This window comes from Acipenser ruthenus, chromosome 48 (assembly GCF_902713425.1).
Source record: "Acipenser ruthenus chromosome 48, fAciRut3.2 maternal haplotype, whole genome shotgun sequence".
Taxonomy (NCBI): domain Eukaryota; kingdom Metazoa; phylum Chordata; class Actinopteri; order Acipenseriformes; family Acipenseridae; genus Acipenser; species Acipenser ruthenus.
This window is the reverse complement of record NC_081236.1, coordinates 9,029,301-9,101,389: the sequence shown is the minus strand read 5'-3', so window position 1 is coordinate 9,101,389 and position 72,089 is coordinate 9,029,301. Positions and strand designations below refer to the sequence as shown.

General features: G+C 39.4%; 1 protein-coding gene, 1 long non-coding RNA gene and 1 pseudogene across 3 annotated transcripts; 2 read left to right on the top strand and 1 right to left on the bottom strand.

Moving 5' to 3' along the window:
- The first annotated feature begins 30,948 nt into the window (after window positions 1-30,948).
- On the top strand, window positions 30,949-32,063 carry LOC131721151 (uncharacterized). The gene is made up of 3 exons (XR_009319880.1): window positions 30,949-30,993; window positions 31,773-31,843; window positions 31,985-32,063. It is a non-coding gene; the product is annotated as an uncharacterized LOC131721151 (long non-coding RNA).
- LOC131721146 (zinc finger protein 271-like) lies at window positions 31,839-44,137 on the bottom strand. 2 transcript variants are annotated; one of them, XM_059014361.1, is made up of 3 exons: window positions 43,990-44,137; window positions 34,256-34,576; window positions 31,839-33,301 (listed from the first exon to the last, which is right to left on the bottom strand). In XM_059014361.1, the coding sequence occupies exons 1-3, from the start codon at window positions 44,072-44,074 to the stop codon at window positions 32,298-32,300; spliced, it is 1,410 nt and encodes a 469-aa protein (XP_058870344.1). In that variant the 5' UTR covers window positions 44,075-44,137; the 3' UTR covers window positions 31,839-32,297. The 2 variants fall into 2 exon arrangements, with proteins under 2 accessions (XP_058870344.1, XP_058870343.1); XM_059014360.1 differs by lacking the exon at window positions 43,990-44,137 and adding an exon at window positions 42,403-42,833.
- Window positions 44,138-47,358: 3,221 nt separating this feature from the next.
- LOC131721142 (zinc finger protein 345-like) lies at window positions 47,359-69,026 on the top strand (annotated as a pseudogene).
- Window positions 69,027-72,089: the final 3,063 nt, after the last annotated feature.

Below are 72,089 nucleotides of genomic sequence, written 5' to 3'. Positions count from 1 at the left end.
GACGAGCCGCTCTCTCAAACTATTCTTTAATTATTTCATGATTTGGTGCTTACATTTGGTAATGCAAGATGTATAATACAATTTGAAATGGAAACTTAATGTTTGCAAATGCATGAAGTAATTGAGCAGATAGTTTTTGTTTTTCTGTTAACTGTTTTGGTAACTGTGGTAGAAGTTTAAAAAATGTTTCCGCGATTGAGAAAAACTGCGTTGATGTTTTATTAACATGTTATAAATATTTAATAGAGTCTTAGTAATGAAGTTATGAAGCATTAATAAAGGATTATACATAATATAGAATCTGCTACATCGGGGTTCTCTCTCTCTCTCTCTATAGGATCAGTTGGAGATGCATCGTAGTATACTACTGCTACTACTACTACTGCTTCTACTAATAATAATATATTAAACTCTGTATTAAAGTGAAATGGCCACTGCAGGAGCTGTGTGCAGGATGAATATCTTTGTTCTGGCACAGTCACGCACATTGTTAGATTACTACGCTGTAAGCCCCTACCTTTTAGGGACACATGTACAAAACACCTCTGTAGAGGAGGCTCAAACCGAAGTGTGACTGATTAAACACACTGTGACCCCCCCCTCTCTACCAAGGGCTCATCACACAGCTTCAGCAAATGCAAGTTTTGCATATCGACTCTGTTCACAAAGGCCTGTTCTTCACACAAGCCTTCACATGAGAGAAAAGCCCACAAGCCTTCCAGATAAAACATCAAAATGCAAATCGACTCTTTTCATAAAAGTTTGTTCTTCAAGAGTCCACACGCCTTCCAGATAAAACATGCAAATTAAAACATTAAAAAAAGGTCTGTGTACTTCGCTCCCATCGACGGCTATGTGAAGAACAGACTTTTGTGAACAAAGTCAATATGCAAAACTGTGTTTGCTGAAGCCGTGGTGATGAGCCCTTGGTAGATAAGTGGTCATAGTGTGTTCAATCAGTCACACTTCAGTTTGAATGTCAACTATAAACAGGGTTTAAACACAGGGCTGTCAAACTCAATTCGCCTGCTTTCAGTTACGAGGGGGGTAAAACCGACAAGTGCGCGCACGGCTCCGCGCAGTCAGAACCCGGTGTTGTGCCCAATAGTGTCATGGGAAGAGTAGCGTCTCATTTGTAGTCAGAACACACGCGCAGTCATGCCAATTCATCTGCGCATGCTTAGAATTTTTTTTCCCCCCTCTTTGCCAAAAAGTGTCACACGCATTTCATTTCATTTTTTTAACTGAGGGTAAATACCCCCCTAATTGTTGCCAAAAAGATATGCAGACAAGTTCTCTTTGGAAGGCAGCAAAGTACAGTATTGAACAGTTTCTAACAGAACCCATCAGATTAGTCTGCAGGTTAGTCTGCAGTTTTTCTTTACCCATCAGATTAGTCTTCAGTTTTTCTTTTAACAGTTTGACATCTTAATGAAAAGTTATGCTTATTATGTTTCATAAATAGATAATTAGTAATACTTATTAGAATAGTCATGTTCCATAGGCTATATGAATCTGCTCAAAAATGTACAGATATTAAGTGTTTCATGCTCTGCTGGGCTATCGGTTGTCAAAGTTCAGAATTCAATTATAATGTAAACAGACTAAAAGTATTTTAAAATTAAAATTACCCCCGTGTATGAAAATAAAAATTAAAAAAATCCTAAAAAACAAGGTTTAAAAACCCCAACGTTTGCCTCGGAAGCGATACTGAATAGATATTGTCGACTGGGAAACCCTTTTAATGAAGAAGAGGAAGGTACCGTCCACACAAACCATCAAATGCAGTTCTGCAAAGTTGCACTATTAAGATCGTTGAAATAACAAGAACATTAAGTTATTAGACTGATTGAATGCAAGAGCTGTCACTGTGTATGAAGCAGCCCCGTTGTGTCACTTTGATTAGAGTCCCTGACAGCTTCTGAAGAAACATTGAAAGGGGTTTAAATATTGTTTATAGGATTTATCCTACATATAAGTAATTTATAAGATAAGCTAGCTGAAGGACTTCTAGTCCGAAATGTTGTGATAATTGATTTTATATTACTTCACATCTTTATGTACCTATATTACGTTATTTCTACTATATTTGGATAATTTTGGTACATAGCAGTTGCCTGTTTTTTTTTTTTTTTTTTTTTTTTAAATATGCAAACCAATTTGATACAACCATCTGGGGAGTGTTTTCAGCACACTCAGGTAACCTTCATAACACTCTACTTGCACTTTCAAAACACTCTTACACTCCCAACACTCTACAGTAGGCTACATTAAGTTCAAAGCATTTGTGTTGCTTTTTACAGAAATGGTATTACATTTGAAGAATCATTTTAAAAATAGCCTTTCCTCCACTGTTCCCTTTTAGTTTTTTCTGGTATTTTTCAACAGGTCTACCCATCGTGTTGAAATTCTCACCACATGCTTTTAAATTGCGGTCCTGCACAATATTGTGTATCATGGAATGTTCAGTCACGGTTAATTAGGTTCCCTCATGTAAATAAACAAACACTACTATCCTGCCAAGTGTCCTGATCTCGGTCTCCTTCAGCACCCCTCCACCCTCTGTTAGGAGATCTCCTGATGCAAAGAAACACAATCACCCCCACTAACCATCATCATCATCATCATAATCATCACCATCAATATCATCATTATCACCATCATTATCATCATCATCATCATCATCTGTACATAAGAATAGTCTCAGTTGATGTCATATCAAAATTAAACCTGAGACAAAATTCTATTCTTTTATGTATAGTTCAGTAAATATTATATTTGGTCTAACACTTTGTCATACAGTATAGCTACAGAATGACATTCGTATTTAGTCTTGTTTAGGGACATTTATATAAGCAGTCTTATTAGACAAAGACATAATAAATAAATAAAACTAATAGCTAAATTGAGTAAATGTAGTAGTAAATGTTTTTTATTTAAGAAGCATTTCATTTCATTTTTTTAACGAGAGTAAATACCTCCCTAATTGTTGCCAAAAAGATATGCAGACAAGTTCTCTTTGGAAGGCAGCAAAGTACAGTATTGAACAGTTTCTTACAGAACCCATCAGATTAGTTGGACGTTTTTCTTTTAACAGTTTGAATAATACTTATTAGAACAGTTATGTTCCATAGGCTATATGAATCTGCTCAAATGTACAAGTATTATGAGTGTCTCAATGTCTGCTAGGCTGTTAGTTGTCAAAGTTCAGATTTCAATTATAATAGAAACAAACTAAAAGTAGTTATTTAAAATTACCCCCAGTATACGAAAATAAAGAAAAAAACTAAAAAAACAAGGTTTAAAAAACCCAACGTTTGATCGGAAGTGATACTGAATAGATATAGTTGATTGGGAAACACTTTTAATTAAGAGGAAGGTCCACACAAACCATTGAATGCAGTTCTGAAAATTTGCCTGACAGATATTGCCAGTATATTTGTAGTCACCTAAGTAGACAGTATTTCAGAACACTATAAAGCCTAAAAATAGTGGTACTTGCTTCCTTACTAAAACAGAGTGCTGTCATTTGTTAAAGGTGAGTATGCAGCATCCCCCCGCAGTTGACTTGCCCATACATTGAGACTGCACGTCTGCATCCACTGAATTGGTTGGAAGTTAAGGCAAAGCTTTGCCAAGTTATACAGATGTGGAAATCGATTAGAAACAGCCCCAAAACTCGGTTACACAAGGGCATCTGGCATACTTTAATAAGGTCAATGTATACAGTATGTTCGTTGTCTTGTTATTTGTCCCATCCAATAATTTATTTTATTAGTACCGAGTCAAAACAAAGAAAACGTGGCTATTCGGGTCTAAAATTCCAACTGTAAGCAGCAGGTTGAAGCGAGGTGGCTGTGCTGGATCGTTTTAGTACTGGTTTAACTTGCAGACAGGAATACTTCTTGTCTGCGCTGACTCTCCAGTTTGTTTTCTGAAAGCTGTTTATTTTCCGTTCTGTTCAGCAGCCTCTGAAGTAGCCTTTTGTTTAATGTGTGATTCTGAAGCTAAATAGCATCGATCGTATTTTCTCCAAAGACACATTAAGATATGGAAAACAATTACCTCAGTCTGCATGTACAGTTTCTTTGGGAAATATCTTTAAACGATCATCAGCCGAAATATACTTGTTTTTTTTGTCGTCCATTTCTACTATTTCACCTCCAATGCTGAAAACTAGATTTTAGCAACATAAATCAAAACAATGCAGCACCAACTTTGCCCCACCCCCTACTGCACAGTACTACAGATCACATAAAAGCAGTAAAGATGCACTGATAGGCTGATTAAAACTTTGTCATTTGAATAGTAAACAAGAATTTTAACTGCTTTGGATAATTTATTTTGTAAATGTTACTTGTGGACGTTTTTTGTTTGTTTGTTTTTTGCTTAAGTGCAATGCACACGGGACGGCGAAGGAATTAAAAAAGGGCTATCTGCAGAAGGAAGATACGTAGTTTGTGTTGTGCAGTAGTTCATTTAAACAAGTTTTCTTTTTTTTCCTCTCCGTACTTGTTTGTATTCATTGGCCACTAAGAGGTGAATTTCGCGGTGACCCCTCAATTTCACGATTTCCGCGAAATCCCCGAAAACGCAATTTAGGTAGGTCAATACCTATGATATCTATCTATCTATCTATCTATCTATCTATCTATCTATCTATCTAGGTTGGTTGTCGCCTCTAACGGGACCATATAAATGCTAAGGCCTTTGTTGCTTCTGGTATTGTGGCAGTAAACAATACTACAAGCTGTGGGCTTGTTTTAGACTGCATGTGAGCACTTCCAACACTGACTATGAGAATGTGGTAATGCTGTCTCCTCCATCGCCGTTCCTAAGCACATGACCGTGAAAGTTCCCGGCTGCTCCGCGTCTTCCATGCTGTACTGCTGCTGTACCCTTCAGCAAGGTGCTTACCCAGACTGCTCCAGTACAAAGAAAAACTCTATAAACAGCTGCCTGGAAATGATATGTGAAAAATGACTAACTGTAACCCCATGTAAGTGGCTTTGAATATCAGCCGAATGAATGAACTGAATGAAAAGTCAGGGGTCAAGTGTAACAAAGTGTGGAGATGCTTGTCAGCTCTAACAGTGACTGTCCTTCTCTGAGTGAGATAATAACACTCCTCATTCACACTGCGCTTTGTTCCAGAGCAGTCACGCAGTGTGGGAGATTACTGCACACACTGTCACCTGCTATACAAACACACACACACACATGTTTTTATTCCTATATTTGTGGGGACTTCTCATTGACTCTCACTATATTTGTATTTACTATTTCTAACTTCAATAAGACAAAACTCCACACAGGGTCCAAGTTGACAACAAACTAAATATTTTGGCACTTTTTTTCCTTTTCTGAAGGCATATTTAGTTCTTAAAGGTGTTTTACAAAGTGGGGACATCCCCACAACGTCGTTTTTTAAGGAGTTACTATCTTTGTAAGGACATTTCCTCAAATTTTGTCCCCACATTGATAGTTATCATACCTGTCAAACTTTTTTGAGCCCAACTTGTATACCAGAGCTTTCAAACCCTTAAGGAATGCTTCCAAACCTGAAGAAATTCAGCTCTGACTCAAATAATAGTATAAAAAATATGAAAGAAAAAATAGAGAACTTCTTCCAGTTTATTAATTGAAATCTGCAGAAAAAAAGTTTTTTCATTCCTTGCTGTGTTCATTATTATTAACATCTTTAACATTTCACATTCTTCTTACATGGAATACAAAACGCATGATCCCCAGCGTCAGGAGAAGCCCTTATTAAGCGACGAAATCCGGGTTTTTCCTCCCATTCCTTAAGGTACCATCCACTGTACAGCTTTCCAGTTTTGTGTTTTTTCTTGGTGTGGCATTATTGCAAATTGCTTCAGCCTATTTTTGAAGGAAGCAATCAGTGACGCAGTTGCCCTGTATTTTTCCTTGACCGAGAGGTTTTGATTTGCCCGTAAGATTTTCATCTTACGGCCATAAGACTTGAAAACGTAAAAAAAAAAAAAAACGTAAAAAATACGAAATATATAAGAAATATGTAAGAAACACGGGAAAACCGCAGCTGACTGCACTCTGGGAACTCCCGGGCAAAATCCGGCAAAGGCGGGATTCAAGACGAGCCGCTCTCTCAAACTATTCTTTAATTATTTCATGATTTGGTGCTTACATTTGGTAATGCAAGATGTATAATACAATTTGAAATGGAAACTTAATGTTTGCAAATGCATGAAGTAATTGAGCAGATAGTTTTTGTTTTTCTGTTAACTGTTTTGGTAACTGTGGTAGAAGTTTAAAAAATGTTTCCGCGATTGAGAAAAACTGCGTTGATGTTTTATTAACATGTTATAAATATTTAATAGAGTCTTAGTAATGAAGTTATGAAGCATTAATAAAGGATTATACATAATATAGAATCTGCTACATCGGGGTTCTCTCTCTCTCTCTATAGGATCAGTTGGAGATGCATCGTAGTATACTACTGCTACTACTACTACTGCTTCTACTAATAATAATATATTAAACTCTGTATTAAAGTGAAATGGCCACTGCAGGAGCTGTGTGCAGGATGAATATCTTTGTTCTGGCACAGTCACGCACATTGTTAGATTACTACGCTGTAAGCCCCTACCTTTTAGGGACACATGTACAAAACACCTCTGTAGAGGAGGCTCAAACCGAAGTGTGACTGATTAAACACACTGTGACCCCCCCCTCTCTACCAAGGGCTCATCACACAGCTTCAGCAAATGCAAGTTTTGCATATCGACTCTGTTCACAAAGGCCTGTTCTTCACACAAGCCTTCACATGAGAGAAAAGCCCACAAGCCTTCCAGATAAAACATCAAAATGCAAATCGACTCTTTTCATAAAAGTTTGTTCTTCAAGAGTCCACACGCCTTCCAGATAAAACATGCAAATTAAAACATTAAAAAAAGGTCTGTGTACTTCGCTCCCATCGACGGCTATGTGAAGAACAGACTTTTGTGAACAAAGTCAATATGCAAAACTGTGTTTGCTGAAGCCGTGGTGATGAGCCCTTGGTAGATAAGTGGTCATAGTGTGTTCAATCAGTCACACTTCAGTTTGAATGTCAACTATAAACAGGGTTTAAACACAGGGCTGTCAAACTCAATTCGCCTGCTTTCAGTTACGAGGGGGGTAAAACCGACAAGTGCGCGCACGGCTCCGCGCAGTCAGAACCCGGTGTTGTGCCCAATAGTGTCATGGGAAGAGTAGCGTCTCATTTGTAGTCAGAACACACGCGCAGTCATGCCAATTCATCTGCGCATGCTTAGAATTTTTTTTCCCCCCTCTTTGCCAAAAAGTGTCACACGCATTTCATTTCATTTTTTTAACTGAGGGTAAATACCCCCCTAATTGTTGCCAAAAAGATATGCAGACAAGTTCTCTTTGGAAGGCAGCAAAGTACAGTATTGAACAGTTTCTAACAGAACCCATCAGATTAGTCTGCAGGTTAGTCTGCAGTTTTTCTTTACCCATCAGATTAGTCTTCAGTTTTTCTTTTAACAGTTTGACATCTTAATGAAAAGTTATGCTTATTATGTTTCATAAATAGATAATTAGTAATACTTATTAGAATAGTCATGTTCCATAGGCTATATGAATCTGCTCAAAAATGTACAGATATTAAGTGTTTCATGCTCTGCTGGGCTATCGGTTGTCAAAGTTCAGAATTCAATTATAATGTAAACAGACTAAAAGTATTTTAAAATTAAAATTACCCCCGTGTATGAAAATAAAAATTAAAAAAATCCTAAAAAACAAGGTTTAAAAACCCCAACGTTTGCCTCGGAAGCGATACTGAATAGATATTGTCGACTGGGAAACCCTTTTAATGAAGAAGAGGAAGGTACCGTCCACACAAACCATCAAATGCAGTTCTGCAAAGTTGCACTATTAAGATCGTTGAAATAACAAGAACATTAAGTTATTAGACTGATTGAATGCAAGAGCTGTCACTGTGTATGAAGCAGCCCCGTTGTGTCACTTTGATTAGAGTCCCTGACAGCTTCTGAAGAAACATTGAAAGGGGTTTAAATATTGTTTATAGGATTTATCCTACATATAAGTAATTTATAAGATAAGCTAGCTGAAGGACTTCTAGTCCGAAATGTTGTGATAATTGATTTTATATTACTTCACATCTTTATGTACCTATATTACGTTATTTCTACTATATTTGGATAATTTTGGTACATAGCAGTTGCCTGTTTTTTTTTTTTTTTTTTTTTTTTAAATATGCAAACCAATTTGATACAACCATCTGGGGAGTGTTTTCAGCACACTCAGGTAACCTTCATAACACTCTACTTGCACTTTCAAAACACTCTTACACTCCCAACACTCTACAGTAGGCTACATTAAGTTCAAAGCATTTGTGTTGCTTTTTACAGAAATGGTATTACATTTGAAGAATCATTTTAAAAATAGCCTTTCCTCCACTGTTCCCTTTTAGTTTTTTCTGGTATTTTTCAACAGGTCTACCCATCGTGTTGAAATTCTCACCACATGCTTTTAAATTGCGGTCCTGCACAATATTGTGTATCATGGAATGTTCAGTCACGGTTAATTAGGTTCCCTCATGTAAATAAACAAACACTACTATCCTGCCAAGTGTCCTGATCTCGGTCTCCTTCAGCACCCCTCCACCCTCTGTTAGGAGATCTCCTGATGCAAAGAAACACAATCACCCCCACTAACCATCATCATCATCATCATAATCATCACCATCAATATCATCATTATCACCATCATTATCATCATCATCATCATCATCTGTACATAAGAATAGTCTCAGTTGATGTCATATCAAAATTAAACCTGAGACAAAATTCTATTCTTTTATGTATAGTTCAGTAAATATTATATTTGGTCTAACACTTTGTCATACAGTATAGCTACAGAATGACATTCGTATTTAGTCTTGTTTAGGGACATTTATATAAGCAGTCTTATTAGACAAAGACATAATAAATAAATAAAACTAATAGCTAAATTGAGTAAATGTAGTAGTAAATGTTTTTATTTAAGAAGCATTTCATTTCATTTTTTTAACGAGAGTAAATACCTCCCTAATTGTTGCCAAAAAGATATGCAGACAAGTTCTCTTTGGAAGGCAGCAAAGTACAGTATTGAACAGTTTCTTACAGAACCCATCAGATTAGTTGGACGTTTTTCTTTTAACAGTTTGAATAATACTTATTAGAACAGTTATGTTCCATAGGCTATATGAATCTGCTCAAATGTACAAGTATTATGAGTGTCTCAATGTCTGCTAGGCTGTTAGTTGTCAAAGTTCAGATTTCAATTATAATAGAAACAAACTAAAAGTAGTTATTTAAAATTACCCCCAGTATACGAAAATAAAGAAAAAAACTAAAAAAACAAGGTTTAAAAAACCCAACGTTTGATCGGAAGTGATACTGAATAGATATAGTTGATTGGGAAACACTTTTAATTAAGAGGAAGGTCCACACAAACCATTGAATGCAGTTCTGAAAATTTGCCTGACAGATATTGCCAGTATATTTGTAGTCACCTAAGTAGACAGTATTTCAGAACACTATAAAGCCTAAAAATAGTGGTACTTGCTTCCTTACTAAAACAGAGTGCTGTCATTTGTTAAAGGTGAGTATGCAGCATCCCCCCGCAGTTGACTTGCCCATACATTGAGACTGCACGTCTGCATCCACTGAATTGGTTGGAAGTTAAGGCAAAGCTTTGCCAAGTTATACAGATGTGGAAATCGATTAGAAACAGCCCCAAAACTCGGTTACACAAGGGCATCTGGCATACTTTAATAAGGTCAATGTATACAGTATGTTCGTTGTCTTGTTATTTGTCCCATCCAATAATTTATTTTATTAGTACCGAGTCAAAACAAAGAAAACGTGGCTATTCGGGTCTAAAATTCCAACTGTAAGCAGCAGGTTGAAGCGAGGTGGCTGTGCTGGATCGTTTTAGTACTGGTTTAACTTGCAGACAGGAATACTTCTTGTCTGCGCTGACTCTCCAGTTTGTTTTCTGAAAGCTGTTTATTTTCCGTTCTGTTCAGCAGCCTCTGAAGTAGCCTTTTGTTTAATGTGTGATTCTGAAGCTAAATAGCATCGATCGTATTTTCTCCAAAGACACATTAAGATATGCAAAACAATTACCTCAGTCTGCATGTACAGTTTCTCTGGGAAATATCTTTAAACGATCATCAGCCGAAATATACTTGTTTTTTTTGTCGTCCATTTCTACTATTTCACCTCCAATGCTGAAAACTAGATTTTAGCAACATAAATCAAAACAATGCAGCACCAACTTTGCCCCACCCCCTACTGCACAGTACTACAGATCACATAAAAGCAGTAAAGATGCACTGATAGGCTGATTAAAACTTTGTCATTTGAATAGTAAACAAGAATTTTAACTGCTTTGGATAATTTATTTTGTAAATGTTACTTGTGGACGTTTTTTGTTTGTTTGTTTTTTGCTTAAGTGCAATGCACACGGGACGGCGAAGGAATTAAAAAAGGGCTATCTGCAGAAGGAAGATACGTAGTTTGTGTTGTGCAGTAGTTCATTTAAACAAGTTTTCTTTTTTTTCCTCTCCGTACTTGTTTGTATTCATTGGCCCCTAAGAGGTGAATTTCGCGGTGACCCATCAATTTCACGATTTCCGCGAAATCCGCGAAATCCGCAAAATCGTAATTTAGGTAGGTCACTACCTATGATATCTATCTATCTATCTATCTATCTATCTATCGATCTATCTATCTATCTAGGTTGGTTGTCGCCTCTAACGGGACCATATAAATGCTAAGGCCTTTGTTGCTTCTGGTATTGTGGCAGTACACAATACTACAAGCTGTGGGCTTGTTTTAGACTGCATGTGAGCACTTCCAACACTGACTATGAGAATGTGGTAATGCTGTCTCCTCCATCGCCGTTCCTAAGCACATGACCGTGAAAGTTCCCGGCTGCTCCGCGTCTTCCATGATGTACTGCTGCTGTACCCTTGAGCAAGGTGCTTACCCAGACTGCTCCAGTACAAAGAAAAACTCTATAAACAGCTGCCTGGAAATGATATGTGAAAAATGATTAATTGTAACCCCATGTAAGTGGCTTTGAATAGGCTTTGAATACACTATGTAACACAATTTTTGTTCCTGGGTAGTAAGTGTTATTTCCTAATTGCTTATGCCTCAAAAGTATAGAAAATGGCTATTATTCCCCACAAACTTTGCTTTTGTGACCAGGACAGTGATATTTTGAAATTTACCAATTTCCAATGAGAAAACGGGCGAATTTGTGTCTTTTCGTTCACATAAAGTCAGAAAAAAACAACATATTAATCCAAATTAACATGTATTTATACTAAAGTAATACAAAAATGACTACAAAAGATTTAGAAGTGAGTAGTTTTTCGAGATTTACGATTATACTGTAAATCACTTTCATGAATCAGCCCCCAAATGTAGTCTCCCATCATGTTCTCGTTATACTGTCCTTGGTAGCGGCGTTCAAAGTCCAGTATATCCTGGTGGAAGCACTCGCCTTCCTCCTCCGAGTACGCTCCCATGTTCTCCTTGAATTTATCAAGATGAGCATCAAGGATATGGACTTTGAGGGACATTCTACAGCCCATTGTGCCGTAGTTCTTCAACCAGTCTCAACCAACCCCAGCATGCGCTGACACAGCTCCATGGTGACTGTTTCTCTCAACCTGAATAGGGAGAGACACCGCTCCATCGAGGCAACTCTTTGTGTCGACAGGGTCACTTCCATGGACACTGAGTCCAGATGCAGACCCAAGAATTTGGTCTGTTGGCTTGGCACGAGGTGGCTCTTTTCTGAATTGACCTTCAGACCTAGCCGCTGAAGATGGTCTGTAACCATCACTGTGTGCTGTGCCAACTGCTCCTTTGACTGCGCGCAGACGAGCCAGTCGTCCAGATAGTTCAGCAGTCGGACGCCTTGAGCCTGCAAGGGAGCTAGAATGGCATCCATACACTTCGAAAAGGTTTGAGGAGCTAGTGACAGGCTGAATGGAAGGACAAAAAACTTGTATACCCTGCTCTGAAATGCGAAATGCAGATACTTCCTGTGACCCGGGCAGATGGGAACGTGAAAGTACGCATCTGTCAGGTCCACGGTGGTGAACCAGTCACCGTGTCGGACTGACTGGATGATGTGCCTGTGCGTAAGCATCCTGAACGATAACACCCGCAGGTATTTGTTCAGTACTCGCAGATCTAAAATAGGACAGAGCCCGCCATCCTTTTTGGGCACCAGGAAGTATTTGGAATAGAACCCCTGGTCGATCAGAGCAGGGTCTACTTGTTGAATGGCACGCTTCCTGCCTGCATTTCCACATTCAGAGCTGAGGACTGAACCGAGTCCTTCACTGCAGTTACCACTACTCCCCGGAAGCCACCCTCCACGCTGCGGGCTTACAAACGCGGGTTGGCCGTGCGCTGACGCACCTGAAGGGGAGGTTTTATTGCCCCGTGGGTGCGCCTGCTGCTGTGGTGGTGTCCTACGCCACTGGTGATCCTGTGGCCGCTTTGGTTGGAAAGGCTTATTCAGCCACATCCTAGCCATTTGCTACGATGCCTCACGCGCCTTGGCGGAGCGTTGCAGCATCTCCTCCAACGCCGGGCCAAATGTGTGCCCCGGTGTGATTGGGGCATCCAACAATGGAACCTTATCAGGCTCCTGTACCCTCGCCTGCGAGAGCCAGAGCTGCCTCCTTGCCCCCACAAGGGATGCGATGCTCCTGCCCTGAGCTTGCATGTTTAGCTGAGCCAGCTTCACCAGCAGCTGAGCGACTGTACCCAGCTCGGTCCTAAGGGCAAGGGACGGGCACTCAGGTAGGTCTCGAATGAGCGCCGCCTGGTAGACCGTTAGGAGGCTGGCCATGTTTGACAGCCTGACTGCCTCTGTGGCCGCAGCGTACCCCTTTTTCAGGTGCACCTCCGTAATCCTGCATTGTTTGTTCGGGCATGCAGGATCCTTGGTCAGCCCAGATGGCGTTGGCGTCTTCACCAACGCAGCGAACGCAGCGCCCACTGGTGGGAATGATGCCAACCCAGTTTCATTTGCCCCTTGCATAGTGAAGGCCGAAGCCTTGCGAGAAGTGGCAGGGGCAGAGGCCGGGGCCCTCCAGGTGGACTGCACCTCCTTGATAAAGTCTGGGAATGCCGGAAGCATCCTGGACTGGTGGGGCTCCAAAACCTCCAACTCAGACTCCCTCTCTGAGTGGTGAGACACCAATTCTGCCTCCACGCTATCCTCTTCAAGAAGAGGTTCCCCTTCAGATGCATCCCTGGAGATGACGTCAGCATCTCAAACCTCCTGGGGTTGTTGCACAACCTGGGCGGGCAGGGGCTGCAGCGGAACCATTGGCTGGTTGGCAACTGGTCCAACTAAATCATCTGTGGCCCGAGGCACCCTATTGGCCACAGTCATGAGCAGGGACTGTTGGCCCATCATGACCTCCATGAACTGGGACATCTCAGAGGTGAGCTCTAAGACGCCCGATCTGTCCCTATAGTACTTTTCGCGACAAGGGGAACGGGAGCGTCCCCTTCGGCGCGGTGACTTGGAGCGGGATCGTGATGTCCGGCGGGAGCATCCCCTGTAAGGAGAAGGGTCTCGCGGTTGTATTGACGGGCTGCGGGGTTGCCAGAGCGCCCCCAACTGGGGCTGCAAATGCACGCGCGGCCAAGGCCAACGCAACGCACGTCCTTCACAAATAATGTTTTATTACAAAAAAAACAAAAAAAAAACAAAAACACAACAATAATAATTTAAAATAATCATTAACAATTAACACAGGAAAGACAAAAACCACGAAAGTAAACAAAAACGCGATGCCGAAGCAAAGCGTGAAGGAAATATATGTGTAATATAAAAAACATACAAATATATAATCCAAATAATAATAATTACTCCGAAGAGTATAACTGAAATAAACTCGGAGAAGGGGCAAAAACCAGCTTCTCAAGCCTAAGCTTAGTGAGTACAGTCAGTTAAACTCTATTATCTACCGCTACCGATGCTGAAAACAAAAGAGGAAGAGAGTCTATGAGCGCTGCTTATAGTAAGCTCCCAGGGGGGCGGGCTTACGTGGCAGCTCGCGCAGAGGCCTATCGGCAGCTTTGCTATAAAGCTCAGCCAATCCCTACTGCCTGACGGCAATGTCCCATACCTTGATGGTTATTTTCGACTTGAAAGGGAACCATTTTACCCTCCTGTCTGGATCAGCAGGAGTCCTGTAGAAGGAAACTTTATATTTCTGTCCAGAACAAAAGAATCGGGCATTACTGTAATGTTACCAAGCTAGGCATTTTGGTCATCTTCCACAGCAATGCTGACTGTGAAAGAGTGTTCAGCTTGGAGACCAAAAACAAAACCCAACACAGAGCCATCCTGAGCACAGACATGCTAAGATCACAGGTAACGCACAAAGTCATGATGTCAGCGAAGCAGCAAGTGTGTCACACACAAACCTTTAGTGACACCTTCCTCAGGAAAGCCAGGTCAGCCACCTATGAAGCTAAACATTCAAGATCTGAAAGTGCACTTTGACCTGTTGGATTCCTTTCTGTTCCAAACACTCACTTTGTGGATAGCTATTACATTTGGTGCTGACTCAGTGACTATTTACAAGTTTTTTTTTTTCTTTTTTGAAAGTGCTTTGTTTCCCTGTTTTAGAAGCTTATACATTTCAATTTGTTTTGTTTTGACAGTACGCAAAATACAGACATACTACAAAAATGACTATTTTCTGTACTTGAAATAATTTTCAGTTGGTATAAATGAAAAAGGTTTAATCTATACTAAGGTAAACAAAATAAAATATTAACTGAAACAATCGTAGCTAATCTCATTTTTTTTACTGAAAAATTCATACTCAAAACTCACCAGAGTGTAGCATTTAGCTGTTTTATACCGTAAAACAGTTCTCGGGGAAGCCCCCCGGACCCCCCGAGATGTCTGCGTAAAAGGGTGCTACTCAAAAAGAAATGTCAAGGTTAGCATTTCTGTAACACCCTGAACCTGCAGGCACGCAGGAGGCCACAGGAGTCATTTGAGCACGGTGAACGCTGGCCAGCTTAAACCCTCCCAACCCTGGCAGCGCTTGGCCAATTTTACACTGCACTCTGGGAACTCCCGGGCAAAATCCGGCAAGGCGGGATTCAAGACGAGCAGCTCTCTTGAACTATTCTTTAATTATTTCATGATTTGGTGCTAGCATTTGGTTATGCAAGATGTATAATACAATTTGATGGATGAGCAGATGGTTTTGGTTTTTGCGTTAACTCTTTTGGTAACTGTGGCAGTAGATCCAGAAATTGTGTTTCTGCGATTGAGAAAAACTGTGTTGATGTTTTATTAACATGTTATAAATATTTAATAGAGGCTTAGTAATGAAGTTATGAAGCATTAATAAAGGATATACATAATATAAAATCTGCTACATCAGGGTTCTCTCTCTCTCTCTCTATAGGATCAGTTGGAGATGCATTGTAGTATACTACTGCTACTACTACTACTGCTACTACTAATAATAATATATTAAACTCTGTATTAAAGTGAAATGGCCACTGCAGGAGCTGTGTGCAGGATGAATATCTTTGTTCTGGCACAGTCACGCATATTGTTAGATTACTACGCTGTAAGCCCCTACCTTTTAGGGACACACGTACAAAACACCTCTGTAGAGGAGGCTCAAACCAAAGTGTGAGTGATTAAACACACTGTGACCCCCCTCCCTACCAAGGGTTCATCACACAGCTTCAGCAAATGCAAATTTTGCATATCGACTTTTGCATATTTGTTCACAAAAGCCTGTTCTTCACAGAGCCTTCACATGAGAGAAAAGCCCACAAACCTTCCTGATAAAACATCAAAATGCAAATCGACTCTTTTCATGAAAGTTTGTTCTTCACAGAGTCCACACACCTTCCAGATAAAACATGGAAAATGCAAATTAAAACATTAAAAAAGGTGTGTGGACACCATCTGACGGCTTTGTGAAGAACAGGCTTTTGTGAACAGAGTCGATATGCAAAACTGCGTTTGCTGAAGCCGTGGTGATGAGCCCTTGGTAGATAAGTGGTCACAGTGTGTTCACTCAGTCACACTACAGTTTTATATAAGCAGGGTTTAAACACAGGGCTGTCAAACTAAATAAGCCTGCTTTCAGTTTCAAGAATTCGAAATGAGTGGGGTCAAACCGACACTCCGCACAGTCAGAACCCGGTGTTGTGCCACACAGTGTGATGGGAAGAGTAGTGTCTCATTTGTAGTCAGAACACACGCACAGTCGTGCCAATTCATCTGCGCATGCCTAGAATATTTTTTCCTCCATCTTTGCCAAAAAGTGTCACTCGCATTTCATTTCATTTTTTTGACTGAGGGTAAATACCCCCCTAATTGTTGCAAAAAAGATATGCAGACAAGTTCTCTTTGGAAGGCAGCAAAGTACAGTATTGAACAGTTTCTAACAGAACCCGTCAGATTATTTGGACGTTTTTCTTTTAACAGTTTGAATAATACTTATTAGAACAGTCATGTTCCATAGGCTATATGAATCTGCTCAAATGTACAAGTATTATGAGTGTCTCAATGTCTGCTAGGCTGTTAGTTGTCAAAGTTCAGATTTCAATTATAATACAAACAAACTAAAAGTAGTTATTTAAAATTACCCCCAGTATACGAAAATAAAAAAACCCCAAAAAACAAGGTTTAAAAAACCCAACGTTTGATCGGAAGCGATGCTGAATAGATATTGTTCATTGGGAAACCCTTTTAATGAAGAGGAAGGTCCACACAAACCGATGAATGCAGTTCTGAAGATTTGCCTGACAGATATTGCCAGTGTGTTTGTAAATGAAGAGACGCAGCTTTTTTGGTTAATTTTTTTATTTATTTTTTAAATAATTTTTTATATCTGTACCCCCCCTCCCAATGTCAAACATCTTCCTACGCCTATGATTAATGATCTACTTAAATCGCGGTAAATTTACGTATTTTACACGGGTATGTTGCGGAATAAAATTAGGATTTCGCGGACATGTTTAAACATTAAATAAACCTAAGTAGACAGTATTTCAGAACACTATAAAGCCTAAAAATAGTGGTACTTGCTTCCTTACTAAAACAGAGTCCTGGCATTTGTTAAAGGTGAGTATGCAGCATCCCCCTGCAGTTGACTTGCCCATACATTGAATTGATTGGAAGTTAAGGCGAAGCTTTGCCAAGTTATACAGATGTGGAAATTGATTAGAAACAGCCCCAAAACTCGGTTACACGAGGGCATCTGGCATACTTTAATAAAGGCAATGTATGCAGCACATTCGTTGTCATGTTATTTGTCCCATCCAATAATTTATTTTATTAGTACCGAGTCAAAACAAAGAAGACGTGGCTATTCGGGTCTAAAATTCCAACTGTAAGCAGCAGGTTGAAGCGAGGTGACTGTGCTGGATCGTTGTAGTACTGATTTAACTTGCAGACAGGAATACTTATTGTCTGCGCTGACTTTCCAGTTTGGTTTCTGAAAGCTGTTTATTTTACGTTCTGTTCAGCAGCCTCTGTAGTAGCCTTTTGTTTAATGTGTGATTCTGAAGCTAAATAGCGATCGATCGTATTTTCTCCAAAGACACATTAAGATATGCAAAACAATTACCTCAGTCTGCATGTACAGTTTCTCTGGGAAATATCTTGAAACGATCATCAGCCGAAATATACTTGCTTTTTTTGTCGTCCATTTCTACTATTTTCCCTCCAATGCTGAAAACTAGATTTTAGCAACATAAATTAAAACAACGCAGCACCAACTTTGTCCCGCCCCCTCCTGCACAGTACAGGTCACATAAAAGCAGTAAAGATGCACTGATAGGCTGATTAAAACTTTATCATTTGAATAGTAAACAAGAATTTTAACTGCTTTGGATAATTTATTTTGTAAATGTTACTTGTGGACATTTTTTGTTTGTTTGTTTTTTGCTTTAAGTGCAATGCACACAGGACGGCGAAGGAATAAAACAGAGCTATCTACAGAAGGAAGACACGTAGTTTGCGTCGCTTGCGTTGTGCAGTAGTTCATTTAAACGAGGTTTCTTTTTTTCCTCTCTGTACTTGTTTGTATTCATTGGCCCCTAAGAGGTGTATTTCGTGGTGACCACTCAATTTCACGATTTCCGCGAAATCCGCGAAATCCGCAAAATCCGCGAAATCGCAATTTAGGTAGGTCACTACCTATGATATCTATCTATCTATCTATCTATCTATCTATCTATCTAGGTTGGTTGTCGCCTCTAACGGGACCATATAAAAGCCTTTGTTGCTTCTGGTATTGTGGCAGTACACAATACTACAAGATGTGGGCTTGTTTTAGACTGCATGTGAGCACTTCCAACACTGACTATGAGAATGTGGTAATGCTGTCTCCTCCATCGCCGTTCCTAAGCACATGACCGTGAAAGTTCCCGGCTGCTCCGCGTCTTCCATGCTGTACTGCTGCTGTACCCTTCAGCAAGGTGCTTACCCAGACTGCTCCAGTACAAAGAAAAACTCTATAAACAGCTGCCTGGAAATGATATGTGAAAAATGACTAACTGTAACCCCATGTAAGTGGCTTTGAATATCAGCCGAATGAATGAACTGAATGAAAAGTCAGGGGTCAAGTGTAACAAAGTGTGGAGATGCTTGTCAGCTCTAACAGTGACTGTCCTTCTCTGAGTGAGATAATAACACTCCTCACTCACACTGCGCTTTGTTCCAGATCAGTCACGCAGTGTGGGAGATTACTGCACACACTGTCACCTGCTATACAAACACACACACACACACACACACACACACACGTTTTTATTCCTATATTTGTGGGGACTTCTCATTGACTCTCACTATATTTGTATTTACTATTTCTAACTTCAATAAGACAAAACTCCACACAGGGTCCAAGTTGACAACAAACTAAATATTTTGGCACTTTTTTTCCTATTCTGAAGGCATATTTAGTTCTTAAAGGTGTTTTCCAAAGTGGGGACATCCCCACAACGTCGAAGAAATTCAGCTCTGACTCAAATAATAGTATAAAAAATATGAAAGAAAAAATAGAGAACTTCTTCCAGTTTATTAATTGAAATCTGCAGAAAAAAAGTTTTTTCATTCCTTGCTGTGTTCATTATTATTAACATCTTTAACATTTCACATTCTTCTTACATGGAATACAAAACGCATGATCCCCAGCGTCAGGAGAAGCTCTTATTAAGCGACGAAATCCGGGTTTTTCCTCCCATTCCTTAAGGTACCATCCACTGTACAGCTTTCCAGTTTTGTGTTTTTTGTTGGCGTGGCATTTTTGCAAACTGCTTCAGCCTATTTTTGAAGGAAGCAGTCAGTGACGCAGTTGCCCTGTATTTTTCCTTGACCGAGAGGTTTTGATTTGCCCGTAAGATTTTCATCTTACGGCCATAAGACTTGAAAACGTAAAAATAAAAAAACACGTAAAAAATACGACATATATAAGAAATATGTAAGAAACACGGGAAAACTGCAGCTGACTGCACTCTGGGAATTCCCGGGCAAAATCCGGCAAAGGCAGGATTCAAGATGAGCCGCTCTCTCAAACTATTCTTTAATTATTTCATGATTTGGTGCTTGCATTTGTTAATGCCAGATGTATAATACAATTTGAAATGGAAACTTAATGTTTGCAAATTCATGAAGTAATTGAGCAGATAGTTTTTGTTTTTCTGTTAACTGTTTTGGTAACTGTGGTAGAAGTTTAAAAAATGGTGTTTCCGCGATTGAGAAAAACTGCGTTGATGTTTTATTAACATGTTATAAATATTTAATAGAGTCTTAGTAATGAAGTTATGAAGCATTAATAAAGGATTATACATAATATAGAATCTGCTACATCGGGGTTCTCTCTCTCTCTATAGGATCAGTTGGAGATGCATTGTAGTCTCTCTCTCTCTCTCTCTCTTTCTCTCTCTCCAGGATCAGTTGGAGATGCATTGTAGTATTCTTCTGCTTCTACTACAACTGCTACTACTAATAATCTATTAACTCTGTATTAATGTGAAATGGCCACTGCAGGAGCTGTGTGCAGGATGAATATCTTTGTTCTGGCACAGTCACGCACATTGTTAGATTACTACGCTATAAGCCCCTACCTTTTAGGGACACACGTACAAAACACCTCTGTAGATGAGGCTCAAACTGAAGTGTGAGTGATTAAACACACTGTGACCCCCCCTCTCTACCAAGGGTTCATCACACAGCTTCAGCAAACGCAAGTTTTGCATATCGACTCTGTTCACAAAGGCCTGTTCTTCACACAAGCCTTCACATGAGAGAAAATCCCACAAACCTTCCTGATAAAACATCAAAATGCAAATCGACTCTTTTCATAAAAGTTTGTTCTTCACAGAGTCCACACACCTTCCAGATAAAACATGCAAAATGCAAATTAAAACATTAACAAAAGGTCTGTGTACTTCGCTCCCATCGACGGCTATGTGAAGAACAGGCTTTTGTGAACAAAGTCAATATGCAAAACTGTGTTTGCTGAAGCCGTGGTGATAAGCCCTTGGTAGATAAGTGGTCATAGTGTGTTCAATCAGTCACACTTCAATTTGAATGTCAACTATAAACGGGGTTTAAACACAGGGCTGTCAAACTCAGTTAGCCTGCTTTCAGTTACAAGTGGGGTCAAACCGACACTCCGCGCAGTCAGAACCCGGTGTTGTGCCCAATAGTGTCATGGGAAGAGTAGCGTCTCATTTGTAGTCAGAACACACGCACAGTCATGCCAATTCATCTGCGCATGCCTAGAATATTTTTTCCCCCCTTTGCCAAAAAGTGTCACACGCATTTCATTTCATTTTTTTGACTGAGGGTAAATACCCCCCTAATTGTTACAAAAAAGATATGCAGACAAGTTCTCTTTGGAAGGCAGCAAAGTACAGTATTGAACAGTTTCTAACAGAACCCATCAGATTAGTCTGCAGGTTAGTCTGCAGTTTTTCTTTACCCATCAGATTAGTCTGCAGGTTAGTCTTCAGTTTTTATTTACCCATCAGATTAGTCTGCAGTTTTTCTTTTAACAGTTTGACATCTTAATGAAAAGTTATGCTTATCATGTTTCATAAACAGAGAGTTAGTAATACTTATTAGAACAGTCATGTTCCATAGGCTATATGCATCTGCTCAAATGTACAAGTATTATGAGTGTCTCACACTCTGCTGGGCTATCGGTTGTCAAAGTTTAGAATTCAATTATAATATAAACAAACTAAAAGTAGTTATTTAAAAATTACCCCAGTTTACGAAAAAAAATAAATCCTAAAACAAAGTTTCAAAACCCCAACGTTTGCTCGGAGGCGATACTGAATTGATATTGTCTATTGGGAAACCCTTTTAATTAAGAAGAGGAAGGTACCGTCCACACAAACCATCAAAAGCAGTTCTGCAAATTTGCACTATTAAGATCATTGAAATAATATGAACATTAAGTTATTAGACTAATTGAATACAAGAGCTGTCACTGTGTATGAAGCAGCCCAGTTGTGTCCACTTTGATTTAGAGCAGAGTCCCTGATGATGATCGGAGCGTCCGATCAAACATTGAAAGGGGTTTAAATTTTGTTTTTAGGATTTGTCCTGTTGAGTAATTTATAAGATAAGCTAGCTGAAGGACTTCAAGTCCAAAACGTTGTGATAATTGATTTTATATTGATTCACATTTTTATGTACCTATATTACTTTTTTCTACTATATCTGGATAATTTTGGTACACAGCAGTTGTCCTGTTTTTTTTTTTTTTTTAAATATGCAAACCAATTTTGATACAACCCTCTGGGGAGTGTTTTCAGCACACTCAGGTAACCTTCTTAACACTCTACTTGCACTTTCAAAACACTCTTACACTCCCAACACTCTACAGTCGGCTACATTAAGTTCAAAGCATTTGTGTTGCTTTTTACAGTAACAGTATTACATTTGAAGAATCATTTTAAAAATAGCCTTTCCTCCACTGTTCCCTTTTAGTTTTTTCTGGTATTTTTCAACAGGTCTACCCATCGTGTTGAAATTCTCACCACATGCTTTTAAATTGTGGTCCTGCACAATATTTTGTATCACCTAACATTCAGTCACGGTTAATTAGGTTCCCTCATGTCCCACTTTCTTATTGTATGACTTATATTGTAACACTTGAATGTATTTGTATTTGCTTGCGATTGTAAGTCGCCCTGGATAAGGGCGTCTGCTAAGAAATAAATAATAATAATAATAATAATGTAAATATACAAACACCTCTATCCTGCCAAGTGTGGTGATCTTGGTCTCCTTCAGCACCTCTCCACCCTCTGTTAGGAGATCTCCTGAAGCTTACATAGAAACACAACCACCCCCCCTAACCATCATCACCACCACCATCCAACTGTATGTAAGAATAGTCTATCAGTTGATGTAATATCAAAAATAAACCAGAGACAAAATACTATTTTATATATAGTTAAATTTATATTTGCTCTAACACTTTGTATATTAGTCTTGTTTAGGCACATTTATATTAGCAGTCTTATTACACAAAGATATAATAAATAAATAAAACGAATAGCTAAACTGAGTAAATGTAGTAGTACATGTTTTTATTTAAGCAGCTATTAGAACATATGATATATGTTTGAGACCCGGGGGTGGCGGGACGCCTCACCAACCCCAACCTAACAAAATGGCTAATGCCGCTCACTGTAGCTAATGTAGTCTGCCGATCTACGTCACCCATTGGTTTACAGGGCACTAAGACCCTAGATAAATCATAAAATCCAATACAGATACAAACAGCTTGCGCCTCCTCAGGGGCTGTACAGGAGGAAACAGGGCACTTCCAATCCAAAGCAGCCCGTCCCTCTTGCACAAGATCTGCCAAGTCCTTTGGAAGGTCGTTTAGTATTGGTTGCCACGCAGTAAGAAAAAACCTTTTCATCACCTTTTAAAATGGCACTCAGCTTTTCCATAGGGAGAACTTTAAAAACCTCTCTATACCTCTCTATTTTATAGTGTAGTGAAAAAATTAAGCTGACAAATGTTTTTTGATTCAAAAACACTTTATATACAAGAAAGGTATACCTCCAATACAATCATATAAGCACAAGATTTAAACTGACTTTGGACAAGGCCTCAGTACAGCTTAGTGCATATGTTTGTATTGGAAAGCATGGATATCCATGGAGTCAATTCGAAAGAGATGAAAAGACTGACAAAACTTTACAATGTTTGGCATTTATACCTTTGTAAGCAATTGTTGACTCCACTCCCATTTGTCTTACTAAGGGGTCAGGGGTTTCCACTCTATCATTGCACATTCCCTCTGCGGGGGAAAAAAGGGGGGGGGGAGGGGGGAGGGGGAGGGGGGGTTGCATACCACGTTGTACCTACCAGGGTGCATCCATCTTGTCTTTCAGTTCCCCTCCCCCATCTCACACTATCTCTGCTAATCTGCCTTTTGGTGTTTAGCTCAGACACCCATCTGTGACTTTGAGTCGTGTTAGGCTGTGCAAAACTGCACGTAGCTGGTTTTGCCGATTGGGAAATGAAAGAACTCAAAACTTACACAATACTGTATAGAAACATAATATTAAAGCAACTGAATTAGTAATTGTTATAATTAATAACATAATTAATACCTCATGCAGAAAGCAATCACTACAGTCCACCCTTTTTGTACTATCAAGTACAACCAAATTATTATGTATCTGTTAAGTTATTCCTGAGCTTAATAAAGCTATTGAGCAAAGTTATGCTTTGTAATGAGTCAGAAACTGTTGTAGAATTAATGAGGTCGCTATGGCATTCTTAATTACAAGGGGTCTACTTAAATCGCGGTAAATTGACGTATTTTTCACGAGTATGTTGCGGAAATAAAATTAGGATTTCGCGGACATGTTTGAACATTAAATAAACCTAAGTTGACAGTATTTCAGAACACTATAGAGCCTAAAAATAGTGGTACTCGCTTCCTTAATAAAAGTGAGTGCTGTCATTTGTTAAAGGCAAGCATGCAGCATCCCCATGCAGTTGACTTGCCCATACATTGAGGCTGCTCGTCTGCATCCACTGAATTGATTGGAAGTTAAGGCGAAGCTTTGCCAAGTTATACAGATGTGGAAATCGATTAGAAACAGTCACAAAACTCGGTTACACAAGGGCGGGCTTCTGGCATACTTTAATAAAGGCAATGTATGCAGCATGTTCGTTGTCATGTTATTTGTCCCATCCAATAATTAATTTTATTAGTACCGAGTCAAAACAAAGAAGACGTGGCTATTCGGGTCTAAAATTCCAACTGTAAGCAGCAGGTTGAAGCGAGGTGGCTGTGCTGGATCGTTTTAGTTTTGATTTAACAAGCAGACAGGAATACTTTTTGTCTGGGCTGATTTTCCACTTTGGTTTCTGAAAGCTGTTTATTTTTACGTTCTGTTCAGCAGCCTCTGTGGTAGCCTTTTGTTTAATGTGTGATTCTGAAGCTAGCGTATTTTCTCCAAAGACACATTGAGATATGGAAAACAATTACCTCAGTCTGCATGTACAGTTTCTTTGGGAAATAGCTTAACAGCACTGTTAGATCATTACGGCATTGGATTAAGTCAATCAAATGATAGACAGTTATTAATTAACTGCAAACATTTCACATACTAGGTAAGTGGTTATGTTTGTATTAATTGGGGTGACTGCAGAACGTTGCCATACCACTGGCACAGCTGCTAACTGCTCTAGAGACAATACTTTCACACACTTCAATGTGATTACACCACTACAGGAGGCTGTGTGGAGACCAATCACACACACACACACACTGTACAAACTATTCCTGGAAAGTCTAGACGGCAGCAGGAGATTGAACGCTTAGTTAGAGAAAGGAGACAGCTGAGGAACCAATGGAAAAGAGCAGAACAAAGTCAGAAGGAGGGACTCAATCTCTTACAAAGGGTCATAAAAGATAAGCTTGCAACATTGCGCACAGCTGAGCGCCTACGGAAACGCTACAAAAAGAAGGAGCGTGCGAGAGCTAACTTTTATAAAGACCCATTCAAATTTGTAAAGAAGTTATTCACCAGTGAGAAGAATGGCACACTAAAAGCATCTAAGGTTGAGCTGGAGAGATATTTGGAGGAAACACATACAGATTCAAAAAGGCAGGAGCCTATGTCAGTTCCTTCAGACATCCCACCTATCAATCCACCAGAATACCAAATGGAGGACTGTGCACCTAAGTGGAAAGAAGTAGAGCAAGCTGTGAAAAAAGCAAGGGCTTCATCATCTCCAGGGCCTAATGGAGTTCCGTACAGAGTGTACAAGAGTGCTTCAGGAGTTCTACGAATTCTGTGGAAATTGATGAAAGTGGCATGGGAAAAACAGGTTGTACCAAGAGCATGGCGCCGAGCAGGTGGAGTCTTTATACCTAAAGAAAAAGATTCTACAAGCATCAGTCAGTTTCGTCCCATTTCCCTATTAAACGTAGAAGGCAAGATTTTCTTCAGCATTATTGCTCAGAGATTGTCAGCTTACCTATTAAAGAACTGCTTCATTGACACTTCAATACAAAAAGCGGGCATTCCAGGTTTCCCAGGTTGCATAGAACACATCAATGTGATCTGGCAACAAATTCAATCAGCTAAAAAGGAGAGGAAGGAGCTCCATGTGACATTCCTGGATTTGGCTAATGCATATGGTTCAGTGCCACATGAACTACTTTGGGCAGCATTTGATTTTTTCAGTGTACCGATGACAATAACAAATTTAGTGAAAGCCTACTTTGGAGATTTGCAATTCAGTTTTTCAACTTCAGAATTCAGCACTACATGGCAATGCCTAGAGGTTGGAATAATGGCAGGATGCACCATTTCTCCACTGGCTTTTACCATGGCAATGGAAGTAATCATTAGGGCATCAAAATGGGTAGTAGGAGGAGAGCGCTTGGCTTCTGGAATGCGACTACCACCAATTCGAGCATACATGGATGACATGACAACCATGACTACAACAGTAGCCTGCACTAATCGATTATTGGGCAAATTAACCAATAACATTGAATGGGCACGAATGCAATTCAAGCCCACTAAATCAAGGAGCATCTCTATAATTAAAGGCAAAGTAGTAGATAAAACATTCTTCATTAATGGTGAGGCAATACCAACAGTGTCTGAGAAGCCAGTGAAGAGTCTTGGGAGATGGTACGACGGGGATCTAAAGGACACAGTTCGTGTGGGAGAAGTTAGACAACAAGCAGTGGAAGGGTTGAAGAGCATAGACAGCTGCGCTCTACCAGGTAAACTAAAACTCTGGTGCTTTCAGTTTGGTCTACTGCCGAGGTTGCTGTGGCCACTGACTGTGTACGAGGTTTCTTTGACAACAGTAGAGAAGCTGGAAGCTTTAATCAGTTCATACATCAGGAAATGGTTGGGAGTTCCACGCTGCCTCAGCAGAGTGGGACTTTATGGTAAAGGAATACTGCAGCTACCAGTCTCTGCTCTAACCGAGGAGTTTAAGTGTGCCAAGGTCAGACTGGAAATGACATTAGTAGAGTCACGCGACAAATGCGTAAGGGAGGCAGCACCTGTGTTGAAAACTGGAAGAAAGTGGGCGGCAAAGAAAGCTGTGGAAGATGCAAAGGCTGCCCTTCGAATTGGTGATATCATGGGGCAAGTTCAGCATGGAAGAGGGGGTCGGTTTCAGTTCAGCTCCTCCTACATGGCACAAGGTAGCCCCAGCTCAAAGGAGGAAGCTGGTAGTCAACGAGGTGCAAAAGCAGGAGGAGAGGATGAGGTGTATAAAGGCCATTTCCCAGGCCAAGCAGGGAGAATGGATGAGATGGGAAAGTGTGGAACAACGCAAGATTGGCTGGCAAGACCTATGGTCAATGGAACAGAGCAGGATCAGTTTCCTCATCAGGTCAACATATGATGTTCTCCCATCACCACAGAACCTAAACCTCTGGGTAGGAGAGGATCCCTCATGTCCTTTGTGTTCATCACCTGCAACATTAAGGCACATTTTGACAGGATGTAAGGTGGCTCTTAGCCAAGGACGGTTTACTTGGCGCCATGACCAGGTGCTGCGATGTTTGGCCTTAGCATTGGAAGACAAGCGTAACATGACCAATAAGGTGTCACCTGTTCCATCAAAACATTACACACAAAAGACAACATTCCTCCGCCCAGGAGAGCAACCACCAAGAAAAGGTGTTAAAACCAATCCTCGCCCAGGACAACTGGAAGCTGCTAGAGACTGGAAAATGCTGGCAGATGTTGGTCAACGGCTTATTTTTCCACCTGAGATTGCCACCACTAACCTTCGACCAGATATTGTCTTGTGGTCTGGATCAGCACGCCTTGTTCACCTGGTAGAGTTAACAGTGCCATGGGAGGATGCTGTAGATGAGGCGTATGAGAGGAAGAAACTGCGGTATGCTCAACTAGCCACTGAAGCGGAACAGCGAGGATGGAGAGTCCGGGTTTACCCAGTGGAAGTGGGTTGTCGAGGATTTGTGGCACACTCTACAACCCGGTTTCTCAGAGACGTCGGATTCAGTGGCCAAGAGTTGCGTCGCACAGTGAAGAACTTATCTGAAGCAGCAGAGAGGAGCAGCAACTGGCTGTGCTTGAGACGGAAAGATTCTGGCTGGGGATCTCAAGCACAATAGAAAGAAAGAAACGCTGATGTACAGGTAAGTAAGCTAGGCTGAGTTGAGTGGGGGAAGGAGGGGGGTGATGCTGGGACGCCAGAATCACCGTCGAGCCCTCTTGAGGTGTCGTGGGCTAGTCGACGAAACACTGAGGATGGAAGGTGCCCACTTGAAAACCCCAGAGATGTACCCTACTTAGCTCAATCCAGACGGTTGTCATGCTGATGCGCTGGGGAGGCCGCACTGTGGTTGATCCTTGGAGCCAGCATCGCAGCCGTTGTGTGTGCTGATGCGCCAGGGAGGCAAAATAAGCTGATCCCTGGAGCCAGCATTACACTTCAGCCATCAACACCAGACAGAAGGATATCTACATCATCAGATGGAAGGAAATGCAGATGGATCACATTAGTTTACAGTAACAGAAGCAACAGACACACAGAATAACAAACACTCACAGCAGTAAACATGACACCACGTGCGAGAAAACGCAGCTCCTTTTGGTCTGATGAGGAGACATCACTTATTTTAAAAGAACTGGACATCGTAAAACAGCTTGATAGCTAGAAACAGATATGTACAAAAGTGTTTAAAAGGATGGCAGAAAAAAATCACGAAGGGGGATTTGAACCGTGGATCAAGTTTGTCATCGATGTAAAGTTTTAAAAGGTACTATAAAGCAAAAAGCAAACAAAAATTGATCAGTTTCCTTTCTTCAACCTCATAGTTTAGCATCCTGTGAGATAGCACAGCCCTTCAGCACAGCAGTGTGCCTTGAACATGTGCACGTCATGCGACGTGAGGGGAGACGATGGCAAAAAACTGGAGTTTAACATTTTAAAACTAGACGAACCAAGCACACATTGTCCTTTGTAGGTGTGTTTATTCACACAACAGTTTCCTTACAAAATTGAGGATAAGCATATAAAAAACTAGGTGCTGTAGTCAATGTGTTATTAAGTGTAGCGCTGTATATAACTAGTAAGTAGCAACAATTACAAAACAAAAAGGAAACATGTATTTGTTATGTAAGGGGTGCACTTCCACACTGGAGCGGTCCGGACATCCATTCTATCAGTATTATTATTTATTTCTTAGTAGATGTCCTTATCCAGGGCGACTTACAATTGTTACAAGATATCACATTATTTTTACATACAATGACATTATTTTTTACACATTATTTTTACATACAATTACCCATTTATACAGTTGTGTTTTTACTGGAGCAATCTAGGTAAAGTACCTTGCTCAAGGGTACAGCAGCAGTGTCCCCCACCTGGGATTGAACCCACGAACTTCCGGTCAAGAGTCCAGAGCCCTAACCACTACTCCACACTACTCCAATAATCAGCACCAAGAGAGGTGATTATTCTACTGCAACCAGCACTCTCGGTTTGCAGAGGGAAGCAAGGCACACGCATTCATGGCATAATTCCGTTTACCATGGAAACGCGGAATACGAAAGGAATAAGAGAATTCCTCCTGCATGTATACAGAGCATCCGGAATATTCTAGTATTCCAAATATTTAATATTCTGAATACTTGTGCCATGTAAACATACTGAGGTATAGTTGTGTTATCTGAAATAGTTTACCTGTTATAAGTGTGTTGCACACAACCATTCAGATCCTGTGCTCACATCAGAGGCAAATCACCCCTTGCATTACACGATCAAATTGTCCTCCCTGCATAGTAAGCACATTATATTTACACTTGCACACAGTGGAAAATCAGTCTTCCTTTGTTTTATAGATCATGGTCCAGGTGGCTTACTGCACAGACAGCCCTCAAACAAAAGTGTTTTGTATCTTGTTTTTCTGCATTTCCAGACAGCTCATTAAAGTGGTGCTGTCTGCGTCATTTTGAAAGTTTGCGTTTGAAGGCCAGACAAGAGTGATTACATAATTAAATATCAAAATGTATCAAAATGTAAACACATCTATTAACACTGTAGTTCCGTCATCCATGTTAGACTGAACCGCCCCAGGATCAAAAAAACATCCTTAGAAAAGCACCTGCACACTCAATTAAAACACTGATACAATGTTTTTGTAAAACAGGGAGCGCTGCCTATATAAAAGTCTCCAGAAGGCTGAGCAGCAACAGAGACCATAGATCGAAGCATCAGGTACTTTAATATGTGGATAGATTATCTCAACCTGGGGGCTGTGGTGCAGGACCTGCAGCAGAACAGCGGAGGTACCCTGGGTGTGGGTAGCGACGTGGCCCCTGGTTCCCCCATGTCCATCTCCACCTCCCAGAGTGGCTGCAGTGAGAGGGAAAGCAGGACGGAGAGCCCCAGGCCAGCCGGCAGCCCCTCTGAGAGCTGCTGTGGCTTCTGCAAGCAGAACGACGAGACTGTGCAGGTGTACTCTTCTCACTGCCTCAGGACACACTCTTGAAATCAGCAAAAAGAAACGTATGTAAAGAGAGGGTAGGATAGCGCAGGCTACAGTTGGAGGTGCGTATCATGCTTCACACAAGAACAGCGCAAGACGCGTAAATTCAGTTCCGCGCTTCCACACAGGGAAAGGCTTTATCGTAAATGAATATTTAATAAAAAAAAATTAGAAATTAGGATTTGTTTTAACAGTGCATTTCTCTGCAGAGTAACCATGACGCGCATTTCTGAGGTTAAACTTTTCCATAAATGTGTAAAAACAAAACAGACTTGTGTCTAGTTTCTATAAAAGAACCACCACTAATTTATATGAGACCACCAGCGTAGATTTAGCTTGGGACGGTAGGGACATGTCCCTACCAATGTCAAGGGACCGTTGAATTGTCCCTACCAATAATTTAAAATCTGAAACGTCTTTTGTCAAGTCGTTTTATCCGCTCGGCTCCACAAAGGGTTAACTCTCTCAAGATCCCCTCGTTGCTCCTCCAGTCTCCAAAAAAAACCCCAAAAAATGCTAATTTGATTGGCTTAGGCACTAGGTTCTCAACCAGGGGCGCGGTGAACGTTTGAATAATAACGTACTAGTAATAATAACAGTGACGTGCCAAACGATACTCCCGATTCCGACCCTTTGAGTGCAGCGAGTTATTAAAGAGAGAATGGAGATACCGGTAGCTTTAAAAAGAATGGCACCCTGGGATTTGTGGGGGTTTGGTGGGGGTTTGGGTTGCAATCAGCAGACAATACAACTACAAATTCCATAATGCATCACTGTAACACGGACTCAGTGCGCGGCTGACGTCAGGGACCAAGCAGTCTGGTGTTGTTTTCATTGAGGCGCGAAAGTACACAAGGACTCGGGAGTGAAAGGTCATTTTCCGGGTTTAAAATAAAATTTTAAAAAAATCTAGTCATTCTTAAACTGTATATTGTGCCACAATTTTCACATTTACTTAAAAAATAAGAACAAATATAATCAGTTTCATTCGATATTTAGTTTGTTGGTTAATGCGTTGTCACTTTATTTCAATCCTCCTCCTTCCTCCCTTTGTGACTAACTTACTCCTTGCTTGATATTTTTTGTATCGTGTGTGTAAAAAGCGAACACGAACAGTATATATGTATTTAATTGAATGGACAGTGTGACTATCCAGGAGGCTAAATAAACGCACTATATAGTCAGTAATAATAAAAAAAAATTTAAAAAAATCAAATTAAAAAAAGGGGGTGGGGGTGGGGAGGGGGCAGATATAAAAATAAATTTCAGTGGGGCATGAGTTAAAAAAGGTTGAGAACCGCTGGCTGGACTCTGGAAAGACGCTCATCTGAAGTTGCCGCTTGCCGGTCAGTCTGATAGGAGTGTGAGACACTGACTGAATGAAAGCCAGGTGCCGCGGCTGAAGGTATTGTCAGCTCGTCAGCAACATAGTTTGAGAGAATAAACCTACCGACCTACCTAATGGGTAGGTAGGTATGTTTATTACGTTAGCGACCCATTGCTAGCTGCTAACCCCACGTCCTTGGTGGCTAGCTAGCTTGTTTCACAGCTAAATCATTATGTGTGTGTGAGTGTGCGTGTGCATGTGCGTGAGCATGTTTTGATGTCGTTAACCAAATAACGTTAGCTAATCACTTCAATTTGGCTTTAGGTGACTAAAGCAGAATGGCAGCCAAAAAAAGAAAGATGGACATAAGGACATTTTTTACAAAAAGTCAAAGTGTAAGTAGGATGGAAGATGTTGTTAAAGTAATAAACACAATTGATAATGATTCTCATAGCAAATGTAACAATAATGTACTAATGAAGTTAGCAGAATCATACTTTCTCTAAACAGCATGCATCAATTTATCATTTTATCAGGTGAATGAAGCAGTGCAACCTGGTAAAAGCAGTACAGAGGCAGGTGGAGCAACAGGGTCGCAGGTGAGGTCTGTAATGGCTTAGTGATTATTTGAGTCTGTGAGCTTTTGATCTGAACAGATTGTGATTAGGGGTGACCCTGTTTATCAAGCAGGTTTATTCTTTTGTTTTCAGTAAATATTTCTGTATTTAGTCAAATGCACTCCTGTTGTTTAGGGAGTCCCCAAGCATCTGCAATTCTGAGAATGTTCTCGAGTTCTGTAAGAGCCTGCAACTGACTTCACTTCTTCACACACTAAGTGCAGGGATAGGCTTACACACCTGTGTGAATTTTATGGTGTCTTTTAAGGTTTCCAAACAGGCTGAATCTCTTCCCACAAACAGCACAGTGATAAGGTTTCTCTCCTGTGTGAATTGTATGGTGTCTTTTAAGGTCTCCTAACTGGCTGAATCTCTTCCCACAAACAGCACAGTGATAAGGTTTCTCTCCTGTGTGAATTGTATGGTGTCTTTTAAGGTCTCTTAAATGGCTGAATCTCTTCCCACAAACAGCACAGTGATAAGGTTTCTCTCCTGTGTGAATTGTATGGTGTCTTTTAAGGTCTCTTAAATGGCTGAATCTCTTCCCACAAACAGCACAGTGATAAGGTTTCTCTCCTGTGTGAATTGTATGGTGTCTTTTAAGGTCTCTTAAATGGCTGAATCTCTTCCCACAAACAGCACAGTGATGAGGTTTCTCTCCTGTGTGAATTTGATGGTGTCTTTTAAGGTCTCCTAACTGGCTGAATCTCTTCCCACACTCAGTGCAGTGATGAGGTTTCTCTCCTGTGTGAATGCGCTGGTGTGAATGAAGATTTCCTAACTGTGTGAAACTCTTATCACTGGACTGTATGTGGGAAGGTTTCTCTCCTGTGTAAATGCGCTGGTGTCTTTTAAGCAGTGATATATGACTGAAACTCTTCCCACAATCAGCCCAGGAAAACGTAGTCCCTCCTGTGGGGTTTCCCTTGTGAGTTTCAGGAATGTCTAATTGACAGGAACTCCTCCCATCTTTAATAGAATGAGGCAAGGTCTTCAAGCTGCCCTGGGTTTCAGAATTGTTAAAACATGCAGAATGTGGCGTCTCTGTACACTCCACAGTAAGTGGGTGTCTGTCTTGTAAAGAAGGGATTGTAACTGAGTGAGTTCTCAATGTCTTCACATACTCTTCTTGGGCTGTCGTTTCTCTGTGTTTCTTGCACTGTGGTTTGCCTCTAGAAGAGTTTTTGCACTGGGGTGATGGAGTGGAGTCGTGTTCTCCTTCATCTACTTTAGAAGCTAAAGAAAGAAAGAGAAGAGAGACAAAGGTTATTGTACAGCATTCTCCCACATGCACTGTTCTGCAGGGCTTCATGTCATAAACATGACAATAACAACACAGCAATGCTTACTGTGAGACGCACAAGAGTGAAATGTGCTGTTGAGAGCAAATATTACAGTCCCTGGGATAGTTATAGTGAGATGAGCTTTTAAAACATGATATTGTATTTGAATAAAGTTTAAGAAATAAAATAAGACTGATGGGTCATACAATACGGGTTCACTCTCATTGTGGTGATGCTGCTGCATACTGTCCACAGAAATGCTCTACTGAAATGTTTCTTCTGGGGACGCTAAGCAACACGACTGGATGCGACATCACCCAGTGATGGGACATGTGATCCCTGCAGCTTTGTAAAGCTGTGGGAGCAGCACAACTGCAAACAGTCTACCAGGAATGGGGAAAGGCACAGATCTAACACAGGGGTGTCCAAAGCTGGCCCTTCCACTCCTGCTCTTTGTTCCAACCCTGTTCTGAGTTGTTTAAATGAACCAATTAAAGCTCCATCCAGGCACAGGAGCAGCACTGAACCTGTTCAATGTGGAGTGGAATGGCCTCCAGGAGCGTGATTGGACAGCGCTGATCTCACAGCATTCTAAAGAGGCGTGGCAGTGGCTGCACATCTAGCGTGATTGAACAGCGCTGATCTCACAGCATTCTAAAGAGGCGTGGCAGTGGCTGCACATCTAGCGTGATTGGACAGCGCTGATCTAACAGCATTCTAAAGAGGCGTGGCAGTGGCTGCACATCTAGCAGGTGCCTCAGGAGCAAGCACAGTGATGTCCTTGTTGACATAGTGGTTGGGCAGCTCCCCTTGTTTAAAATATGAATCTCAAGCACACTGCTGGTGTTCAGTACCAGGTTCTGCAGGATGAATAGGCAGCTCAATGCTGTTTGTTTTGTAGGATTACCTCCAAATCCCAGATCACATTCAGATGGAGAATCATCACACAGGTTGGATCCCAGTTTGTTGTTCTCCTCAAGTGTACAGACATTATTTTCAGTAGGAAGTTCCTCTGCGATGGGGACACATTTCTGTTCTATGAATTCCTCTTTAATAGGAACACATTCCTGTTCAGGGACGTCTTCATCTTTAACACATGGCAGCTCTGTAACCTGTATTAGACTTGCACACCACTCCTGCTCAAAGGACTCCTCTTGTGTGTAAACTGCTTCTATCTTTGGCCCTTCCTGTGCTTCAGATTCAGGGATAGCGTGGCTCTCTATGGGATCTGTGGGAAACAAAATTGTATAAAATTACAACTCTTACTTACTAGCTAGGCTCCTCTACAAAGCCAGCCCCTTGTCAGAATGACTGAATAGATTCAATTCTTTGAGCCTGTCTGCATACGACATGCCTTTTAAACCCGGGATAATTCTGGTTGCTCTTCTTTGCACTCTTTCTAGAGCAGCAATATCCTTTTTGTAACGAGGTGACCAGAACTGAACACAATATTCTAGGTGAGGTCTTACTAATGCATTGTAAAGTGTTAACATTACTTCCCTTGATTTAAATTCAACACTTTTCACAATATATCCGAGCATCCTGTTGGTCTTTTTTTTTTTTTTACAGCTTCCCCACATTGTCTAGATGAAGACATTTCTGAGTCATCATAATGTCACCGGGTCTAAAAGGAGCTATTTCTCTTATTTTATTGATTTATTTTTAATTAAGAGTGTTACTTTACCCTTTTTTAACTCCCAAATTAAAACACATTTTTCCTCGCAGCAGGAAACCGCACAACAGCTGAGGACAACAGAGGCAAGTCTCAGCAAAGTGTCTGAGGAATGTCTTTCTGTGAACTCATACTGTATTGTGATCATGGTTGGGATGGAAACAGTCAACACAGAATACAAGTTTCAATGTGTCAAATACAATGAGCAGACAAGGGGCTGCAGCAGGAGAGCTGCTTATTCTCAAAGCAGCTTCATGGAAACAAGTGATTTACACAATTCTGACTCTTCAAAGTGCAGCAATATGTTTTTTTGTACAAACTCCACCTGTGTAATAATCATTAGTAACAACATTGGAAGCTTACTTGTGCAACGTCATGTGAACTGTAGATATGCATCCAATCACATCCCTTCTAATATTACAATACATTTGTACTGGTGTGGCTCTCCCTATTGCATGCATCCTCTGCTCTTAAATAGTAACCTGTATTAGTAAATGTCTGGGTTTGAAACAATGTGACCGATCGTTTCCTAATTCTGTTTACCATGAGCTGAACAATGTACTTTATTTATTTATTTTATGATTAGAATTTTTCTAACAAACAAACTGCAGCTTCACGCTGTTTTGAGCAAATGATAGATTTTAATAGAATAGACACTGTTATAGTATAATATATACTGCACCGCTATCCATTCTTAATAATACACACTGTTATAGTATAATATATACTGCACCACTATCCATTCTTAATACACACTGTTATAGTATAATATATACTGCACCGCTATCCATTCTTAATAATACACACTGTTATAGTATAATATATACTGCACCACTATCCATTCTTAATAATACACACTGTTATAGTATAATATATACTGCACCACTATCCATTCTTAATAATCCACACTGTTATAGTATAATATATACTGCACCACTATCCATTCTTAATACACACTGTTATAGTATAATATATACTGCACCACTATCCATTCTTAATAATACACACTGTTATAGTATAATATATACTGCACCACTATCCATTCTTAATAATACACACTGTTATAGTATAATATATACTGTACCACTATCCATTCTTAATAATACACACTGTTATAGTATAATATATACTGCACCACTATCCATTCTTAATAATACACACTGTTATAGTATAATATATACTGCACCACTATCCATTCTTAATAATACACACTGTTATAGTAGAATATATACTGCACCGCTATCCATTCTTAATAATACACACTGTTATAGTATAATATATACTGCACCACTATCCATTCTTAATAATACACACTGTTATAGTATAATATATACTGCACCACTATCCATTCTTAATAATACACACCGTTATAGTATAATATATACTGCACCACAATCCATTCTTAATAATACACACTGTTATAGTATAATACATACTGCACCACTATCCATTCTTAATAATACACACTGTTATAGTATAATATATACTGCACCACTATCCATTCTTAATAATACACACTGTTATAATATAATATATACTGCACCACTATCCATTCTTAATAATACACACTGTTATAGTATAATATATACTGCACCACTATCCATTCTTAATAATACACGCTGTTATAGTATAATATATACTGCACCGCTATCCATTCTTAATAATACACACTGTTATAGTATAATATATACTGCACCGCTATCCATTCTTAATACACACTGTTATAGTATAATATATACTGTACCACTATCCATTCTTAATAATACACACTGTTATAGTATAATATATACTGCACCGCTATCCATTCTTAATACACACTGTTATAGTATAATATATACTGCACCACTATCCATTCTTAATAATACACACTGTTATAGTATAATATATACTGCACCACTATCCATTCTTAATAATACACACTGTTATAGTATAATATATACTGCACCACTATCCATTCTTAATAATACACACCGTTATAGTATAATATATACTGCACCACAATCCATTCTTAATAATACACACTGTTATAGTATAATATATACTGCACCACTATCCATTCTTAATAATACACACTGTTATAGTATAATATATACTGCACCACTATCCATTCTTAATAATACACACTGTTATAGTATAATATATACTGCACCACAATCCATTCTTAATAATACACACTGTTATAGTATAATATATACTGCACCACTATCCATTCTTAATAATACACACTGTTATAGTATAATATATACTGCACCACTATCCATTCTTAATAATACACACTGTTATAGTATAATATATACTGCACCACTATCCATTCTTAATAATACACACTGTTATAGTATAATATATACTGCAGCACTATCCATTCTTAATAATACACACTGTTATAGTATAATATATACTGCACCACTATCCATTCTTAATAATACACACTGTTATAGTATAATATATACTGCAGCACTATCCATTCTTAATAAGACACACTGTTATAGTATAATATATACTGCACCACTATCCATTCTTAATAATACACACTGTTATAGTATAATATATACTGCACCACTATCCATTCTTAATAATACACACTGTTATAGTATAATATATACTGCACCACTATCCATTCTTAATAATACACACTGTTATAGTATAATATATACTGCACCACTATCCATTCTTAATACACACTGTTATAGTATAATATATACTGCACCACTATCCATTCTTAATAAGACACACTGTTATAGTATAATATATACTGCACCACTATCCATTCTTAATAATACACACTGTTATAGTATAATATATACTGCACCACTATCCATTCTTAATAATACACACTGTTATAGTATAATATATACTGCACCACTATCCATTCTTAATACACACTGTTATAGTATAATATATACTGCACCACTATCCATTCTTAATAATCCACACTGTTATAGGATAATATATACTGCACCACTATCCATTCTTAATAATACACGCTGTTATAGTATAATATATACTGCACCACTATCCATTCTTAATACACATTGTTATAGTATAATATATACTGCATCACTATCCATTCTTAATAATACACACTGTTATAGTATAATATATACTGCACCACTATCCATTCTTAATAATACACACTGTTATAGTATAATATATACTGCACCACTATCCATTCTTAATAATACACACTGTTATAGTATAATATATACTGCACCGCTATCCATTCTTAATAATACACACTGTTATAGTATAATATATACTGCACCACTATCCATTCTTAATAATACACACTGTTATAGTATAATATATACTGCACCACTATCCATTCTTAATAATACACACTGTTATAGTATAATATATACTGCACCACTATCCATTCTTAATAATACACACTGTTATAGTATAATATATACTGCACCACTATCCATTCTTAATAATACACACTGTTATAGTATAATATATACTGTACCACTATCCATTCTTAATAATACACACTGTTATAGTATAATATATACTGCACCACTATCCATTCTTAATACACACTGTTATAGTATAATATATACTGCACCACTATCCATTCTTAATAATACACACTGTTATAGTATAATATATACTGCACCACTATCCATTCTTAATACACACTGTTATAGTATAATATATACTGCACCACTATCCATTCTTAATAATACACACTGTTATAGTATAATATATACTGCACCACTATCCATTCTTAATACACACTGTTATAGTATAATATACACTGCAGCACTATCCATTCTTAATAATACACACTGTTATAGTATAATATATACTGCACCACTATCCATTCTTAATAATACAAACTGTTATAGTATAATATATACTGCACCACTATCCATTCTTAATACACACTGTTATAGTATAATATACACTGCAGCACTATCCATTCTTAATAATACACACTGTTATAGTATAATATATACTGCACCACTATCCATTCTTAATAATACACACTGTTATAGTATAATATATACTGCACCACTATCCATTCTTAATAATACACACTGTTATAGTATAATATATACTGCACCACTATCCATTCTTAATAATACACACTGTTATAGTATAATATATACTGCACCACTATCCATTCTTAATACACACTGTTATAGTATAATATATACTGCACCACTATCCATTCTTAATAATACACACTGTTATAGTATAATATATACTGCACCACTATCCATTCTTAATAATACACACTGTTATAGTGTAATATATACTGCACCACTATCCATTCTTAATACACACTGTTATAGTATAATATATACTGCACCGCTATCCATTCTTAATAATACACACTGTTATAGTATAATATATACTGCACCACTATCCATTCTTAATAATACACACTGTTATAGTATAATATATACTGCACCGCTATCCATTCTTAATACACACTGTTATAGTATAATATATACTGCACCACTATCCATTCTTAATAATACACACTGTTATAGTATAATATATACTGCACCACTATCCATTCTGAATACACACTGTTATAGTATAATATATACTGCACCACTATCCATTCTTAATACACACTGTTATAGTATAATATATACTGCACCACTATCCATTCTTAATACACACTGTTATAGTATAATATATACTGCACCACTATCCATTCTTAATAATACACACTGTTATAGTATAATATATACTGCACCACTATCCATTCTTAATAATACACACTGTTATAGCATAATATATACTGCACCACTATCCATTCTTAATAATACACACTGTTATAGTATAATATATACTGCACCACTATCCATTCTTAATAATACACACTGTTATAGCATAATATATACTGCACCACTATCCATTCTTAATAATACACACTGTTATAGTATAATATATACTGCACCACTATCCATTCTTAATAATACACACTGTTATAGTATAATATATACTGCACCACTATCCATTCTTAATACACACTGTTATAGTATAATATATACTGCACCACTATCCATTCTTAATAATACACACTGTTATAGCATAATATATACTGCACCACTATCCATTCTTAATAATACACACTGTTATAGTATAATATATACTGCACCACTATCCATTCTTAATAATACACACTGTTATAGTATAATATATACTGCACCACTATCCATTCTTAATACACACTGTTATAGTATAATATATACTGCACCACTATCCATTCTTAATACACACTGTTATAGTATAATATATACTGCATCACTATCCATTCTTAATAATACACACTGTTATAGTATAATATATACTGCACCGCTATCCATTCTTAATAATACACACTGTTATAGTGTAATATATACTGCACCACTATCCATTCTTAATACACACTGTTATAGTATAATATATACTGCACCGCTATCCATTCTTAATAATACACACTGTTATAGTATAATATATACTGCACCACTATCCATTCTTAATAATACACACTGTTATAGTATAATATATACTGCACCACTATCCATTCTTAATAATACACACTGTTATAGTATAATATATACTGCACCACTATCCATTCTTAATAATACACACTGTTATAGTATAATATATACTGCACCACTATCCATTCTTAATACACACTGTTATAGTATAATATATACTGCACCACTATCCATTCTTAATAATACACACTGTTATAGTATAATATATACTGCACCACTATCCATTCTTAATACACACTGTTATAGTATAATATATACTGCACCACTATCCATTCTTAATAATACACACTGTTATAGTATAATATATACTGCACCACTATCCATTCTTAATACACACTGTTATAGTATAATATATACTGCACCACTATCCATTCTTAATAATACACACTGTTATAGTATAATATATACTGCACCACTATCCATTCTTAATAATACACACTGTTATAGTATAATATATACTGCACCGCTATCCATTCTTAATACACACTGTTATAGTATAATATATACTGCACCACTATCCATTCTTAATACACACTGTTATAGTATAATATATACTGCACCACTATCCATTCTTAATACACACTGTTATAGTATAATATATACTGCACCACTATCCATTCTTAATAATACACACTGTTATAGTATAATATATACTGCACCACTATCCATTCTTAATAATACACGCTGTTATAGTATAATATATACTGCACCACTATCCATTCTTAATAATACACACTGTTATAGTATAATATATACTGCACCACTATCCATTCTTAATAATACACACTGTTATAGTATAATATATACTGCACCACTATCCATTCTTAATACACACTGTTATAGTATAATATATACTGCACCACTATCCATTCTTAATAATACACACTGTTATAGTATAATATATACTGCACCACTATCCATTCTTAATAATACACACTGTTATAGTATAATATATACTGCACCACTATCCATTCTTAATAATACACACTGTTATAGTATAATATATACTGCACCACTATCCATTCTTAATAATACACACTGTTATAATATAATATATACTGCACCACTATCCATTCTTAATAATACACACTGTTATAGTATAATATATACTGCACCGCTATCCATTCTTAATAATACACACTTTTATAGTATAATATATACTGCACCGCTATCCATTCTTAATAATACACACTGTTATAGTATAATATATACTGCACGATTATCCATTCTTAATAATACATTAAGGAAGGGTGCTGCTGCCACCCCCTGTATTCACCCAGTAAGGTCTGGAAAGGTCGCTGTAAATGTTTGTGAGGAACAATAAGGAAACAGGACTAAAGCAAAATAATGAGCCGCGACTGTACCAAAGACAAACACAGCACTGTAGCTGAAGACAATGCAACCACTGATCTAAAAACAGATGTGCAGTCAAACACGAAAACATGAAAACAAGATGCGCTGCTGTGTGTTGATATGAGGTCCCAAATCATTATTCTAAAGCTCTGCAATATGGTCTGTGACTCTCAGTGGGACTCTAAACAAGACATCACTTTACCAGAAGGACACCATTTGAGCCTCTATAATTACAGACTGGTTAAGACTAACCAATATAGTAGTTTCTTAGTTTCTAGAATACCTATTTAAATATGAATTAGACTAGTTTAGATGCACTACGTTCTTATAATCTATAAAATAACACAATGCCTCAATTAGACTCCTTATAACCAATATTAGGACAGAGCTGTGCTATTAACCGCGCTTATAATAATCAAACACTTTAAAACGCGTCTGAAGAGAGATTCGACCCAAGATCTTTCCAGTAGAAGGTGGTTTGAGGTGTTGGATTGACCGAGCAATACCACCCAATAAAACCCATCTTACCTTGAAATATGAAAGGCTGTTTAATGTCTGCATGTGCAGCGTTTATACACCCTCGCACGGCTTTCAGCTCGCTCTCTGATATTTCCAATCTCAGCTTCAGACTTTCATTCTCTCTCTTCACTGCAGACATGTCCTCTTGTAATTCAGTGAATTTGCTGCTCACAGCTTCAGTAATCGCGCACACGACGCTGTCTGCAGCCGCTTTCACTGCGAGCTCGACGGTGGAGGCGAGCTCGTCTTGAAACAACGACACGGAGACACTGACGTCCATCTTCACTGGTTTAGTTTGAGACTGCTCTAGCGGAATCCTCTTTGCATTCAGAAACGCCGCCTTCGGTTTGTATTTAGTAAGATATATTTGTTTTTATCGTAGCCTTCCCATTCAAATACATGCATCACACACAGACTTTGCACTCAGTAGCAACCCTTTCTATGTCCGGTACTGAAATGAAAGCGTCCCTAGCAGAAGGCGTGGCTGGGTGGATCCGCCACGTATGATTGGCTCTTTGGCCTCCCTATGGAAGCGAGAAGGCGTGTCTGGGCGGATCCGCCGCGTATGATTGGCTCTTTGGTCTCTCTATGGAAGCGAGAAGGCGTGTCTGGGCGGATCCGCCGCGTATGATTGGCTCTTTGGTCTCCCTATGGAAGCGAGGGCGGGTCGAGGAGGTTCTGAAACTGGATCGCAGAGTCTCCATGTCGGCTCTGTGAGCGCTGTGTTGGATGCGATGCTGACACTGCGCGGAATCCGACATGGAGGCAGATTCCACTGTCTCTGCTGAGAAAGTGACATCATCAGAAAGCAGAGACAGCGCAGCGAGTTAACATCCCCAAACAACATGCTTTTGACAGCACCGATTAACTTGCGTGCTGGTTCAGTACCGTGCTCCGTGCAACCACGGGATCAGCCCCAGGTAGTGCGCTGCCTTCAGCTCCGTGCAATTGACTCGTACTGATGTAGGTGTTGTCAAAAAAGCATATTGGTAGTGTTCTTATAGCGCAGATTTCCGCAGAGCTGCACAGATACGCCTTCTTACGCCTTGTCAACGCTATATTAAATACACGGTAAACCTTTAAAATAAGCGTCTGTTCATATGTAATGCATGATGAATTGCAGACACGGAATTACATTATTAGAATTTGAAATGTATTCATCATGAATTCACATTGTATCAGCTGATAAATGTATACTGTTACAATAAAGTTAATGTTCAACAATGACATCAAACTGCCTCTGTATAGTCTGAGAATCCAGAAACTAACTACAGGACATGTAAACATTACAATGAGGTTATAATGGACTGCAAATGAATGCAATCCGCATGTGTGATACATTGTGATAAATGAAACAATTCAATGTAATTACGTGTCACTATATACATCAAACAAATAGGATAAGCCATTCATTATGCAACTAGAGTATAAACAGGGGATGTTGTTGGTAAGTTTCCCAAAGGTTTGGAGAAGCAACGTGACGTCAAACAGAGAGCAGCCAGGAGCAGCAAGCGCAGCCAGCTCTGAAATACAAGAACACGACCAACCTTAAAATAACTCTCCTAACCCCTAAACAAATAACCCGTGTGCATTCACCTGCTTTAACGAGCTCTGTGCGTCGTAATCTGCAAAACAAACGCAAACACCTCCTCGCTTGGCTTCCTTCTGAACAAACCAACATATTTAATGAGATCCAGCTGTTCCACACTGAGACACGCCCCCTGTGAGCTCATTAATTCGGCGCGGCTCTATCAAGCGTGTTTCAATGGGCAGAGCAGTCAGTGAACTTCATGAAGACGGGCAGAACGCAGCTCTCGCTATTCCTTATCCAATGCTGCCATCGTGTGGCCATATAGTAGGAGTGTTTGTTCCAATAAAATTTTTGTATTTTTTTCTTTTCTATCTGAACACAGCTCTGTTGCCCTTTGAAATGACTCGTATTTACCCCTGTGCGGAAATAGACATTTCAGATACATTCTTAAAATACAGCAAAAATAATATTTACAGGATACCCAGGAGAGTACTGTGTGTATAAATAATAGTTTTCTGTAATTGCTCTTATTTTAAATCATTCTCATGCATTTATCATGCTTACTACGTGTTCCTATCAGTTATGATCAGGTTTAGTTGCTCTTAGTTGAATTCGCTCTTATAATTTACTGTGTGCTTTATTTTGCTCTTACTTGAATTGATTTTATGGTACTTTCATAACTGCTCTTATCTGTATTATGGTATTCTGTAATGTGATATTTTAACAATTGTAAGTCAACCTGGATGTCTGCTAATAAATAAATAATAACAGTAATAATGTCTTTGCTGAATTTCACTACCTGTACTACCCATTGTAAACAGCAGAGGGCACCAGCAACCGCTTGTCACTGAGCTGTGCTCTGATAAAAAAAATATATATATGGTTTATTAGAAATAACAGTTCAACCAAATGGCCACACGATGGCAGCATTGGATAAGGAATAGCGAGAGCTAGGTTAGAACATAAGAACATAAGAAAGTTTACAAACGAGAGAAGGCCATTTAACCCATCTTGCTCGTTTGGTTGTTAGTAGCTTATTGACCCCAGAATCTCATCAAGTAGCTTCTTGAAGGATCCCAGGGTGTCAGCTTCAACAACATTAATGGGGAGTTGGTTCCAGACCCTCACAATTCTCTGTGTAAAAAAGTGCCTCCTATTTTCTGTTCTGAATGCCCCTTTATCTAATCTCCATTTGTGACTCCTGGTCCTTGTTTCTTTTTTCAGGTCAAAGTAGTCCCTTGGGTCAACATTGCCTATACCTTTTAGGATTTTGAATGTTTGAATCAGATCGCCACGTAGTCTTCTTTGTTCAAGACTGAATAGATTCAATTCTTTTAGCTTGTCTGCATATGACACGCCTTTTAAACCCGGGATAATTCTGGTCGCTCCTCTTTGCACTCCTTCTAGAGCAGCAATATCCTTTTTGTAACGAGGTGACCAGAACTGAACACAATATTCTAGGTGAGGTCTTACTAATGCATTGTAAAGTTTTAACATTACTTCCCTTGATTTAAATTCAACACTTCTCACAATATATCCGAGCATCTTGTTGGCCTTTTTTTATAGCTTCCCCACATGTCTAGATGAAGACATTTCTGCTCTTAGTGGAATTTGGTAAAGCTAAGAAGAGATGAGAGAATGGATTTTAAAGATAGTTAGCACTTCTTCAAATATATATATATATATATATATATATATATATATATATATATATATATATATATATATATATATATATATATAGTAGCGTTTTCGTCAGGTTTATGAAGCAGGACTCACGGAGACAGTGTGGAATTCTCGGTCTCGAATTTTTATTTGAATAAACAGAGAATTCCTGTCAGGGGCCGGAATTCACGCCACTAAAACAACAAACCCTTATTTATCCTCTATTGCTATCTCTCTCGCTTTCTCTCAAGTCGCTGTCACTCTCTCTCACTCTCCGTCTCTTCCCCCTCTGTCACTCATCCACCACCTTATATAACCTCCCCTCATCTCCCGCCACTGTCCGGCTCAACCAATCGACTCATGGTCTGCAGTCCCCCTTTTCCCGCTGCCAACTAACGGCGTGACCCGTTCCCCTTACAATACACATAACATAAAAGATAGACAAGACAAACGGGACAGACAACAAGTCCTGCAACAATACAATTGTCCGGGTCGTTACTATATATATATATGTGTGTGTGTGTGTGTGTGTGTGTGTTTTTACACATTTCAATTACAATGCATGTATATTGGTCTTACTTGAATCTCTATAAATAAATAAATAAATAAATAGTGAACAGAAACTCTGTGAACTTACCTCTCAGGAGTAAATCTCTGCAATGAAGATTCAAATTAAAATTCACTGCCAGAGACATTATGACATCACTTTCCTTTATGATGTCACCTTCATGTCAGTGCTGAACATGAGCAGCATGATGTCTGTTGCCATGGCGCTGTGCTCATAAACAAATAACTGCATTTAAAATGGCTGCTCTGGGCAAGGGGAGCGGCCAGTCTTCTTCAATACCATGAATAATTATCATTTGAAATACCTACAATGTAAGCTGGTCCTGTTGCTTTTGCTGGTCTTTCTCTGCTCTGCATACCAGTGATGCCCTTCTACCCAGCGTGCAGATCTACTGTGCTGCTTCACTGCTTTCATTCAGTATTAGGCATGAACAAGGTTTCTGTGATGCCTTTATAATAAGAAAACAAAACAAAAGAGAGTGACTTTTTACAATGAAAACATGTAACTGAAGAAATTAGACCTTTAGTTTTCATTCATCCTTTCAGGTAATTGAAATGATCATGAGTTTCTCTGACATACATTATCTGGACAGCAGTGTGGAGGAGTGGTTAGGACTCTGAACTCTTGACCAGAGGGTTGTGGGTTCAATCCTAGGTGGGGACACTACTGCACAAGGTGCTTTACCTAGATTGCTTCAGTAAAAACCCAACTGTATAAATGGGTAAGTGTATGTAAAACTAATGTGATATCTTATAACAATTGGAAGTTGCCCTGGATAAGGGTGTCTGTTAAGACATTAATAATATCTGATTTCTTTATTCATTCAATACATTTAGTTTATTAACCTGCTCTGTCACTCCACTGGGTAGTTATTCATATAATAAAAAGCATTTCATTCAAAGAGCTTTAGTTTTCTAACGCCTCTCAGGTTTTTCTTGTGGAATGGGACGCTTTTTAATCACAATAAGACACCTCAGGACATCTTTTCAAAGCTTTTACGCCAGTCTTTAATGAACTCCTATTTATTTTAAAGAGGTAAACCACCTGTTCATTTTACAAAACTAGAACCACACAGCTGAGTGATACACTGTATTTCAAGCCCTCTTCAGCGCTCTCAGTGTGTTTAGTTTTTCATGGTGTAACATTAACATGATGTCTTGTCCTTTTTTAAATCAATAGCAGTTAATTAAAGGCTGGAGGAAGCGCTTTGATAATGCGTCCCCTCGAGTCTCACAGAGCAGCGCACTCCTTGGCGTGTCTCATTGCTGGTGACTCTTCTGCTGCTGTGGACGCGGCTCTGTTGCCTGGTTTAGTTCGCAGCGCAGTCTGAGGAAGAGTCTAAATCTGTGCCGCTGGACAGCAGGGAGGAATACTGTCCTGGATAAAGAATAGGAGACAATAAGACAGTTTAAGAGAAACTAAATAAAAGCATGGGGTAGAAATAGCAGAGGTTACTGCCTGGAAGTTTACTCGTAAAGAATGACCTTTCTGAGACCCTGTGCTGTATTTACCAAAAACAAGTTCACACGCCCTGAACCTGCAAGACTAGCGAAGAGAAAGCTATGAAACTGCGAGCATGCCTGCGCCATTGTGGATCTGTTTGTGACAACGACGCTCAACTTGAATTAACCTGATATACTTCTAAAAAACATTATCAGGGGTATCGCGTTAGTGTTTGAACATCTCATTCGGAAGAAGAGGACGGGAAATATCAATATAATTACACGAAACACAGATTATATATCTGCGTGAAACTCGCTGCATCGACGCTGCTGCCGCCTGATAGAGAAAGGACTATACCAACTCCGGCATGGGGGAGGGGGTACCTGAATTCAAATTGTATTCACTGGGAAAAATATAGAGCTACAAACAGCTCGATTTTGATGTTAAAATTGAAAGTCATATTCATTTTTTATTAAAAGATCCGCGGTATCACAATTCCCTTTGCGGTTCATATTAGATGAATTGTTAAACCGCGCTGATCGGTTTGTATTTTGTGATTGGTATATTCCTCGTCCTGTGGGAGACAGACCCGTTCAGACACTGAGGGAGAGCAGAGAGGAGGTGAGAGAGTCTGCATGGAGCTCTACAATGTGTTTATAAACTACAGAGCGCTGTTATATTGTATTATTTTGAAAGGTCCGGGTTGTAGTGTGGTAGGAGCGCGTTGTTTTATCCGTTCAGACACTGAGGGAGAGCAGAGAGGAGGTGAGAGAGTCTGCATGGAGCTCTACAATGTGTTTATAAACTACAGAGCGCTGTTATATTGTATTATTTTGAAAGGTCCGGGTTGTAGTGTGGTAGGAGCGCGTTGTTTTATCCGTTCAGACACTGAGGGAGAGCAGAGAGGAGGTGAGAGAGTCTGCATGGAGCTCTACAATGTGTTTATAAACTACAGAGCGCTGTTATATTGTATTATTTTGAAAGGTCCGGGTTGTAGTGTGGTAGGAGCGCGTTGTTTTATCCGTTCAGACACTGAGGGAGAGCAGAGAGGAGGTGAGAGAGTCTGCATGGAGCTCTACAATGTGTTTATAAACTACAGAGCGCTGTTATATTGTATTATTTTGAAAGGTCCGGGTTGTAGTGTGGTAGGAGCGCGTTGTTTTATCCGTTCAGACACTGAGGGAGAGCAGAGAGGAGGTGAGAGAGTCTGCATGGAGCTCTACAATGTGTTTATAAACTACAGAGCGCTGTTATATTGTATTATTTTGAAAGGTCCGGGTTGTAGTGTGGTAGGAGCGCGTTGTTTTATCCGTTCAGACACTGAGGGAGAGCAGAGAGGAGGTGAGAGAGTCTGCATGGAGCTCTACAATGTGTTTATAAACTACAGAGCGCTGTTATATTGTATTATTTTGAAAGGTCCGGGTTGTGGTGTGGTAGGAGCGCGTTGTTTTATCCGTTCAGACACTGAGGGAGAGCAGAGAGGAGGTGAGAGAGTCTGCATGGAGCTCTACAATGTGTTTATAAACTACAGAGCGCTGTTATATTGTATTATTTTGAAAGGTCCGGGTTGTAGTGTGGTAGGAGCGCGTTGTTTTATCCGTTCAGACACTGAGGGAGAGCAGAGAGGAGGTGAGAGAGTCTGCATGGAGCTCTACAATGTGTTTATAAACTACAGAGCGCTGTTATATTGTATTATTTTGAAAGGTCCGGGTTGTAGTGTGGTAGGAGCGCGTTGTTTTATCCGTTCAGACACTGAGGGAGAGCAGAGAGGAGGTGAGAGAGTCTGCATGGAGCTCTACAATGTGTTTATAAACTACAGAGCGCTGTTATATTGTATTATTTTGAAAGGTCCGGGTTGTAGTGTGGTAGGAGCGCGTTGTTTTATCCGTTCAGACACTGAGGGAGAGCAGAGAGGAGGTGAGAGAGTCTGCATGGAGCTCTACAATGTGTTTATAAACTACAGAGCGCTGTTATATTGTATTATTTTGAAAGGTCCGGGTTGTAGTGTGGTAGGAGCGCGTTGTTTTATCCGTTCAGACACTGAGGGAGAGCAGAGAGGAGGTGAGAGAGTCTGCATGGAGCTCTACAATGTGTTTATAAACTACAGAGCGCTGTTATATTGTATTATTTTGAAAGGTCCGGGTTGTAGTGTGGTAGGAGCGCGTTGTTTTATCCGTTCAGACACTGAGGGAGAGCAGAGAGGAGGTGAGAGAGTCTGCATGGAGCTCTACAATGTGTTTATAAACTACAGAGCGCTGTTATATTGTATTATTTTGAAAGGTCCGGGTTGTAGTGTGGTAGGAGCGCGTTGTTTTATCCGTTCAGACACTGAGGGAGAGCAGAGAGGAGGTGAGAGAGTCTGCATGGAGCTCTACAATGTGTTTATAAACTACAGAGCGCTGTTATATTGTATTATTTTGAAAGGTCCGGGTTGTAGTGTGGTAGGAGCGCGTTGTTTTATCCGTTCAGACACTGAGGGAGAGCAGAGAGGAGGTGAGAGAGTCTGCATGGAGCTCTACAATGTGTTTATAAACTACAGAGCGCTGTTATATTGTATTATTTTGAAAGGTCCGGGTTGTAGTGTGGTAGGAGCGCGTTGTTTTATCCGTTCAGACACTGAGGGAGAGCAGAGAGGAGGTGAGAGAGTCTGCATGGAGCTCTACAATGTGTTTTTAAACTACAGAGCGCTGTTATATTGTATTATTTTGAAAGGTCCGGGTTGTAGTGTGGTAGGAGCGCGTTGTTTTATCCGTTCAGACACTGAGGGAGAGCAGAGAGGAGGTGAGAGAGTCTGCATGGAGCTCTACAATGTGTTTATAAACTACAGAGCGCTGTTATATTGTATTATTTTGAAAGGTCCGGGTTGTAGTGTGGTAGGAGCGCGTTGTTTTATCCGTTCAGACACTGAGGGAGAGCAGAGAGGAGGTGAGAGAGTCTGCATGGAGCTCTACAATGTGTTTTTAAACTACAGAGCGCTGTTATATTGTATTATTTTGAAAGGTCCGGGTTGTAGTGTGGTAGGAGCGCGTTGTTTTATCCGTTCAGACACTGAGGGAGAGCAGAGAGGAGGTGAGAGAGTCTGCATGGAGCTCTACAATGTGTTTATAAACTACAGAGCGCTGTTATATTGTATTATTTTGAAAGGTCCGGGTTGTAGTGTGGTAGGAGCGCGTTGTTTTATCCGTTCAGACACTGAGGGAGAGCAGAGAGGAGGTGAGAGAGTCTGCATGGAGCTCTACAATGTGTTTATAAACTACAGAGCGCTGTTATATTGTATTATTTTGAAAGGTCCGGGTTGTAGTGTGGTAGGAGCGCGTTGTTTTATCCGTTCAGACACTGAGGGAGAGCAGAGAGGAGGTGAGAGAGTCTGCATGGAGCTCTACAATGTGTTTATAAACTACAGAGCGCTGTTATATTGTATTATTTTGAAAGGTCCGGGTTGTAGTGTGGTAGGAGCGCGTTGTTTTATCCGTTCAGACACTGAGGGAGAGCAGAGAGGAGGTAAGAGAGTCTGCATGGAGCTCTACAATGTGTTTTTAAACTACAGAGCGCTGTTATATTGTATTATTTTGAAAGGTCCGGGTTGTAGTGTGGTAGGAGCGCGTTGTTTTATCCGTTCAGACACTGAGGGAGAGCAGAGAGGAGGTGAGAGAGTCTGCATGGAGCTCTACAATGTGTTTATAAACTACAGAGCGCTGTTATATTGTATTATTTTGAAAGGTCCGGGTTGTAGTGTGGTAGGAGCGCGTTGTTTTATCCGTTCAGACACTGAGGGAGAGCAGAGAGGAGGTGAGAGAGTCTGCATGGAGCTCTACAATGTGTTTATAAACTACAGAGCGCTGTTATATTGTATTATTTTGAAAGGTCCGGGTTGTAGTGTGGTAGGAGCGCGTTGTTTTATCCGTTCAGACACTGAGGGAGAGCAGAGAGGAGGTGAGAGAGTCTGCATGGAGCTCTACAATGTGTTTATAAACTACAGAGCGCTGTTATATTGTATTATTTTGAAAGGTCCGGGTTGTAGTGTGGTAGGAGCGCGTTGTTTTATCCGTTCAGACACTGAGGGAGAGCAGAGAGGAGGTGAGAGAGTCTGCATGGAGCTCTACAATGTGTTTATAAACTACAGAGCGCTGTTATATTGTATTATTTTGAAAGGTCCGGGTTGCAGTGTGGTAGGAGCGCGTTGTTTTATCCGTTCAGACACTGAGGGAGAGCAGAGAGGAGGTGAGAGAGTCTGCATGGAGCTCTACAATGTGTTTATAAACTACAGAGCGCTGTTATATTGTATTATTTTGAAAGGTCCGGGTTGTAGTGTGGTAGGAGCGCGTTGTTTTATCCGTTCAGACACTGAGGGAGAGCAGAGAGGAGGTGAGAGAGTCTGCATGGAGCTCTACAATGTGTTTATAAACTACAGAGCGCTGTTATATTGTATTATTTTGAAAGGTCCGGGTTGTAGTGTGGTAGGAGCGCGTTGTTTTATCCGTTCAGACACTGAGGGAGAGCAGAGAGGAGGTGAGAGAGTCTGCATGGAGCTCTACAATGTGTTTATAAACTACAGAGCGCTGTTATATTGTATTATTTTGAAAGGTCCGGGTTGTAGTGTGGTAGGAGCGCGTTGTTTTTGTGTGTGTGTGTGTGTGTTGTATTTGTGAAGCGGCGTGTCTGTGTCAGCGCGTTTGTTTTTATTCATATCTCTCAGTTGCAGTCTGCGTGCCGCGGGCTCAGTGCTGCACGAGTGGCGGGTTTCCCGCCATATTTGGTTGTTTTGAAAGCATCTCGCGGGTAAATGTTCTTTAGCAGTCTGTTTCTCGTGCGTGTTTTTTAATATTCGATTATGAGGTCATCACCAGCGCAGAACTCCAATCCCCACAATTCCGTGTAATAATAAAAAGGGGTGAGTAGCCCTCCAGATGAAACGTGATTGGATTAATTTTGAATGCGTGTTTGTTTTAAATCCACGACAACAATAAACTATTCTGATTGTCAAAACGTGTAATACACATATTAACGAACATAACAAATACGGGTTCAATACTGATATATAGACTATACTACAACTTATAAGAAAATAAGAGATCATTGCCACTCAGCTGTTTTAAGATACAAATCCCTGTTCAATTTGTATAAAAAGATAACACATTTTAACATAAACATTAAGTATAATTGCACATAAATATAAATAACATGATAAATGCACGATTAGTCACGTGTACAAAGGATGGATTTATTCATTTTATTTTAGTATTTGTTTACAAAGGGTGGTAAGGTTAAGTTACATTTGTAAACGCTGGTAAGTGTAAATATTACAATACAATGAATAAATGCATTATTTTGTTTGTGACTAATCATGCATTTACTGTTCTATTTATTCTTATGTGCAATTATATTTATGATCACGTGTGTTATCCACTGTGATGAAATGATAATGGATAATAACACAACACAGTATTATATTAATTAAGTTAACGGTATGTTAAAGTGTTATTATTTTTTTATTTGTTTAGCGTACATTATTAGCAAAATATTTGACACGTAAAATGTAGCTTTTAATAATGATTCTGAGATGTTTTTTTAAAAAACTTAAGTTTGCTATGTTTTACAATGTTATGGTAACAAGTATAAAACTAACACTGATCAGCCTCAGACAGATATACAGGGATTAGAGCGATTAAAGTTAAGATAGAAAATGTTAGATGGCATGAACAATCCCGTTTAATTTCAGAAATTCGCGCATATGCAGTATATATATACAATATCTACCTTTTTCACTGCCCACCAAGTTCCCATGACCCCGCCTCCTTGTTTCCTCAGGACTGGTTAATATGGGGATTCTTGCACGTGATTGACACTCGTATCTGTGTGTAATCGTCACCAGTGTAAGAACTCTAATACAAAAACGATTTTAATTGTACCGATAAATTACGGCTGTAAGGTTTTAAACGGTAAACTTGGATTAAAAATATTTGTTTAAAATGTATTATACTTTTAAACGCAACTTAACAGTAAAATATATTATCATTATTTTTGCATGTTTTCCACAAAGATACATTTCCTTTTCTATATGTATGCAGTGTTTGCTCCAGGACTTGCAGACTGAGGGTCAATGTGACCCCCTCTCAATTTTAGGGGGCTATTTTCTTCAGTGAGGGGGTCAATATGTTTGATTCAGAACCAACCACCATTTCTTATTTTTGTTTGTTTTAAATATGCCAGCAGAGTTTACTGACCTTTTGTTTCTGAAGAACAAAAAATAAAACTGTAAAGCTGTAGATACAACCAAGGTGTCTCTACAATACTCACTGTCACTGTTGGGGACAATATTGGGAAATGTGTCACAGTGATAAAAACATAAGAAAGTTTCCAAACGAGAGGAGGCCATTCAGCCCATCTTGCTCGTTTGGTTGTTAGTAGCTTATTGATCCCAGAATCTCATCAAGCAGCTTCTTGAAGGATCCCAGGGTGTCAGCTTCAGCAACATTACTGGGGAGTTGGTTCCAGACCCTTGCAATTCTCTGTGTAAAAAAGTCCCTGCTATTTTCTGTTCTGAATGCCCCTTTATCTAATCTTCATTTGTGACCCCTGGTCCTTGTTTCTTTTTTCAGGTCAAAGAAGTCCCCTGGGTCGACATTGTCAATACCTTTTAGGATTTTGAATGTTTGAATCAGATTGCCGCGTAGTCTTCTTTGTTCAAGACTGAATAGATTCAATTCTTTTAGCCTGTCTGCATACGACATGCCTTTTAAACCCGGGATAATTCTGGTTGCTCTTCTTTGCACTCTTTCTAGAGCAGCAATATCCTTTTTGTAACGAGGTGACCAGAACTGAACACAATATTCTAGGTGAGGTCTTACTAATGCATTGTAAAGTTTTAACATTACTTCCCTTGATTTAAATTCAACACTTCTCACAATATATCCGAGCATCTTGTTGGCCTTTTTTTTATAGCTTCCCCACATTGTCTAGATGAAGACATTTCTGAGTCAACATAAACTCCTAGGTCTTTTTCATAGTTCCCTTCAATTTCAGTATCTCCCATATGATATTTATAATGCACACTGGTTACCTCGCTCCATTTTGAGGTTTCTCCTCTAATCAGTACTTTCTGTTTTTTACATGTTAACCACTCCCTAATCCATGTGCATGCATTTCCTTGAATCCCTACTGCGTTCAGTTTGAGAATTAATCTTTTATGCGGGACTTTGTCAAAAGCTTTCTGGAAATCTAAATAGACCATGTCGTATGCTTTGCAGTTATCCATTTTCAATGTTGCATCCTCAAAAAAGTCAAGCAGGTTAGTTAGACACAATCTCCCTTTCCTAAAACCATGCTGACTGTCTCCCAGGATATTGTTACCATATAGGTAATTTTCCATTTTGGATCTTATTATAGTTTCCATAAGTTTACATATAATACAAGTCAGGCTTATTGGTCTGTAGTTACCTGGTTTGGTTTTGTCTCCCTTTTTGTGGATCGGTATTACGTTTGCTATTTTCCAGTCTGTCGGTACAACCCCTGTGTCAAGAGACTATTGCATGATCTTGGTTAGCGGTTTGTAAATGACTTCTTTCATTTCTTTGAGTACTATTGGGAGGATCTCATCTGGCTCAGGGGATTTGTTTATTTTAAGAGCTCCTAGGCCCTTTAACACTTCTGCCTCTGTTATGCTAAAGTTATTGGATAGGAACAGGTCGACATGTGGGGCATGTTGTCCGTGTCCTCCTTCGTAAAAACCTGTGAAAAGTAATCATTTAATATATTTGCTATTTTTTTTTTCTTCATCTATGATTTTGCCATTTGTGTCTCTTAGACATTTAACCTCCTCTTTGAATGTTCTCTTGCTGTTATAATATTGGAAAAACATTTTGGAATTGGTTTTAGCCCCCTTAGCAATATTGATTTCTATCTCTCCCTTGGCCTTTCTAACTTCCTTTTTGACTTGTGTTTGCAGTTCCAAGTACTCTTTCTGTGTGCTTTGTTTTTGGTCCCTTTTAAACGCTCTGTAAAGTGCCTTTTTTCGCTGAATATATTTTTTAATTGATCTATTAAGCCATTTTCGGCCATTTTGTTTTAGATTTAGATTTGTCTACTTTTGGGATGTAATTGTTTTGCGCATCTAGTACTACATTTTTAAAAAACAGCCATCCTTTTTCTGTGGATGTTTTCTCTATTTTACTCCAATCTACTTATGTTAGTCTCTGTTTAATACCTTCATAGTTTGCTTTTCTAAAATTGTAAACCTTAGCTTTAGTCATTACTTTTGGGGTTTTAAAAAATAGGAAGTTGAAATCCCCCATTAGTATGGCTTCTCCTTTTCTACACGCATTTCGAATGTCATTGTATAACAGATTATTTTGCTCAGCATCTGAATTTGGCGGTCTATAGCATGCTCCTATTATGCCCTGTGACAGGGAACCGGGTCGCTGGTTCCTGCGCAAGTGTGTGCCTTTAGAAAATCAGCTGCGACGCGCGGTTGGAGACACGTTGCCAAGCAACCCGTTGAGTGGCAGGCTCGTCCTGAGCTAAAGAGATTGGGTGGTCTGGATTGGCTGGGGGGCGTGCCTGCGGATGCTGCTCAGAGCTCAAAAAGCAGCTGCGCTACAGCTCGGGGCTGCTGCAAGGCCATTGATGTACAGACGGTCGCTGAGTGAGAGTGTTTACATCCAGGAGGGAAGCGTCCGCTCTGCGGGAACGACTACTACGGATATGTAACAGGGTGAAGTGTTACATGTGTGGGGAGTCACTGGAAAATACTGACAGACACAGAGCACTGGTGCTGATACGCCGCTCAGGTGCGCAGATTAAATGTTAACACCGAGCTGACACGAGGGTACCAGCGATGGTAGACCTAGTGTCACATTTAATAAAGCAATAAAAACAAAACAAAAAAAAAGGTGAAACTAAAAGTTTGCCACACAAAATGACGAGCGCTAGTCCCACTAAAAGGAACGTCCCGCTCCAGGAACCTACTACTCTACGGTAACCCTCTTTATACTGTTTTGGGATCCACCTCTCCTAAGCTGACCTACTTCTGTTGTGTTATTTCTGAAGTCCTGGCCTCCCAGCGACTCCGGGCCATTCTGACGGTCCTGGCTGGGCAGTCGCCTTCACAGGCCCTGTCTTTCAGTTAAAGGGCTCCGCAGTTAACGTGTCCCTCCTGGATGTAAACACTCTCACTCCGCACCCGTCTGTACAGCAATGGCCTTGCAGCAGCCCCGAGCTGTAGCGCAGCTGCTTTTTGAGCTCCGCGCAGCATCCCCAGGCACGCCCCCCAGCCAATCCAGACCACCCGATCACTTTAGCTCAGGACGAGCCTGCCACTCAACTGGTTGCTTAGCAACGCGTCTCCAACTGCGCGTCGCAGCTGATTTTCTACAGGCACACACTTGCGCAGGAACCAGCGACCCGGTTCCCCGTCACATGCCCTTTGAATTTTTGTCCATTATTCTGACCCGTATTGATTCTGCATTGTTTTCTTTGTCCTGATTTAACACCTGGGCTTCAAGACTATTTCTTATGTATAGCGCTACCCCTCCGCCTCTTCTGTCCTGCCTGTAATGTACCAGATCACATTAGAACAGGGGTTTCCAATCTTTTTAAGCTGCATACCCCTTTCCAAAAAATGTAGTCCATCACATGCCCCCATCTGAGAGAGTCATAATAAAATGAAAACAGAAAAAAGAGTTCTGTGCAATAACATGATACAACAAAACGCACAAACGCTAGCCTCAATCACTCAGAAATGACATTGGACTATTCCGTGATAGCAAATGGCAATCATGTATTTTTTATTGATAATAAAATTACAGAAAAAAAAGACAAAGTACACTATCCACGCATCTCTACAGCTGACCTCATTACGAGAACATATTGCTGGCATTTTTAAATTCTTGGTGACTAAAATGTACAGTACTGATGCTAATAAAACGCTTACCTAGTATCAGTGTGATGGATGTCCCTGCTTGTTACCACACAAATCACTGATGATGGCAGGGAAACTGGAGAGAGCTTCAGTCGCAAGACATTTTTGGCGTTTTTAATCTCTGAAGGTATTTTGTCTTGATCACCTTTGCTAGTAATGTTCTAGTACTGAGCCAACAATCCATATTTTTTCACTGGATTGAAAGCTAAAAACTCTTAACTCTCACACCAGATGTAACTGCTTGTCAAATTGGACCGCATGGCAATACTTTGGTTTCTGATTGGCCATAAATTGTACAAGTTGCAGTACAATCTTATATACAGTAAATTAGTTAAACACTAGGCATTTAGTTTTTATTTAAATATTTTTTTTTTATTCCAAAGACAGACTGCAGTAACCGCCCAACTGTTTATATGACATTTAAACAACAGGGCTTATTTAAAACATACATATTTAATATGTAGTCATGTGTGCACTGAACGCTCTGTCACAGCACATCAGTCTGGTGTTAGTGTGGATTACATGACAAAAGTTTGCAACAGATTGGCAAGTGGTACTAAATCAAATGAAATAAAATGCATTGTCCGCCATTCAAACCCCAGTTTAGAAGAAACCACATTACCAACAGATACAGTTTAATAGTAGTGTTTAAATGCCATGGTCCTGACTGGTAAATTCGTACCTTCCAGCTGCCCCTTTATTTTGACAATTTCCATATCAAAAATGGCATTTTTTTCTTGACGTTTTTCATTCTTGGCCCCCAAGTAAATATTTGACAGTTTTCAAAACAATTTGCTTTATTTTACAACAGACGTTGATGTTAATATGATAACCTTGTATATCTGCTTCAGGTACTGTATTTAATTTTTTTTCAAGGTTAAACGATGTCCCATGTTACACAGAACTCTAAAAATAAAATGTCAAATATACAATATGTATTTCGTTGGTGCTTACGCTGTTTTATTTGTCCATATTGTATTGTGTGTGTTCAACAGGACATCTGCAATTACAGAACAACTTATAATTATTCAAGTGGGTTGAAACGAGCAACTGTGAAAGAGGGGGACGCTGGGAAATGAAATCTTTATTTTATTGTGTGTGTTCAAATGGACATCTGTAATTGCAGAACAACTCACTATTCAAGAAAGCTGAACCGAGCAGCTGTGAAACAGAGGGACGCTGGGAAATGAAATCTTTATTTTATTGTGTGTGTTCGACTGGACATCTGTAATTACAGAACAACTCACTATTCAAGAAAGCTGAACCGAGCAGCTGTGAAACAGAGGGACGCTGGGAAATGAAATCTTTATTTTTTCATGTTAATGCGCAAGCGCCGCTGTGAAGGTGAGGGACGCTTGGAACTAGTATTGTATCAGACAACAGCTTTGATTTTTAATGAAAAAAAAGTTTTTTGGTTCTGGACATATTTAGTTTCCAGCCAACAATATAGGAGTGAATGCAACTAAAAATTGAATCTTGTGTGCTGTGTTTAAGTTTAATTTAAATATTGACTTTTTATGGAGCTTATGGAGAATGGTTTGTTGTAAAATCGACTGTGAATGTTTGTTTTTTTATGCTATTAAAATAGATTACATTTTAGTGCTAACTTACAGTCCTCCTTTATGCTTTTATGTTTATGGTACGCGCTTTGAGTAACAGAGAGGTTAAAATATGACTTGAAATATAGGAAGTAAAATATAAAATTAGTGAAACTAAATGTATGGCCGTTTAAACGGTTAAAAGACCAGATTAACAATGGGTTTAAATGTGTAGTCAAACATAGATTTACAGCCCTAATTTAAAACGTATACATTCTAAAGAAGTGGTTAAATGTTGAATAATATGCCAGACGTATAGCATGACAAATTTCACCAAATGCATATATTAATGTATTCATTTTAGTTATTTATCATCATATACAGTACTAGTTTGTCGCGTATTTGACTGCTGTGGTGCCACAGTAAGGGCTTCTATTATAAAAAGGAAGGGGTTTGACAGTTGCCTCCAAGTAGCTTTTCTAATTGGTGCAACAGAAAGATTGACACCGAGGCGGGTTTTATTCTCTGTTGATCTGGCGCTTCATTGGTGCTCTGCTCATGCTGTAGTAGGCATGGTACTCTTGTCAGCAATGCCATCTTTGAACATCCGGGAAAACAAATTGATTTCAGAGTTCAGATCTTCTTGATCGATACTGTAAGTGGTGGAAACAGCGCCAACACTTTCATCTGATGGGCTCTCAGAAGAGAGAACGTCTGCAAGGGACTTGAAAATGAACAGGTCATTCTCGGAAAAGCGGTCTTCTACCTCCTCAATAAGGGTATCCAGAGGGCTGTACAGTATTTCAGTCCTGTAGTAGTCCTCGGGCTTTTCAAAAGAGGACTTTACCTCTCCTCCAAGTTTTGTGGGAGTAACCCGTTTGCGTGGCACACAAGGGCCAGAATAACCGTTTTTCTGGCACAGTTCATTGACGTGATTAAAGGTTTGGGATGCAAAATCATCACTTCTCATTTCCTTTAGTACAGACACTGTGGATTTAGCCATCGCCATTGCTGTTTGATATGTAAAGTCTTTTGATTGAAGAAATTTGGACAGGTGGTTTGTTTGCATTAGCACTCTCCGCATAAAAAACATGCAGTACAGAAAGTTGAAGTCTTGCACATTTCTGAGAAGTGCATAAGCTTCAGTTCCAGCTTTTGAACCCCCATGTGCAATTTCGTTCAGAGCTTGAACCATTTCATCAAAATTTTCCAATACAGCTCTGATAGCCTCAACTCGATAGTTCCAACGAGTGTCGCTGAGTGATTTAAGAGTAGCTGGCCCCGCAGAATACGTTTTTTGTGACGTAATTTTTTTCAACCACAGCATGTCTCTTTGAGCTTACTTCAATGAAATTTCGTAGAGCCTGGAGAATTCCGTAAGCATTTCGGACAACTGGAATGCAGGAAACCATGTCCACTACGCACAGATTTAATATATGAGCATAACAGTGAACTAACAGTAAGCTAGAGGATTTTCGCAAAGTATCCGTGTGGCCACACCTTTGTAGGGTCCTCTCATGTTGGCGGCTCCATCATAACATTGACCTCTTAGAGCTGAAATATCAAGTCCCAAGGCTGATAATGTACTCTTGATCAGTGTGGCAAGTGAAGCCCTGTCCGTCTGCAGCGTTCTGTAGAAGCCAATAAACCGCTCCTGTACTTCAAATGACTGGTTTACGTAACGCACCATGAGAGCAACTTGCTCGTGTCTTGACAGATCCAGTGTTTCGTCTGCAATGATGGAAAACACTTCAACACTGAATCTATTACTTGTGAAGCCATGAGTTTGATTATTTCATTCTGACACAAGCTGTGTAGGTAGGTGTAGTATTTCTCTCGGTTAACCATAAATCGTTGAATCAGTTCGTTGTCTGTGCTACACAGTTTCATCAATTCCCGCAAATGGCCTTGATTTGTGGAATCCATTCCCTCTTCGTGTCCCCTCAAAGGTATACCCTGGCAAGTGCAAAATAAAGTACTCTCTATTACAGTTTCTAAATATGCTCTGTTGTCCGCCACTCTTTTTTTCTTTTGACTATCAAGCTGGGACGCAACACTCCCTGTTTTACAGGATTGCAGCCTACCCTTCCATTTAGCAATGGCTTCTAGATGAGCTTCACACTTTGAATGTTCCCGAAATCTTTCATTTGCTTTCTTCCATGTTTACTCAACCAGTAACTCAATGCCAGGTCACTGTTTGGCCCATTGCCAAATGCTCAGCAGCAAAAGCAGAAAGCTCTGTCATCACGTACACTGTATTCAAGCCATTTATACTCATTGTACCACACTTGCCTGAATTTTCTGGTTTTGATCCCACAGGCACTGGCTGGAAAATCAATTACTGGCTGATACGGACCTTCTTCGATATATTCCAAAGCTGCGTCCGGTCCAAGGCAAGGGTCTCCTATCGACAGACTCGACAGCTGCACCCGCACTAACCAGAGCGTTTGAAATGGTATCGTCACTCTCGCTGCTGCTAACATTCTGAACTACAGAAGAGTCAGGTTCAGTTTCTGTTGATGTCTCTGGCGTTGGTGGTTTAGATGTTTTTTGTTGTTGAAAAACTCCAAACGTAGCTGTCTTTTTGCCATTTTAAGATATTTTCGACTGCCGCGCTGACTGAAAAAGTGTCTCTCACGAGAACAAGTATAACGGTGAACGGTCAGACACTCGTTCTCGCGAGAACAAATATAACGGTGTGGTTATGTTATTAAGGTTTGAAAGTTTGAAATAAACTACTGCGCACTCACACATTCTCTACCCACTTACGAAAAACATTAGAACAAATACTGTGTGTGTGTGTATATATATATATATATAATATAAAATAAAAAATATATTAAATAATAAAACCTGGCAGAAATCTGGAAATCTGGGGGGGCACGTGACCAGGCATGCCCCCGCTACCCGTCACCACTGCTTTCAAATACTGTTCCACGAAAAAAGTTAAGCAGGTACGTCATGTATTTTAAAGTTCCCTAACAATCCAGTTAACCCACACATTTTAACATCCATGTAACTGCTGTAAGTTACTTTTGTACATGTCCAACTACTAAAACACAGAAATACCTGTAAATGAAAGTAACTTTAATTTCTTACCGATAGGCCTACTGTATTACTGTGATAAAAAAAAAAAACAAGCATGTAGTTATATTGTCATCTCAAAACATGTTAGATGTAAAATAATGTGATATCTTGTAACAATTGTAAGTCCCCCTAGATAAGGGCATTTGCTAAGAAATAAAAAATAATAATAATTAATAATAATAATGTACACAAAGCCAGAAAAAATATATAGATCAGCTATGTGTTATCATTTAACATGATAAAACACATAAGAACGATTAAACAAACATCCATTTAAAAATAATAAACTGCTATTACACTATGTAACACAATTTTTGTTCCTGGGTAGTAAGTGTTATTTCCTAATTGCTTATGCCTCAAAAGTATAGAAAATGGCTATTATTCCCCACAAACTTTGCTTTTGTGACCAGGACAGTGATATTTTGAAATTTACCTATTTCCAATGAGAAAACGGGCGAATTTGTGTCTTTTCGTTCACATAAAGTCAGAAAAAAACAACAAATTAACATGTATTTATACTAAAGTAATACAAAAATGACTACAAAAGATTTAGAAGTGAGTAGTTTTTCGAGATTTACGATTATACTGTAAATCACTTTCACGAATCAGCCCCCAAATGTAGTCTCCCATCATGTTCTCGTTATACTGTCCTTGGTAGCGGCGTTCAAAGTCCAGTATATCCTGGTGGAAGCGCTCGCCTTGCTCCTCCGAGTACGCTCCCATGTTCTCCTTGAATTTATCAAGATGAGCATCAAGGATATGGACTTTGAGGGACATCCTACAGCCCATTGTGCTGTAGTTCTTCACCAGAGTCTCAACCAGCTCCACATAGTTTTCGGCCTTGTGATTGCCCAGGAAGCCCCGAACCACTGCGACAAAGCTGTTCCAAGCCGCTTTCTCCTTACTAGTGAGCTTCTTGGGGAATTCATTGCACTCCAGGATCTTCTTTATCTGTGGTCTGACGAAGACCCCGGCTTTGACCTTTGCCTCAGACAGCTTAGGGAAGAATTCTTTGAGGTACTTGAAGGCTGCCGACTCCTTATCTAGAGCTCTGACAAATTGTTTCATAAGGCCCAATTTGATGTGCAGTGGTGGCATCAGCACCTTCCGGGGGTCCACCAGTGGCTCCTACTTGACGTTGTTCCTCCCCACAGAGAACTCGGTCCGCTGTGGCCAGTCCCGCCTGTGGTAGTGCGCCTTGGTGTCCCTGCTGTCCCAAAGGCAAAGATAGCAGGGAAACTTGGTAAAACCGCCTTGGAGACCCATCAGGAATGCCACCATTTTGAAGTCTCCTATGACCTTGATACCATCTCAGAAAAATGCAGATATCTATCCACTTAGGCAGCTGGAACTAAACTGAACTGGTGGGCTTAAGGCCCCTGTATTTATACTACTATTTATATTACTGGAAAGTTCTAGAAAGTTCTAGAAGTTACTCCAAGTTTACTCAGCACTGAATCGATCTGGAATGTTCTGGAAAATAGGTAAATTTCAAAATATCACTGTCCTGGTCACAAAAGCAAAGTTTGTGGGGAATAATAGCCATTTTCTATACTTTTGAGGCATAAGCAATTAGGAAATAACACTTACTACCCAGGAACCAAAAAAAAAAAAAAAAAATTGTTACACGGTGTTATTATGTTTCAGTTTTGTATTCATAAAAAGCCATTACAGGAGCAGCGTATCAGCAGTCTGTCATTAGGGTGAGTTACCAGAGCGTGATGTTTTTATTTATTGTATTTATTGTATTTATTGTATTTATTTATTGTATTTATTGTATTTATTTATTGTATTTATTGTATTTATTTATTTTTTACGTTGATGTTTAAATGTTATTTGCTTATTTAGGGTTTCTTTGCTTAGAAAATATTAACTAGGGCTGTCAGTATACATCAGAATTTAATATGAAGAGTGTGTGTGTGTGTGTGTAGATATGGTTTAAACATTTAAACGCTGACACCTGCATAGCATTTAAACATTCATAAATGTACCAAAAGCACATCCCTAATACCGACCCAGTTTACACCAATCCACTCAATGTTTTATTTTATTTTACTGCAATTATGCTAAGCATGATTTGAAGAGAAGTCTTAGGCGGTGTTTACATGCAAGTTTTAATCGTGTTACTATAGTGCATTCATGACGTGTCACGTGCAAATGAAGCATGATTGTGCTCGTTCCAAAAGTGCACCGCAAAAAAAGTGTGCGACTTAAGTGTCATTATACTTTGGTAAAGCACGGTAAAGTGCACGGTAATTGGCCTAATTAGTCCCATAGCAACAAACTCCACAGTCGTGCAAAATACTTAACGATAGACTTTCATGAAATAACACGATACCTCCTCCACTTCATCTATGTAAAAGAACGCTCTTCTCTGGGATACTGTCTTTCTGTCCTCTGTAGCGTAAGTAAGATTTTCCTTATCCCAGTCTTAATAATACAAATCAGTTAAATATCCATCCATCCATTATTATCAATCCGCTTCTCCTGGTGAGGGTCTGGCTAAATGATATATAAATTGTATATAGAGATGTTGATTTATTTATTTCTTAGCAGACACCCTTATCCAGGGCGACTTACAACTTTTACAAGATATCACATTATTTCACATTATACATCTATGACTATTTTTTTTACATGCAATTACCCATTTATACAGTTGGGTTTTTACTGGAGCAATCTTGGTAAAGCACCTTGCTCAAGGGTACAGCAGCAGTGTCCCCCACCTGGGATTGAACCCACAACCCTCCGGTCAAGAGTCCAGAGCCTTAACCACTACTCCACACTGCTGCAATTATACCAATACAATGATGTCAGCATGAGAACTACTAGATCATTATTACCAGCATTATTATCATAATAATAATACTACGAATAATGTAGCTTTTTTTCCCCGCAGGATGTTTCAAGCTTCCACCCTTTCTGACAGCACGCAACACCAGATTGACCAATTGTGAATTGTTTCACAGTCTCTGTTTTACATGTGAATCCTAAGAATAATTTCTGGAAAATAATAACATAATGGAAATCTAATAGCAGTGTTATTAATATGCAAGAAAATAAACTGGATTGGTGGAGTGCATGGGGAAAGATAAAAGGATAATTTCTGCCATCTACTGGTCACTTTGATTAACTGATTCAAATATTTAAAAGAAAAAGCCATATTTGATTGCAAACTGCTTTTCTTACCTTCTTTAATATGCTTGAAATCATTTTAAAATACACTTTCAATTAAGTACATCTTTGTTGCCTTTACTAGTTTTATTCTTCTAGTTTAATTTAAAACACTGAGGGAGACCCAGTTTTTTTTTTAGTTTTTTTTTTTTTGTATTGCTACATGAAAGAAACACATTTTTATAGGGAACAAGTTTTTTTTTAAAATTAATTATTTTTTTAAATACAGGATATCTGTGGTACTACACTTGGTGAAAATAAACACCAGTTTATAAGCCTTGCTTTCAGATAGTGTTGCACTTCCTTGGTCACCTGGGGGGTGAAATTGTCCCCTCCCCTTGAACGGCTTCTTTCACAGTAACTTAAACTGTGTTCTTGTAATCTCATAGTACTGTATACATCTGTGTAAGGGAACCAAAGCAAATACATGAATTACAAAAACAAATCCCTGTTCAACGTAGACGTGATCTACCAAACTAATGTTATCAATCTCAATTGATTATATATTCAAATTTACTCAGAAATGGGGCGATGATCAAATTCTTTGCATTTGAGGCAACTCCTTTGAGTTACACATTTCAACAAACAAAATACATTTCTTTCACACTAAAACAGGAAGTTATATTCTGTTACTAGAACAGTTTATCAAAAACTTGATAGCATTAACTACAGTTAATTTCTCGAGTCATACAATATTTGATATGTTGAATACTTATCGTTTTTCAACAAAGTAGTCAATCTTCTTTGGTGATGAATCTCTCTCTGGATCTGAAGTTCCAATGAATGAAGACTATACTTTGCTTGAAGTATGCATTATATTGCATCGGCTCGCAATAAACAAATAGTTCTTTTCAAATGGAGATCAACTTGTTGATTTTCCAATAGTCTTGCAGCATTATCTTTGACTTGTCAGGAGTTTTCCCACTGGAAACAGTAGTATTGACCAGACGCAACTCGGTTCAGAGAATGTGTTGCAATTGAAAAGTTATGTAGTTCGTAGAAGTGTTCTTCTCGTTGCAATTCTTGTGGACGGCTAGTACATGACCTTAGGCCCAGCTGCTGGCTATGCTTCCGTTCGTTTCGTGCAGCGACGTGGAAACCAGGACCCGCTTTCAGATCAAGGCAGTGTCCCATTTACTGTTTCAGTCTCTCACAGAGCAAAGTGCTATTCTCCCATTATTCCAGCATACTTTCCCATTAAAAAACTAAATGTTACAAAGTATTTTGTCCTCATCATTCATCTTTGTGGTTGTTTGGTTGATGGTATCAAAGCAATTGAAGGAAATGTTTTCTTGAACCTGAAGGTTCTTACTTAATTTCATTTTCTGCTTTCAGGACTGCCTTATCTTGGTGAAAGCCAAGGATCAAAGATGGAGTCTGTTTACATTAAACAGGAGAAGGTTCTGGAATTGGTACCTGTCCGCATTAAACAGGAGATGCCTGAAGTGGAGCCTGTCCACATTAAAGAAGAGACTGAACTGGAGCCTGTCCACATTAAAGAAGAAGAGACTGAACTGGAGCCTGTCCGCATTAAAGAAGAGACTGAACTGGAGCCTGTCCACATTAAAGAAGAGACTGAACTGGAGCCTGTCCACATTAATGAAGAAGAGACTGAACTGGAGCCTGTCCACATTGAAGAAGAAGAGACTGAACTGGAGCCTGTCCACATTAAAGAAGAGACTGAACTGGAGCCTGTCCACATTAAAGAAGAGACTGAACTGGAGCCTGTCCACATGAAAGAAGAGACTGAACTGGAGCCTGTCCACATGAAAGAAGAGACTGAACTGGAGCCTGTCCACATGAAAGAAGAGACTGAACTGGAGCCTGTCCACATTAAAGAAGAGACTGAACTGGAGCCTGTCCACATTAAAGAAGAGACTGAACTGGAGCCTGTCCACATGAAAGAAGAGACTGAACTGGAGCCTGTCCACATGAAAGAAGAGACGGAACTGGAGCCTGTCCACATTAAAGAAGAGACTGAACTGGAGCCTGTTCACATTAAAGAAGAAGAGACTGAACTGGAGCCTGTCCACATTAAAGAAGAGACTGAACTGGAGCCTGTCCACATTAAAGAAGAGACTGAACTGGAGCCTGTTCACATTAAAGAAGAAGAGACTGAACTGGAGCCTGTCCACATTAAAGAAGAGACTGAACTGGAGCCTGTCCACATTAAAGAAAAAGAGACTGAACTGGAGCCTGTCCACATTAAAGAAGAGACTGAACTGGAGCCTGTCCACATTAAAGAAGAGACTGAACTGGAGCCTGTCCTTATTAATGAGGAGGCTGGAGAGAAACGATATCAATGTACTGACTGTGGGAAGAGTTTCAGTCGTTTAGGAAGCCTAAAAGCACACCAGCGAATTCACACAGGAGAAAAGCTGCATCACTGTGCTGACTGTGGGGAGAGTTTCAGTCGGTTTGGAAACCTAAAAATACATCGGCGAATTCACACTGGAGAGAAGCCGTATAATTGCTCTGATTGTGGGGAGAGTTTTAGTTGGTTAGGAAGCCTAAAAACACACCAGCAAATTCATACAGGAGAGAAACCACATCACTGCTCTGAGTGTGGGAAGAGTTTCAGTTGGTTAGGAAGCCTAAAAACACACCAGCGAATTCACACTGGAGAGAAGCTGTATCAGTGCTCTGACTGTGGGGAGAGTTTCAGTTGGTTAGAAAGCCTAAAAACACACCAGCAAATTCATACAGGAGAGAAACCACATCACTGTGCTGAGTGTGGGAAGAGTTTCACAGCATTACAAGGTCTAAAAAGACACCAGCGAATTCACACTGGAGAGAAGCCATATTACTGTTCTGACCGTGGAGAGAGATTCAGTCGGTCAGGAACACTAAAAATACACCAGCGAATTCACACTGGAGAGAAGCCATATCGCTGTTCTGGCTGTGGGGAGAGTTTCAGTGCGTTAGGAACACTAAAATCCCACCAGCAAATTCACACTGGAGAGAAGCCGTATCACTGTTCTGACTGTGGGGAGAGTTTCAGTCGGTTAGGAAGCCTAAAAACACACCAGCGAATTCATACAGGAGAGAAACCATATCACTGTTCTGAATGTGGGAAGAGTTTCAGACAGTCAGGATACCTAAAAACACACCAGCGAATTCACACTGGAGAAAAGCCGTATCACTGTGCTGACTGTGAGAAGAGCTTCCGTCAGTTAGGACACCTAAAAACACACCAGCGACTTCATGCAGGAGAAAATTCATATAACTGTACTGAGTGTGGGGAGAGTTTCAGTCAGTTAGGAACACTAAAAACACACCAGCAAATTCACACTGGAGAGAAGCCATATCACTGATCTGACTGTGGGGAGAGTTTCAGTCAGTTAGGAAGCTTACAAAAACACCAGCTAATTCACACTGGAGAGAAGCTGCATCACTGTACGGAGTGTGGGAAGAGTTTTAGATGGTTACAAAGTCTTAGCCGGCACCAGAGAACTCGCACATTAGAATAGCCATTCAACTGTACAAAATGTGGCAAGACATTTGCTTACTCCAGGGAAGTGAATTAGCATAAATGCAAGTGTCACAGGGAGCCCTGTAACTGGTTTGTGGAGTGTGTGTGTGCGCTTCGGAGAAATCCACTGCGATGCGCAGCATGAGACGCATTGCTAAGCAACCAGCTGAACGGTAGGCTCGCCCGGACCTGTGCGGATCGGGAGGTCCGGTTTGGCCCGGGGGTGCTGCACAGAGCTCAAAAAGCGGCTGCGCCAGAGCTTGGAAACATGCCATTGACACATGGAGTAGTGTTAAAGTGGTACATCATGGTACGTGTAACAAAACGTGACCCATGAAAGGTCAGAACGTGGTATGCTGTCATGTTGCAAGTGGTACGTAGTCAGATTTTGGTATAGGTGCAATCAATTGAGATCTGATGGGTGTGTTGTCAAAATGAGGTACATACCATTCATTTTACTGTTTTTTGCAAACAAACTGGAAACTCAGTTTCTCTAAAAAGAAAAAAACAATTCGAGAAGTCCACCACAAAGTTGCACGAGTAAAAAAAAAATTATAAGACCCAATGTATTGCATATGATAAATAATATTCACATACCTTTATGATGGTGCAAAAATACAATAAATTACATAAACACAATGTAAGACTGGAAAATATGATACATTCTATTTAAAAATGTAAAAACGAAAACAGCATAACGTACCAGATTTTAATGGGTGCTTCCCTACTTCGCAGAAGTTGTTTAGGCATGCGTAAGCAAGCGCAGTGCGCTGAGTACCACTTTAACATGTACCTGAAAACAACGCGACACCGGTAAGAAATTAGTTACTTTCACCACTGACTATAGCATTTACTTTGACTTCAATTCAGGTAAAATGTGCAAATCTGATTTAGACATTGCCGGAACTGTATATATGCTGTGTTATTAAATAGAACATTTAGTATTATTTGTTTTGCAAAACAGAAGTGTTGTGTTTCACTTTTATTGCATTTGGACTTTTAGTAAGTCTGTAATGCAATGATGCATGTGTTTCAGGTCATTTTATTTCATATAATGTATTTTTAACTTTTCTCTTTTACACGAAAAAAAAATATTATAATGATGTATTTCCCCTTTTCTGTAGTTTCTCAATGGAATAAAAAATGATAAGTGTGAACAACATATTGTTAATGTGTTTTTCCTGCATCCGTAATACATCATTTTCATTTTGGTGAATTAAGGGGTATTGTTGGTTTGTCATTCTTTTTTTTGCTATCAGTCCTTTTGTCATATCAGTCTGATATATCTGCCTGTTTGACAGGGAGAGCAATTTGAGACTTTAATGCCTAGTTTTACATTGAATTTACCGGGTGAATTAATTAATGTTGCTTGCTAATAGTTATGGCGTGTGTTGGGAACGAGTGGAGATTTGGAGCAAAGCACAGAATATTTAATTACACCACAACTTTCTGATATGAATTAAGAAGCTCAAAGTGTGATTATAATTTAGATGATTTATTATTTTTTAAGTATTTTTTTTTTTGTTTTCAGTAAACTCACAATTATTATTATTATTATTATTATTATTATTATTATTATTATTATTAATATTATTATTATTATTATTGTTTTTAGTTCAAACAAATTATATTAGAGGTTCCGGGAGGTCAGCAAAATCAAGTTACATATTTTTCAAGAAGGCGGTTTTTAAAATTTATTTCTACAGTGCTTAAACTTAGAAGATGGTTTAAAGTAGTAAAAAGGGAGGCTCATTTAAAGTCAAATAATTACTTGTTTTACCATGCTGTCATTATTTATTCCTTATAAAACCTAATCCAAATGAGGAAAAAACCTTGGTCTGGGATAGTTGCAGTTGGATTTGTGTGTGTTTTGTCTATGCTACAGCCTAACTCACTTCCAAATTCTTATTCTTACTATGATTGGCTGCAAAGGCAACAGGGCTAATGTTTTGTTGGGTGGTTTTTTTATTGTGCACGGTTTCCTAGTAACTAATATTAATTGTGTAATAGAAAATAAAAAAGGACTCACCATTAATATCTCACAGACACAGAGCCCAAATGTTCGAATCTGAGTCACACAAGGTCGAGTCCGAGTCTGAGTCACGAAAAAATTCCTGAATCTCTGATTCATTTCATTGTGTTCACTCTGCTGCTCCTTCAATACTGCAGGATCCAAGGTGAGACTCCCAGTCAGTGCACACATTTCACCTGGCCTGTCACAGCACACATGCAGGCTTCTTCTTAAACACCACATCCCAGTCTTAGAGATAGTTCATTAAGAAATCATTATGTCCTCATTAAATATGCACAGTTGATTTACAAAATACACATTTTGCAAGTTTGTATTTAATTTTGTTAACACAATTATAAGAAACAAGCTGAACAATCTGTATATATTTTTCCAGGTTCCCCGTGTCTCGCTGGTGGTAAGTCAAGGTAAGTCAGTATTAGCCAGTATGTGTACAGACAGGGGGCAGCACTCGCTATCTCTACCTGTCATCATCCTTTACAGCACTGAAAATGGAGATATTTGACTCATAATCTTTATTCTTTGATTCTTCAATCTAGAGTATTGATAATAACCCTTTGTCAGTAATGTCACAAAGCTGCTGCCTCCACAGAGTGTCTTACAGTTGATACACAGCTGTTCCTTACCCTGAAATGCACTCTGTGATTTCAATGGGACTTGATTACTCTGAAGCCTAGAAGTGTCATCATCCTTTAAAGCTTTTGTTATTGCTGCAGTTAAACTCTGAGCCCTCCTTGTGTGTCTCTGACATCTGTCTCAGGAAAACCTCAGATCAGGATCAGGAGCAGTCAGCAAAGGGGATTGAGCTCTCCAGCTGTGTGCAGCACACTGGAGTGGAACTGGAATAGTGCTGCATTACCATAGACTGGAGTGGAACTGGAATAGTGCTGCATTACCAGAGACTGGAGTGGAACTGGAATAGTGCTGCATTACCAGAGACTGGAGTGGAACTGGAATAGTGCTGCATTACCAGAGACTGGAGTGGAACTGGAATAGTGCTGCATTACCAGAGACTGGAGTGGAACTGGAATAGTGCTGCATTACCAGAGACTGGAGTGGAACTGGAATAGCGCTGCATTACCAGAGACTGGAGTGGAACTGGAATAGTGCTGCATTACCAGAGACTGGAGTGGAACTGGAATAGCGCTGCATTACCATAGACTGGAGTGGAACTGGAATAGCGCTGCATTACCAGAGACTGGAGTGGAACTGGAATAGTGCTGCATTACCAGAGACTGGAGTGGAACTGGAATAGTGATGCATTACCAGAGAC

Bases quoted from the DNA above. Each gene is read 5' to 3' on its own strand.
- LOC131721146 (XM_059014360.1), bottom strand. From the start codon at position 42,673: ATGGACGTCAGTGTCTCCGTGTCGTTGTTTCAAGACGAGCTCGCCTCC. The intron at 34,577-42,402 runs GTAAGATGGGTT...TGTTTCCCACAG, and splicing joins ACAGCCTTTCATATTTCAAG to ATCCCATAGAGAGCCACGCT. The intron at 33,302-34,255 runs GTAATCCTACAA...TTCTTTCTTTAG, and splicing joins ATGTGATCTGGGATTTGGAG to CTTCTAAAGTAGATGAAGGA.